Raw genomic sequence first — 72,089 nt, 5'->3', positions numbered from 1 at the left:
TTTGTGCCTTTTGCTTATGTTTGCATTTATATTAAAAATGAAGGCATGATTTTTCTCCCATCCCTGAGCCAAATGACAAAGATTTTTTTGTTATAACAAAGCTTCTGGATAGAGTTGAAAAAGAATAGCTGTGCACAACAGGAAGAGAAGATTATGATGTGCATGACATACAGCACATAAGCAGTGGTCTTGGGATACCCTTGTTGGTAAAAGAACATCGGGTAGGAATGAGCAAGACATCCCAGCTCCTACAGCTTTGCACTCTGGTCCTTTGAAGGGAGCATTTTGCACTGCTGGCTGTAAAACTAGTGGTGGGTGCCTTAGTGGAGGACTCTTGACTGGGGAGCTTCTCTCCAGAGACAGGGAAGAGGTGTTCGCCATCATTCCACAAAAACTGCCTGCTTCCCCTTGACCTGCATCATGACACTTGTGGAATTTTTCTTTGGTAGGTGTTGGTGTTGATGGTGTAGGGTACAGGAGTTCCTTGGTTTTTGTGGTTTTTCATCAAGACAATTTACTGTACTAGAAACCAGTGTGGAAACTAAGTAATTTTTTTGAATATTCCACTCCCTTCAAATAAAGCCCACATGCTGTGCTGTGGGAAGGCTGTCATGTCAGAGCTAGGTATATAAAATAAGAGGTACTTAGAGGTCCTAGAGGTGCTAAATACTCACAGCTCAGCACTTTTGAAATAGAGTGCAGTCTGGAACATGTGAACACTCCCTAGATGCTTTGCTCTGAACATGGAAACCCTGCTGAAATCACAGAGCACATCTATACATGGCTTAAAATTTAAGCTTTAGAAGGCTGTCAAGATATTTCTCTGCTTCTGTATTCCATGACTACTCTTATGTAAAAAAGTCTAAGATTTTTACATTAAAAAATGTTCTTTTTTTCTCCTCCTTCACATCAGGTGATATAGGCATGGCTTCAGCTCATCACATCTGACTGATGTAAACTAAATTTGGGTATTATGTGCAATCGATATACCACAGTGGGGCCTTTGAGTTGCAGGAAGAAACTGTTTTTTAAACGGTGGGGTTTATCATGTTTTTACATTTATTATATTGATGGAAAAAAGAGAGGAATTATTTTCATAACCTGCAGATCCTTTTAAAAAAATAAAAAAAAATTCTGGAGAAGGAATGGCATGCTTCTAGGAGCACTGAATGGGAAGGATGACCTACTTTAGTTTAAAACCACAGGCGAACTGAACCTACTTTTTCAAACTTCAGTCCAGTAAGCAATCCCATTAAAACGTGGTCTTGAAATCTTAATGTGTCTTTTATACAAAATTGCTGTGCTGGGAAGAGGTGAAGAAAGCTTTCATCTGACACTGGGCAAAGTCTCTCCATACAGGCAAGCAGCCCCTCTCTCTGGGCCCATTATTGAGGCGATGAGGAAAGGCAACGTTATTTTCCGTAGTGTAATGTCTTCAGCTTTCTCTTAATTTATTTTATTGTTTTTTCAGTTTCTGTTGAATCAGTTAAACTCTGGAGCAGGAAAATTTATTACCTTATCCTGCACCATTCTGAACCCTGTAGAGCTGGCAATAATACCTGTCCTGGGCAGCTTGACTTCTTCCATCTCTTCTCACCAGGGACTCCTCTGGAACTTGCCATAATGAAACAACCACCTACATCTCTGTCACAACTACCTACATGTCTGTATTTTCTTTTACTCAGTGCCTTGTTAGCAGATTTGAGCATTTTAGAAAATACCTGAAGTAATGTGATTGCAGCACTGTCTTCAGGGTACCTAAGAAGGTGTCAGTGTGATGTCTGGAAATTAAAACAGACTATGGTCCTGAGGTCACTGTTAGTGTGTGTGTTGGGGGATGGGATTCAGAGCTTTGCACAGCTAAGGGCATTTATAGTATTTCTTATTTGAAGGTGAATTGGATTTCTGCTGCTGGTGTAGGTACATGATGCTACTGAGGCAGATTTGCAGAAAAATAAGGTTGTTTGCAGTCATTCTGAAGTGAATCCATTCACATTACAAGGGGTGGTGGTGGGGGAGGGGGCGGGAGTGGGAAGTCTTACTGAAAAATTGCAAACAGCCGAAGTTTTTTGAACCATCTTGTCGCCCTTTCTAACGCTGTCACAGTTTTGTTCAGATATGAATCAGACCTACTCATTTTGGACCACATTGCTGAAGATACCACCTAGCATAGCTGGCTTGTGATCCAATGCAACATGCTGCATTAGTGCATTTACCTATAAATTGTTTGTTCTACCTCAGAGATGCTGTTTGCACCTACAAACTGGGTGCTGCAAGCACAAAATGGGAAGTGCTTGCTGAATGAGTCCTGAGAGCTGGAAGAAGTAACATTCACTTTGCCAATTTTTCATCTGAAACAGGCGAAGAAAACAAATGCAATTGATGTAAAAAGACCTGTCAGCATTATCTCCATGTGTGTTACAAAAAATATTGCCTTCATACTGCATTATATACTGTATTTTTTAAACATTTTAAACATAATAATATTGCATATCAAGCATGATGCTTAACCTTCTGAAGATCAGTCTAAATTATTGAAAATACTAACTGTATTTTCAGATTTGCAAGAAACTGAATTTGTGATGGAAATCAAGGTCTTACTGTTAGAAAGCACGCTATAGATGGAATAAGGAGTCTGCAGTGTATGTGCCTTCATGCTTGTCACTTTGCTGAAGTTCCTTCTGGCAGGGGCAGCTTGCAAACACTCCTTACAAAGCAGAAATGGCAGCCCCTCTGCTGAAGGATGATCTCCCTGAGCTATGGTTTATTTATGGTTTATGGTATTTTACAAGATTTGCTTCCAGCTAAGTGGAATAAGTGGCACACAAGTGATCAGAGGTTCTTTCTAAGTGACACACATAAATGTCTGCAGAGCTGTTTCAACATTGGATTCCCACCCTTCTCTGTGGTTTCCAAAGTTTTCCATTTCCATCAGCCTAGATAACAGCATAAATCAGACAAAGGTTGTGTCCTGAAAACAGTGGCACATGCAATGCATAATTCTGTTCCTGTGTTGGGGTCCCACTCTCCAAAAGCTTTTGGAAGCATTGCACTAGGCAAGCATACAAAGTCAATGTGAGCAACCTGACTGATACCTTTGTTCTTGTGTGTGGCTTGAAAATCTCTTCTGAAATTTGAATTTTTTGGTACATTTCACCTTTAATAATGGCAGTGACTTAATGTTCTACTAAAAGGCAGTTATTGAGGTGGAGTGTCCATGTAACCAGAAGAACACTCTGAGTCTTTGCTATTGAGCAATACTATTATTTTTAGGTAAGAAAAGTCGCCTTTAGCAGCTTCCCAGTCTGGTGTTTCTTGTTGGAGATGCTAATTTCCTAGAGAGAGAGCTCCAGGAACACAGCCTTTAAATATTGATGAAAATCAGGAGCTGTACCATCTCTGAAAAGAGACAGGCAAAGATGAAATGGCAACATAAAAATACACTTAGCATCTTAGAACTCCAGGCTGCTCTGGGTCTGTGCGGGGTCAGGCCAGCTCGCTGCCCATGTTCAGCTGTAAATATTGAGCACGCCAGCACGTCGGAGCCGTGCAAGGGCTGCAGGTGGGCTAACACAGGTGGCCCTCCAGCTCCTCACGCCTTCACCCCCACCGCCAGGATGTTGTGATAGGCGGGGAGAAGCTGCTCTGGCTCCCAGGGCAAGGGGTGAAGAGTCCCTGAACCCTCAGACACTAAAGACCAGAACCTTCCCCCTAGGCAGCCACACAGCCCGATGGGCTGGGAGCGGCATCGCTCCTGGCACGGCTGTCGGAGGAGCGGGCTCTCACACGTGCCTGCCCAGCCCGGCCCGGCCCGGCCCGATCCCGGCCCTGGCCCGGCCGCCGGGTCCGCCCCGCCGCACTGGGAGCACCCGGGGGCGGGGGAGCCGCTCCCCTGCGTGCCCGCCCCCGCTGCCGCCGCCGCCCGGGGCTGGACGCCGAGGAGCGAAGAGGAGGCTCCTCGGCAGGCGGGCTGAGGCTGAGGCTGGGGCGGGCTCGGGCCCTGTGCGGCTGCGGACCGGCCGCCCCATGCGGGCTCCGTCCCCCGCGGCCGCTCGCCGCCGCTGCCGCCCGCGCCGGGATGGAGGAGCAGGGCAGCCGCCGGCGGCCGCTCCCCGTCCTGCTGCTCTGGGGTAAGTGGTCGGCGGGGCTGGCCGGGACCGCCCCGGGACTGCTGCACCGGGACGGGCTGAGCATCCTCGCGAGTACGCGGTCCCCGAGGGCAGTGCTTTCTGCCGGGGCGTGGGGCCGAAGTTCGGGGAAGGTGGGAGCGCCCCCACTTCGGCTAGAGCATCCCTTTGGGAGGGGGTCTCGGGCGTCCCTTGCCGGCGGGTCGGGAGGCAGCGGGGATCGCTTTCCCTCCGGGGTTCTCCATCCCGAGCAGAGCGGCGGCTTCGCAGCCGCGGGAGCGCTCCGGCCGTGCCGGGCGGGCAGCGGGGCCGCCGGTCCCCTTCAGCATCGCCGAGGAGAGTCCCCGAACAGGGCACCGGGGCCCCAGGGAAAACCATCTCAAACTTCCAGCGTTAGTCAGACTGTCCGTCTTGGATCCCGCATGGATTCTGGGGAGGTGTGTTTGGCTGTTGGGGAATGTTTTTTTTCTGCATAGTGAAGGGCTGATTACTATTAGAGCAGCTGTTTCAAGCACAGGTATCCTTCAGATCTTTCACTTAGATTGCCTCGGCTGCTAGCAAAAACTATTTTATTGTTCCTTGTCAGGAAGATTGTTTTAGGGTTCTCAGATTTAATGTGTTGCAGTCATCTAAAGTTGCCAGAAGTCGGCTCTGACCGTCTTCACTCAACAGTAAACGAGAAGATGTAATTGATTCCCTGTGAGTCACACTTTAAGGGACAAAAATTCAGGCCTGGTCCCTTTAGAAGATGTATCTGAGGACTTCTGAACTTTGTTTGCTATTTTAGACACCTTCCAAAGTAGAAGGCTGGTAAACACTGCACGTATTTCTATGAAAAGACACACAAATGGACAGTTGTGTCAACAATGTTCAGTAGCATCGTCCTTAGCTGGTCTGTCAAAATAATGACATGTCACATGCACAAGTTTCTGATTCTCTGTGTCTTGAGGACTTCTAAAATTTTATCTTAGTTGCTCAGATTTCTGTTATTCCTCAGCTGAAAGGGAATAAAAAGATGGCCAACACTTGTCTTGACACATGAAAGATTTATGCAGTTTTGAACTTCGGGAACTAGGCAATAACCCTTTTGTGTGGGGGGATGTTTTGATGTAATTGTGATTTTTGAAAAGCAAAATTGCCCGCCAGAGATTTATTTTCAGGGATTTACTAGAGTGAAGGGACAGTGTCCCTGTGGCTCAGGAAGCTAAAGAAGGACATTTTTCACCAGAGAGGCACAGATAAGTCAACTGTGCTAGACATTTTTAAATGTGCTAGTTCCATTCCTGATAGAAAAACACACACACACACACACAAAAGATTTCAAGAATATCTGTTAACTGATAATGCATTACTTTTGCTTGGAATTGGAAAGGATTGATATAGTCAAGAACCAATGAAACAAGACTGATTTCCTGGTAGAAAAACCGTAGAGTTCAAGGATGTGAAATCAGATTTTTTAATAGAAAAAGCCTAAAGCAGTACAAAATGAAATTTCTGCTTTGGGAATGCAAACACGGTTTTAAAGCCAGTTATTTTGGAAGAATTTTTTCTTTGATGGGATGGTCATTCCTAATGGCTGCTTTTGATTAAGCAGAGAGCTGTGCCCTCTGCCATTAAGGTGAAAACACCATTCCTCAGTGTTAAGCTTATTGAGGGCAATGGGAAGCCCACCTGGGTGGGGTGTGGGACTGTGCTTCTGTAACCTCAGCACTACTTTCTGTATCTTTCAGCCTTGGACTCTTGACGCATTATCTCTGTGCATAACTACCTGTTGTGTCATCCGTCCTTAGCGAGGATGGCAAGAAAAGGCGATGCTCACTCAGTGATTGTAGGAGAAGTTGGATTTGCTGGGTGTGGAGGGGAGAGAATGCATCAGCTGAGGTACTTGGTACACAAGCATGCAGTTCTGTGAAGTGACTGGTGACATCCAGGTGACATCTGCAAATACCAGCTGTCAGGTGAAATCCCCTGGTTTGCTTCCCAGAGCTGTAGATATTTAGAAGACACCTACTAGCTGTGGAATCTAAGCACCTAAGAAATATCCTAAGAAATAGTGTTGTATTTACCATAATTGCAGATCCTCTTACTCTGCTTCTACATATGGAAACTGAGGTAAGAAGAAACGTAAGAGCTTGAACAAAACTTTTAACAGACATTAAGTGGGTTTTTTACACAGGTCATTGTTTAGGAATTCCTGCCCAAACACTTCTCCTTCATTCTTTGTCTGTCACCTGCATTTCAGTGGTACTATTTGTATTTGAGTTAAATTATGTTACTGGAGTAAAGCTGGGTATTTCTTAAATTCTAGAGGAATCTTTCTCAATATATTTGTATAAACCCATATCTAGAGAGATGGTGTCATCCTTATCTGGAGTAGTTCTTGTATGTAGATTTCAAAGATAGTTGGTAAGTTTTTGCATTTCATAATCCTGTTTTCACAGGAGTTAGCCAAGCTCAGTGCTCTGTTTACAGGTGACCAGCTGGACAGTTGGAAACAGCCTGGTCCCAATTACATTTTTAATTTCTGTTTTAAAGACTGTATCTCATCTGCAAACAATAATGAAAAAGCTGTGTATATAGAAGTCCAAATTCTGTAAGGTCCTGAGCTCCCCTTGTGTGAAACATGGCATATGAAAGTCCTGGAGAGTTTGGATTCCAGTGATTGAAAAAAAAATTACCCTACAGGAAACAATTTTAGTGGGTTAAAATTTGAAAACCAAATCAAGATTTTTTTTTCTCCCCCCCCATTATTTTCTTATGAATATCATGCTGTTTTGCAGCTGCAAAGGGTGGAACAAAGAAAGGGAATACTGTTGTAGGAGTTCTGAATTTAATAGACCCAGGCAAGTGTGTGTGTATGTTTAAAACAAATAAACCTTTGGAAAACAGGACATCTTATTCTGAGACAGACCACAGAGTTCTAACAAGTACACTTCTTGACCAAAATGATGCTTCATTTTCTAAAGACATGATTTTCCACATTAGGCAAGAAGGAAGACAGGCAGCAGACCCCACCAACAAAGCAAAGATCTGCTAAAGATGCAGCCTGTGTTCCAATTTGCTGTTGGATCCAGGGATTCTTCCTAGCACTCTTTGCCCTGTTTGTGTCTCCTGATTCTTTTATTCGGGAAGGTGTTAAGCTTCTTCTCCAAGATCTACACATGCAACAGGGGACAGGTTCATAGCAGTTCCCTTGAGAGGGTGAGTGGCAGGACTGTCCCTGTGGTGGCAAGTGGACTGCAGGTGGTAGCACAGAGCATGGAATGCCATCTCCAGCTGGCTTGGTCCCAGCCCTCAGGAGGAACGGTGCTCCATTTTTGAAGGCAGCCCCAGGCTGAAAGTACGGAGGACAAATTGGGCTTTTAAACCCTGGTTTGCAGCAATAAGATCTAATGCTGGTCTTGTTCCTAAGTTAGTAAGATCTCGCTGTCTGCATCCTCATTAAGGTTTTAAATACCTTTGGTGTCTCAGGGCTTTGCCTGTAGGTTTGTTTTGCCTATGAGGCAAGTCACAAGAGACTATGAAGTGGAGATTGAATTCTACATTCTGTGAGGTAGACAGGTGCTGCTATAGGTGGAGATACACACAAACTGCATGATTTGAAGGGAAGGGTCTTGAGCTGAGCTCAAAGGGAGCTACAGGAGGTTTTGTCAGTTGAGTTGTGTTTAAGAATTGCACCACCAGTAGTTTTTGTACTGTTTGTGTTTCAGTTTCTCCCACCTATCTGCTGGTATAACTGAGATGATTCATGGCTTGAACTGCAGACAAATGAATCAATTTCCAGTTTACTGTACTGAGGAAAAAAAATGCAATGAGCGGTCCCTTACAAAACACCATTTGCTACCATCTGTGTCTTGGTTATTGAAATTAGTACTTGAGAGACACATGAAGAAAGCAAACTGTGCTTTCATTTGGGGCTCAGAGAGTTTAATTTTCACAAGCATAATGAAACCTGTTTTAATTCACACCCTTTAGTTTAGTGAAAGCTGTCACATGAACCATTTTATTTCAGAACAGAATTTTAGAAGTGTATTATTTTGTGTTTTATAGAAACAGCCTGTCTTTTCTAAAATAAGAGTCTCTTCACAGGCAGGCATGCATTGAGATAAACTGGAAAATACAAATGGAAAAAATTGACATTATTTTAATATGAATATATATGAAGAGCAACCTGAAAGCGGCTTGAAGGACTCTTAGATCTTCTGTGGAAATGTGCAAGTCTGAGGAAAGAAAGGAGTAGCAAAGTGGTATAGGAGAAAGGTGATCTTTAAGAAGTTTTTAGGCTTAATCTCCCTTCATATGTTGGCTTCTTTGAAACCTGTCTGAAAAGAGGAGACAGCTCTTTTCCTTGCTAAAAACCTCAAAAGAAAATGCAATGTCACTGTTAGAAATGGCCCAAGGGGTAGAGAGGATGATCCCTTCTCGTCTTCAGAGCAGCTTAACATATTGCCTTGGACTAGGGGCATGCCTACATAACAGCCCTGGGCCTCAGTTTATCACCAGGAATACAGAATTTTGCCTGTATGGAGACAGATTGACGGCCTTCTGCAGATGAGGTGTCACTTGCTCCCCCATGCTCTGAGCCCGGGGAGCTCTCACCTGCAGAGGAAGATGTGGTAGGTGCTGCTGAGACCCTAGCAGAACAGCAGACTCATGAAAGCACGTCTTGTTTGCATCTAACCAGATTAAGCTGGGTGAGCAAAGGACTGCAGAAGCACTGGGCCCTACAATAAAGCATCTGTCTTAAGATTTTCACACTCTAATAAATGTGTCTATTTTGCCTTTATTTTGCAGAGCATTATTTATGGGCAGTGTCAGAATAAGTAGTGTGATTGACATTGGACTGTAGTGACTGTCACTTATTATGTGAAATCAAATGTCACAAGTGACAGATTCCTTTTGCATCCTTTTATGTCCAGAGACATTCATGTTAGAGACTCTAATTGTTGTAAAATATTATTGAGTTCTTCTTGTTGTTGTCTCAAAAGACATAGTTTGGGATTTGACAGGGTGTGCAGCCTTTTTTCTGAGTGGCCCTCCTGACTCTGGCAGAAAGGGGAAGAGATTTCACAGCTATGAAATGTTGTGAAGAGATGGGGAGATACTGGAATAGGAAATGGAACCTTATAGAAGTCATTCAGGTGGTCATCAATAGGACACAAAGCTCAGGTTTCTTCTGAGACTTCAGCACTTGGACTTAAGCTTTGGTCTGTGCTCCTCTCTCTTGCTAACACTGTGACTGAAGAGTGTTGTCAGAGCTATTCCTCTGATGTGGCAGTGTGAAGACCACATGGGTGCTTGCAGTTGGAATTGTCTGTGGAGCTGTAGCTGTCCCTGGGATACCCAGACAAGTGTTCTGTAGCTTTGGAGTGGAGGTGGCCCTTTGCTTGAAGGGGAAATCAGTCTCCATGTCAGGGTTTTGCTGTCTGGCAGCCACATGGGGCTGTGGAAGAGATTTTCCTTCATGCTTGTTTTTGACAAGTGGCTGCAAGTGTAATGCTGTCTTTCCACATCTCTTGAGTTCATGAGCTGTTTCAGCTTTACTCCTCAAGGATCTCCATGTACCAAGAACATAACTTGTGCAATTTATTATTAGAAGAGGTTTCTTTAAATGTATTTAGCAATGTGTATTGTAAACTTAGTGATAAAGCATTAAGCTTATGTTTTCAAGAGAAATAGGAAAAATAAATTTGTTTTGGCTTTCAGTGAAGAGATGCTCAAAGCCTTTATTTCCACGGAGTCATCAATTGTCATTCAGTATGTGTGAAATCCCCTCTGTACCTGTTTTATTTTTAGAAAGCAGATCAATATTTAGTTTTATTATAAGCTATGTCTGCATTTCAAGCTGGCACAAAGAACTGATTGTATCATGTTAAAAAATAGTGTAAATCTTATTTTTGACTACTGGACCTAGATTAATTTGCATTTGGGAATGGTAGCCTTTGCTATTAGTAAATGTGTCTGCTAAGCATACTTGCAGGGCTATGTTTGGGGTGGGAATTTTTTACCATGAGACACTTAGTGATGCACAATGAAATAGAGATAATATTGCTGGAGTAGCCACTGGTCCTGTTTCTATTCAACTGGATCCAGTGTAAACCAGAAACAGCAAAAAAGTCGGAGCATTGTGAAGTAAAAGTTGAAAGAAAATTAAGCTCCTCAAAATACTTGTTTTTATTCTGTATTTTAAAATTTTTAGAAAGGAGTGTTAGTGCTCTTTTCTTGGATTTAAATATTTTTGAAAATGGGGAGTCTCTCTGTGTGAAGTAATGTGATATTTTAGACTTCCTATTTCCAGTGAATTTAAAGTAGGTTCTAACTCCTCTTTGTCTTACCTTTCTGATGCAGCAGTACAGAACAGGTGAAACGTGCACTGCAGCACCATAAGGATGCTTGATGCTATACAGCTCGTGCTGTTCCATGCCAAATATGCCTGTGCAATATTTAGGTTTTCTTTTCCTCCCAGCTACTTCATACTTTATCATGCAGTGGTTAAGAAAACAAAAACTTGTCAAATAAATAAAAAGTGCTGGTAGGAACAATGTAAAATAAACACCTCTTGTAGGAAATGGGGGATTCTTGCAGTCTTAAAATGTACACTGGAACTCTTTATGAACAATATCTGTCTTTGAGCAGATGTTCTACGCTTGGTCCAGAAATTATTGTAAGACCTTCTTTACCTTGTTCTACAAAAGATCTGGAAGATGTTAGGGATTCCTTCTGGTGTCAGAGTGCACCACTTCACAGCTGTATAAATAAATTAAGCTTTTTATGTCTTCATGAGTAAAACTATTGTTGACACATTTACAAAACTAGAGGGAAGGGAGTACTCATTCTTATCTACTGTCCTTTCTACTTCTTGCATGACTCCAAAATCCTTAGGAGGATTTCACTCAGGCTTTATGTGAAAAATTTTGCCTGCCATATGGGAGCAAAGCCACAGAAAATACCAGCCTTAGAACATCTCTGAAACTGAAAGCAGGCAGATTTGGGTAAACTGTTTTTCAGGCCCACTGATACTGTTGGAGCTAAACAAGCCCTGACCTATAGATGAATGGAGAATAACCAATATTGTTCAGTTGAATCCGCTGTTGGCCAAGGCCGTTGGTGCCCATCAGTGGCAATGGGAACACTTCTGGGTTTACATGGTTATGATGGGGAAAAAAAACCTGTTGCAGAACAGCAGCTGCAAGTGTGGAGTGAGAACATAGAGAGAAGCAACTCTGGTGAGTGCAAAAGGAGGAGGAGGAGGTGCTGCAGGAGCCAGAGCTGAAATTCCCTTGCAGCATGTGCTGAACACCAGGGTGAGGCAGCTGTGCCTCTGCAGCCCATGGAGGACCATGCAGTAGCAGAGATCTCCCTGCAGCCCCTGGATGGCCCCATTCCCAAACATGTGGATACCCAAAGGAGGCTGTGGCCTTGTGGGAAGTTGGCAGGCTCCTGGCAGGACCTGAGACCCGGTGGAAGGATCTGCGCTGGAGCAGTTCATGAGGAACTGCAGCCTGCAGGGATGACTCATGCTGGAGAAGTTTGTGGAGGGCTGTCTCCTGTGGAACGCGTACAGCTCTGGAGTAGGAGCGGTCCTTCTGCGGAGGGAGGAGTGTCAGAGACAATGCATGATGAACTGACTGCAGCCCCCATTCCCCATCCCCCTGCACTGCTCCAGGAGGAGGAAATAGAGAAATTAGAAGTGAAAGTAAGCTTGAGAAGAAGAGAAGTGTAGGGGGAAAGTATTTTAGGAATTGGTTTTACTTATTACCCTACTCTGATTTTAATTGGCAATAAATTAAATTACTTTTATCATGTTGAGTCTCTTGACCATGATGATAGCTATTAAGTGGTTTTTCCCTGTCCTTGACCCATGAACTTTTCATTATATTTTCTCTCATTCTGTCCAGCTGAGTAGGGCTGTAATAGAGTAGCTTGATAGACACCTGACTCCAGTAGATTTGCCCAAGTAATTTCCTATCCCAGAATTTGTTGCTTTGAAGTTTCCTATATATGAATATGCACCTAGGAAAAATTATGATGTGCAGGGATCATCTGCCATGCAAGGACTTGTTTTCAGTGTTTATTCCTTGGAGCGAGGGTGTTGTTGGGAAAAGCTACTCACACCCACTATGAGCAGGTACATATACAGCAGTATAAGCAGACATGTGAAGCTCTGATATTTAGTTAGTGTTTCATTGCTCTTGTGAATTCTTCATGGCAGCATGTAATTTAAAATATTCTGTGATCATGTAAGTGTGTATCCTGGGCTCTGGAGCCCTGGTAGTCAAGCTGGGCTGCCGAAGAGAAATAGCCCACATATGGATGGTCAGGCCAACTTGGTGTTTCATAGTAGGCATAGAATTGAAAGAAAGCATGACTTCACTGGAATCATGTTGATATAATGCCTCAGCATGGTATGTAACAGCAAATCTCCAAGAGGATTACATGCAACATGAAGAGAAGGTGGATGTGCCGGGTGGGAAATTTTGTCATCTGCTCAGAAAAGGACAGAATTTTCCCAGGACTTCTATGATGGTAGTATCTTGATTTAAATGTTCTGCCTGTCAAGGGAAGAAGGAACTTTAAATATCTTGAAGTATCCCATGTTTTTAAACATTTCCTGAGGAGGGAGTGTGCAGTGACCCTTGTCTGTGAAATCTTCACAGGTCATTTCCCCTTCTCAAAGTTATTAAAAAAAAAAAAAGATGGCTTGACTTCTCTTTCAGGCTACCTCACAGGAGCAAAATGGAGCCTCTGTTGGCCTTGAGGGACCAGTTTTTCACACTCTTTCACAGGTGGTTAGGTGTGGAATAAAGTCAGTATTGTGCTGACTTTTTTCCTTATTATGAGGAAACCTCACATCACATCACATTTTCTTTTGTGTTTTCCTGCCTTTTTGACTAATGACAGGCATCTGGGTTGTAATAATGAGCAGCCATTAGATCAAATATGTGCTTCCAGGTGATCAGGTGATACAGTGTCAAGCTGATGTCCTGGATGCAGATAGCCAGCTTCAGTGGCTGTCACAGTTCTCATGTGGTCTGGGGTGTGTGTGACTGTCAATAGTAGTGTGTGTTTGTGACTCTCAACAGCTACCTCACTGTCGAGGGTAGTGAATCAGAATTATGTTGTCTCATAAGCTGACATACCTTTCCCACAAATTGCACAGCTGACATATTTCATAATTATCTTTTAGGCAGAGAGATCATATTCTTCAGTTGCTTTGGTAACGTTTTCTGAGAGGAGATAATTGTGAAATAGATGCTGGCACCAGACTGCTGCTGGCTCACACTGTTGTTAAGACTGATGCTGGTTTCTGCTTGTGACCTTAGACAGACTTCTTACTAGTTCTGTCATTATTTCCATAGTTCATCTAAAATGGAGACCTCAAGTAGCAGTACCTCACAAGCCTGCAGTGAACCTGAACTAGAGATGTTTAGGGGGTGAAAAAAAGATTTTTCTCTTCCATTTGCTAGAAGTGTATATATCTGTAGTCATAAATCATGAGGAGCTGTGGTCTGGTTGTTCTAGATGTTACACACTTGAGGCAACTACTGTATGCAGAGACTCAGAAGACCCAGGTCTTTCTTAGATGAAAACAAGGAGCACAAAGCCTTTGGCAGGCCCATAGATGCATGGTGAATAACAGTGTTTGCTCACATCCTAGGTAACGCACAAAGAAGTTAATTCAGTGAATTTGGGTTTGTTAGGAATGTTGTGCTTGTCTCTGCTGACTGTAGGCACCTCCTGATGTGTGTAATCATCTCTTCCTTCTACCTTATATCATAGATTAATAGACTAAATCTGAGTTGGAAGGGATCCACAAGCGTCACTGAAGTTCAGCTCCTGGCCTTGCACAGGACAGCCCCATGAATCACACCATGTGCCTGAGGGTATTGTCCAAATGCTTCTTGAACTCTTTCATGCTTGGTGCTGTGACCACTTCCTGGGGGAGCCTGTTTCAGTGGCCAGCCATCCTCTAGGTAAAGAACCTTATCCTAATAACCAACTCAAACCTTTCCTAACACTGCTTCAGGCCGTTCCCTCAGGTCCTGTCAGTGGGCACCTCAGAGAAGAGACCAGTGCCAGGCCTTCTGCTTCCACACATGAGGAAGTTGTAGAGCACAACGTGGTCTCTCCTCAGTCTCCTCCAGGCTGAACAAGCCAAGCTGTGGCACTAATCAGCTTCTTGTATAGTGTCCCCCTTCACCTTCTGGACTTCAGAAGGGCCTTTGGCACAGAGTCCTGTAGCATGCTCCTGGAGAAGCTGGCAGCCCAAACCTTGGACAGGTGTGCACTCTGCTGAATTAAGAACTGGCTGGACGTCTGGGACAAGAGAATGGTGGTGAATGGTGTTGCAGCCAGTTTGTGTCTGGTTCTAGTGGGATTCCCCAGGGATCAGTGTTGGGGCAGTTTAACATCTTTATTGATGATTTGGATGAAGGGATCATGTCTACGTTAGTGAATTTGTGGATGACACCAAGTTGGATGCAAATGATGGTCTGCTGGAGGATGGAAAGGCTCGCAGAGGGATCTGGACAGGCTGGATTGATAGGTCTGAAGTTCAACAAGGCCAAGTGCCAAGTTCTACACTTTGGCCACAACAATCTCATGCAGCACGGCAGGGTGGGGGCAGAGTAGTTGGAAAACTGCCTGGCAGAAAAGGACCTGGGGGTGCTGGTCAGCGGCTGAACATGAGCCAGGATGGCCGAGAAGGCCAATGGCGTTCTGGACTGTGTCAGGAACAGTGTGTCCAGCAGGAGCAGGGAAGTGATTCTCCCGCTGTACTCAGTGCTGTTGAGGCCACACCTTGAGCGCTGTGTGCGGTTTTGGGTCTCTCACTTCCAGAAGGACATTGAAGTGCTAGAATGAGTCCAGAGAAGGGCAGTGGAGCTGATGAAGGGTCTAGAGGGCAAGTCCTGTGAGGAGTGGCTGAAGGAGCTGGGGTGTTTAGTCTGGAGACAAGGAGGCTCTGGGGGAACCTCATCACTCTGTAGCTGCCTGCAAGGAGGGGATAGCCAGGTGGGGTCGGTCTCTTCTCCCAGGTGAGCAGCGATGGGATGAGAGGACACAGTCTTCAGCTGTGCCGGGGAGGTTTAGGTTTGATGTTAGGAAGAATTTCTTCACAGAAAGAGTGGTTTGATATTGGATGGGCTGCTCAGGGAGATGGAGTCACTGTTTCTGGAAGAGTTTAGGGAAATACTGGATGTGGCACTTAGTGCTCTGGTCTAGTTGACGAGGTCGTAGGTTGGACTCGATAATCTCAGAGGTCTTTTCCAATCCAACTGATTCTGTGGTCTCCTCAGCCCTCCTTTCGATGCTTTCTAATAGCTTAATGTATTTTATATGTTGAGGTGCCCGAAGCTGAACACAGGACTTGTGGTGGGGCCACAGCACCACAGAGTAGAGTGGAACAAGTACCCCCCTGGACCAGCTGGTGATGATGTTCGTGTTGATAAATGTCATCTTTAAACTGTTTCTAAAGCCACAGATTTCTTTCTAGTCTATAAACAAATGTACTCCTCTTACCCTTCCTTAGTTTTACTTTCTGGAAGGATGGATCTCTCGTCAAGGATCGCATTTGTGTATGCCACTTCTATAAAAGTGTGAAAAACGTTTACTTCAAGCAGTTGATTCTGTTTTTGGTATATTTAGTTTATTCACTGTCTAAAAGTCAGTGGTTATATATAAAAAAAAAAGTATTTTACATTTCAGTTACATACTGCTTCATCAGAAATACAATGGGACAGAAAAGACTTGAAGAAAACATTGTTAAATTTTTGACTGAGCCATGCAACTTCCAGCACACTACAGATCTTAGTGTACAGCTAAGAAATACCTTTACAGGTTAGTTGCTGAACTATGTTTGACTTAATTATTTATTTGATAAATGATTAATTATTAATAGAGAAAGAAATATTTTATTAAAAATACTGGTTATATATTTATTTAAATAGAGCATACCAGTTTCAAAGTAGTAGAAAACCCATCCAACACTTCTGGAAGTAGACAGACTGTTCAGAAATTGTGGCTTATTATTAATATGCTGCCAGCAGTGACTTAAGAACTTGAAAAAATCAATGTAAAGGACCATAATTTGTATTGCTACTCTGAAAGAGTCTCAGTTGAAGCATGAGTTCAGAATAATGGTCACATTTCCTTGCAGTCACTGGAAAGCTGGGGAGGTCTGTACCAACACGGGCTGGAACAGCTGATGCCCTCAGACACATTCCCTGTTGATTTCTACTGATGAAGCAAAAAGGCTTAATTTACTTCCTTTCATGCTTTTCATGCTCTGCAGGAAGAAGGCCCTTATGTCTAAAATAGTTAACAGTCTGAAATTACCTTTACAATTAAAAAACAATAATGTAGTGCCTCAAACTGTGATAAAGTAAGGATTGAGCTGCCCTTTTAGTTTTGAATATTATATTTCTATGGCTATATATGCATCTTTCATGCCATTGACACAAGGGGATTAAAAAGAGCATTAAAAAGGATTCAGCATCAAAGCAGGAGACAATGCAAAGTTGAGTTCCATGTTATGCTAGCTCTCTAGAAAACTTCTTGAACCCAGAGACAGGTCAGTGCACCCTGCCAACAGGTTTGCCTTGCTCCTGCCATGCCATAGGCTGAGACACATTCTTTTCTGGGCCAATTTTGAATGCAAGTGTAACACTTCTTTCAAGTACTATATTTATTACAAGCTTCTGTTTATTCCTGGCATCCTTCCTTTGTGTTGAGTTCCTGTCATTGCCTGACTCTGTGAACTTCAGTTGCCTCATTTCCTTGGTTGCTTTCATACCATGTCATGTTGTTCTTATGTCCTGTCCCCGTCCCCCTCTCCCCATCCCGCTCCTCTTAAGAAGAAGTGTCAAAAGGACAGTTGGTAGTTGAGAACAAAAGATGACCTTCTGAGCCATGTATATTGTGCAGAGAGTTATTTAAAGAGTGACAGGTGGTTTAGTTTTTGTACCAGTAGCATTATTTTTCCTTTCCTTCCACTTTTATAGTGGCCTCTGGGCTTTCCCATCAAGTTGTAGGGTTTCTTAGCCTTTTCAGAGTGTGTCGTGTTTTGTACATTTGACTTGACCCATATGGAGGAGTTTTAGAATAGGTTTTGGAAGGTAACCATGTGATTCTTGTGTTAGCTCATCTTGTCCTTCTGTATTCAGACAGACCCTAGTAAAATGAATCTTAAAATTATGAATGCCCAGGAAAGAGATAATAAAATTGTAACCAGTGTTCTTTTGATGTAGTAGGATGCCTCTTAACATTGTGTGAGAGCATAGGATAAGTAATTTCCACAGGGAATTTATTTTGCATTAGATACCTTGAAGTGTTTGTGCATTCCTGCTAGAGCACCTGTAATGGCATGACTTGGGGTTTGCATAAAGATTGTTGAATTTTTAACATGATCTTCAGCAGTACCTGTGCAACAGGTAGCTTTATTCAGCATTTTAATACCTGGAGAAATACTAAACTGCTGTAAGATTGGCTTATTCAGTATTTAAAATCAGGTTTATTAGAAAATGTGGGTATTGACATTTGATCAGTATAACAAAATTATATGTGTATATATATAGATTATATTAATAATAGATTATTATGAATAACCTCTCACCTATGTTTCCAGCAAACCATATGTGCAGCATTGTAGAGCAGCAGTTCCCGTTTCAAACTTTGGTTTTACTTGCTTTCTTAAGCTGTATGTCAGGACAGTTCTTGCACAGTTATGTGCTGCTGTCAGTGAAACTTCAAGTTGTGCAGAGAGGCAGCTGTTTGGTTAGTACATAACTTCCAGTGGAGATCTATCCCGATGCAGAAAAAGATTAGATGATGGTAATTGGGAGGATTGCCTTTAAAAAGAGATACAGAGGTAGGCTCTTGACGTGAGGTTTAACTCGAGGTCCTTATGTTCTTTTTGCTTATGAAAATTATGATTGGTAAACATGAGGTTTTGAATAAACATCACAAATTTTGAAGAATATGCACAGTGTTACACTGATGTAATTGCTGGCTAAAAGCTGCATACATCAGTTTTATCTGGTAAAATAAGAATAATTCTGAGAAAGAATGGGAGCCACTCAGGATATCTTACAATACCATCAGAGATAGCATCTTGAAGAAACATTCAGGCAAGAGAAAATTGTAACATTTCACTCATATGTTTACACAAGATTTTCAGAATTGTTCTTAAAACTTGTTTGGAGAAAGGTGGAGTAGGGAGAGGAGAGCACATAGCAATTAATATGCTGCTTCAGATTTATTGAAGTAGTTTCACGGCAGACATTCAGTGCTTCTTTCAGGCCTCTGGGAATAATATCAGTGAATAATAACAGTGTAGAAGAAAAATAAACATTGAGAAATATTTTTCCATTTCACAGAAAAATATTGTATACTTGACAAAATTACAGGACAGTTACCCTGTCATATATCCCAGTTGTGAATTTACATATGGCTGTGAATCTCATTTTCAACTCACTTTTCAATGTCAGAATGATGTCTTTTTGTAAAGGGAGGGTACAGAATAGATAATACCAGGTTCTAGTGAAGGTCTAGGATGGGATTTTTCATATACAAGATCTTGAAGAAGGTTGTGAATAAAAAATTTTGTTTTTTTCCTCAGTTTTCTTACTTTCCATGACTCTTTCCTACTTTCTCTTCTTTTTTTTTTTTTTTTCTTCTTTTCCTAAAATAGGTCCTTCAAACCTATTTTTCCTCATCCTTCATTTGGTGATATGTTGCTTCACCTCTTGCTCTGGGTCTAACTTGGTTGTTCCCTTCCCATCTGACTCAGCTGATGCTAGGGGTGATCACACATGCTGCTTCCGTGTATAGAGAAAAAAAAAAGTGAGCAGCTAGTACAGTTAAAGTGAACCTCCTTTTCTCTCCCTAAATGTCAGTTTAGGTGGGAGTATATGCCAACTGTTTTATTTTGGGATCTTGGTAACTCCTTTCAACACTGACCTGTTTTGCTTCTTCCATGAATCTTCTAATGAGAGATGTCATGGCATCAGCCTTTCAAGAAAAAAGCTGAGCTTGCCCCATCTTAAAGGAGCTACTGGAAGGTTTTTGTGTAAACTGTCATGTCCAGCATGCTGTAGTATCCTGATGAAATCTTTATTATGAGTTGAGTATCTCGGAGCAAAGAAAATAGAGAGGTGGTGCATGGTAATCTGAATGGCTGTTTTGTCCTTCTCTGAAGGTATCCAGACCCTTTTGGTTGACAATAGGTGAAAAATATCCTGTGTTACTTTGTTATGAGCTGATCAAAAAATGCAAAAAGTACATTTTCTTGTGGGCAGGAGGACTTGTGAGCACTAACCTATAAGCCTTTATTCAGTATTTGGTTTTTCACAGCTTTCCTCACTGACACTTGGGGCAGGCTGGTTCTTTCTAGTTGTAAACCCTCTTAAACCCTCTCTTTATTTGCATTGCTGTGGTCTGGTGAGGATTACTGCAGCCATAACTATGAAAGATAGAGAGCACAGTGATAGGACTTGATAGAATAAGAATTGGAGGTGCAGTCTGTGACCTTCCAGGGGAATACCCAGGGTATCTGTGTGGACCCTACACTGTTTACCCAGAATGGGTGGGTTTGGGTTCATTGTAAAGCATGTGCTTTTAATGTGATCTTCGGTCTTCTGCAGTCAATTAGGCACATTTTCAAATGAGGATACAGGAAAAACCTATCCAGGGAATCAAGTATATTTATTAGTCTGTCTGCTAATAGCCTGGAAAGAAAAGTGCTCTATTTGTGAAAGAGATACAGTCATCAGAGTATATTATGGAGTCTCATCTCTATGTGTTTGGGTGCATGACAATTTTCCAATGTGTGGATTCCTGCTCTTCACAGTACATTCTGGCTTGTTTGTAACTAAGACAGAGATTAATGCCTCTCTGGAAGAAAAATATATTCCTTAGAAGGATCTAAATTCTTCTAGCATGTATGTACACAGTAATTTTTGGTTGACTTGGCTGACAGCTTGGCACATCCCAGTGACCATGGTCTAGGCTAATGTTGGTACTGATACTCTGCTACGTATATCTTGGTTCGTTTTACTGGAGTGTCATGTATTGTACAAACAGGGAGGCACCCATCTGTGTGAAATCATTTAATTTCTGATGTGAGGTTAATGCTATAAAGATTTGTCAGCAATTTTTATTCTTCAGTGAGACATCAAAAATAATTGAAGCCATGTCCCTCTTAGCTGTTACAATATCCTGGGTGTGGCTGGAGCTGTGCAAACACAGTGGGCTTCTGTTAATTTAATCCATCTGGATATACAGCAAATCACTAATCAGAAGGATTCTTCTGTTGGTAAAGTTTCTTTCCATTTGGATGCTTTTCTGACATACCTGTGTTAGCATAACTTCTGCATAAGAAGCTTATAGGTTTTGATTGTAATGTTTTTCAAAATCTGTGACTTCACTGTGCAAAAGCTGGAGACTTAAACACATTAAAAGCAATATGCTTTTAATGAAGATAGTACACACTTAACTTATGGTTGTGTTTGCTTGACAATGAAAGAATTTTTTTCTCTACGTGTTAGAATGTGCAGTGCACCTATGTTTTGAGTGTATGTGCTATCTTCTTTAACTTTTTCTTCCTTTAGATATTTGAAGTAAAAATTGCCCTGTCCCTAATCCTTAATATTAGAAACTAGAGGAAGGAGTGGTGTATACAGACCCATAAGAAGTCTGACTCGGCTATTTAAAGGATAGATAAAAAGAAATTTAAGAACATAATGTTCTCTAAATGCTCATTATTTCATTCAGACACTCTCTTTAAGAAAAATGAAACTAATATTTGAATAAGCATTTTGAATATCGTGTTGAAACACAGTTATCCTCTACTTGGCTTGTAATTGCACTAATCCTTTTATATAAGAGTGTGTAAGTATCTAACTCATCTTTTTCTTTCCCCCTTCCTAGTTAACGGTCTAATGACACTTGGATTAGCAGGTAAGTCTTACTTCAAAATTTCAAGCTTCTGTTTCTGTTTTGCTAATAGTTGACTTTTGAGAAACCCTTCCATCCTATCTCATCTCAGTTAGTCAATTGTCATGCATTTTTTTACAACTGGTCTTGTCCATTTGTTGTATGCAAAGAGAGGGTTGTAGTGTTTTGTGAAGGTTGCTTTCAGTAGTAGGGGTGAAACTGCAGAATTATCCACTATTTTGATCTCTTTTGGTCAGGTATTCAGACAGAAACTTGTGTCATCAGATTGTGCTCAAATGACTCTGATAGAGGGGTTTTTTTTTTTCTGTGACCCTGCACAATATTGAAGTTTTAAATACAGACAACCAAAAATACCAAGGGCATGGAAAATCCATTCAAACACCCTGCTGGGAAAGGGCTGGAATAAATTGTCAGCACACGTGATGTAGTAGAAGAAAAACTTGTACTCTGTTGGATTTGCTTATAAATCAAATGATAGCTGGCAGTCTAGAATACCCTGCCAGAAAAAGCAGCTTTGTGTAACTTTTGTAGCATCAGTGCAGGATTTAAGTTGCGAGCTATGCAATTTTCATATGTGGTTTTGAATTCTGCAGGTTTTAGCATTCATCTGTGGGTCTAGCTGAGGAAAGTAATTGGTAACTGCTGCAGCTGCCAGATGAATTGACAGGAACACTTAAGTAGGCAGGGTCCGTGTTATCATGCTAACTTCTCATGGATAAAATTGTGCTGCCCTGTGTGGTAATTTTTCCCATTTCTGTCACTGATGATGAATTGTAGTTCTGATTTTTGCTGATATGGGTGAAGACTTCAGGAGCACTGACAGTCAGACACAAGGAAGGAGCAAGGATTAGGTCCCAGTGAGTGACCTGTGCACCTGGAGATACCTGTGGTCTGTAGGAAGCTGTAGACCTATTTCAGGTGCAGCATAGGCTGTCCCATTATGGGCCTGCTGCTCTTGGCAAATATGTGAAAGCCAAGTGTTTTTTTGGCCAGATGAGATGGTTGTAATTTGTCATACAGATCATGGAGAGAGTGACCACCAGCTGAGGAGTCAGCTGTGATAGCTGGAGTTAAATTGCAAGGTGCTCTTGCCTGGGGTTCCAAAGGAGCCAGCTTCTTCCTGGGTGAAATGATGTTCATTCAAGCCTGTTTTACAATCACATGCCTCATTTCAAATGGAGGTACTCAAGCTTCTGAGTGATGGATGGATTATGATGTGAAGCCTGAGACCAGTCATTTTGCCTTAGAGTTTGGGGTTTTCTTTTCTAGATAGTAAGGAATGGGGGGCCATGAGGACTTCTCTTTTTACCAAGCAAAGTCCTGTGTGATTTTGACCTCAGCTGGCCTCAGGCAATGTGTTTGACTGTTATCACACAAAATTAGAACCATCAGCTCTTTTCAGCAGTGATAGGATCCTGCTTTCAAAGTAACTAATAGAAGCAAAAGAAATACCTCCTCTCCCTGGTGTAAATATGTTCTCAGCAAAAAACAAAACAAAAAAAAACCAAAAAAACCCACAAAAAAAACCCAAAAAACCCCCAAAACATTAGGAGTAAATGGTCTGTTCTCCTTGGCTTTATTCTTAAAAAGCAACTGTTCCTCCAGAGTTCTCACGGGCATTCCATGATATACCAGTTTTTTTAGGGTTGCAGTTTTGTTCTGTTAAATCCTTGGATATGAGCTGCTGTGAAGGGAAAAAATTACATGGTTTTTTTCTGACTAATTTAATTTAAGCATTTGTATTAAAGACGTTTATATACATATATTTACAGGTAATTTTCAATGTTAATGCATTTTTTATACATTAGAATGGTCAAAATAGTGGCATCTATTGAAGTAAAGCAAGACATTTAATGGCTTGATTAAAAAAAAAGATGTTTCAGGCTTATTAAAATCAAACACATTACTCTGAAGAGAATTTTTTTCAGAATTTCAATTTTATAAGAAATGTCAAAATATTGTCTTTGTACTCCAATTCAGGCATGTGCTGGATAAGAAGAACATTTGACTGACTATACTGGAGTTGCCATTATAGGTTGAAAAAGAAACAGGCTTGCTCAAGTCAAGGTTAACTCTTTCTTTGCTAGTAGCTATATGCTGTAATTTCAATTTCACTTGATAATTGTAGATAATTCATAGAATTATAGAATTTTTTCTATTGGAAAAGACCTCTGTGATCATGAGTCCAACTGTTACGCCAACACTGCCAAGTCCACCACTAAAATTTATTCCTAAGTTCAACATCTACACACCTTTTAAATACTTCCACAGGAGGTGGCTCAACCACCTCCCTGGGTAGCCTGTTCCACCCCTTTTGGTGAAGTAATTTTTTATAATATCCAGTCTAAACCTCCACTGGCACATCTTTGAGGTGTCCTGTCGCTTGTTACTTGGGAGAAGAGACCAACCCCTCCTGGTTTCACTCCCCTTTCCCAAAGTTGTAGGGGGTGATGAGGTCTCCCCTGAGCCTCTTTTTCTCCACCCTAAACAACCCCAGCACCCTCAGTCCCCCCTCATTGGACTTGTTCTCTAGACAATTCCTTTATTAGCTATACTAAAGGAAAAGCTGTGACTGTGGAAATTCACACCCTTTAGCTGGTAAGACATACAGATATTTCCAATGTTAAAGTAATTTCACAGTAATATAGTTAGTTGAATGCGATGCATCTTTGTAAGCTTAAAAAGTGCTTTCTACACTGGAATTGGGGATTGGGAGATCCAGTTAGCTTTTAACTAAAAATGCAAATGGTAATGAATTAGTATGAGTAGTAGCTAAGTGAGATGAGAAAAGTGATTAGATAGGTTCCTCTGTGCTAGGTTTAAAAGACAGTACTATATATGGTAACCTTTAGCTTTTTATACCAAGTTATGTTTTTAGCATATTTATGTAAATACTTTGTCTATTTTCTAAAATTGCATAGAAAATTAAATGCTAATCTTATGAGAATGTAAGCGGCAAGTTGGACTGTGTGACAAATTTGAGTGATGTGTTTATGCTTCTATTTCAGTGTTTGTGATTAAAGTGCTTCTGATGTTTCCTAGGTGCACGTCAACAGACTGAGCTCTGCAATGAATCTCTCATGTTAGAAAAGTTGCCTGCCTGTGGGAAATTCTTTGAAGAGATGATGAAGAAAGTGGACTCAAAAAAGTGGTGCAACCTGACAGAATTTATCATGTAAGAGTTAGTTTTGGTATTAATAGTTCTCCCATAATGCATGCAAAATATTTATGTTCCAGAATATAGAAAACATTCTGTGTTTTGTTGCCCCTTGCAGAGGGCTAAGATGTAGCCCTTAAAGCCCTTCAGTAAGGCCATAGGCACACAGACACACCCAGCTCTTAACTCAAACATTTTGCAAAATAATCCACTTTAATGAGAACTAGGCAATGGGCTATTTAATACTAACTGCTGTTGTGTTACCTCACACAGTTGTGTTTAAATTTAATCTATATTTCTGTGCCTTTTAAGCAAACATTCCCTGAGTAATTTCTTTTCTGTGAAATTATTAAAGCAATAATGCTTTTAGAATCATGCTACTCTGACAGCAATGCAGTTCCCTCCTCTCATTTCCCTTTTATCAGTAAGATGACACTGTTTCAGAAATTCACCTCATGTGAAATTGCCCTGTCCAAATTTAAAATGATTTGTCCTATTGAACCTGCTGTCATGATTTTTTGCCTGCCAGCTAGCATGGAGAGAGTGAGCACTACCCATTCTGTTTGGATGTCTAAAATACTGCAAGACTGACAGTAGTGAGGGTAGCATTATTATTCTCTAATCTCTTTTCCTGTTCTGTAGTTACTGGAGATATTTAAACATCTCTCTATAGAGCTGCATACTTCAAATTCTGATCTGGAGAAAACTCACAGGGTTTGTGAAATTGGTGGCATTTTTTGCTTTGTGGAGTATCTGCTTCTTAAGACCATGTCTGCTCATGCGTAATGCCTGGTTTTCAGAAGCTCTGAGTACCCTCTACACCCGCTGAAATCAGAGGAAACTGCAGGTGTTCAGCACTTCAGAAAGCAAGACTCAAGTGAACTGGAGCTGGTATGGTACGAGCCATCCTGAAGCAGAACAGCTTCCTGCATTTGGAACTGTGCTGGTGCTGTTTCTGGAGGCTGCTGTGGAGGCAGAGCAGCCCCAAGAACGTTGTCACCTCATCTCTTACAGTGTCACTGAGCCCTAAATATGTTCTTGTTGGGTCGTTGGTCTTGTGTCCTGTTTAGTGTTACGTTGTGTGATGCAAGGCTTTTAAGTAGCTGATCACCAGCAGACTCAACAGATAATGAACTGTTGGACTGCAGTGCTGTGTTGCAGCAGTTCGCCATGACTCCCTTAGCACCAGCTCCTGTGTTGAAATGCCCTACCTTTTGATAATGTTTCATAATCTGACAGCATATTATCAATTTTGATGCTTTTCCTTCCTAGCACATTCATTCGCACACCTTGATGACTTTAAAAACCTTGCAGTCTGTTAAAAGGTAGATTCTTAAATCCTATGGCACTGGAGTGAAAGATGCACTCATGCAGCTCTCTCCAGCTGTGGGGAAGAGCAAGAGAGGGTTAGCTCTTCCACACCAGCATGAAGAAATTGCAGTCAAATCTGACAGAGAAGTGTGTGCATACAAAGAAAAAGAAAATCCTTGTAGTGCTGGCACTGCTAAATTTATTTAATAAATATCTGTATGTTATGGAACAACAAATTTAATTTTATAACTCATCTAGGTACAATATGTTTTATTTATTATGAAGGAAACACTGCAGTTTTGCTGCATTTTATCTTCATTGCAATTGCTTTATAATCACAAGAGTTGTTTGCTGATACATTGTTTGAATTGATCAGTGACCTCAACTCATGGGATTACTTGCAGCAGTGAAAAGTAGGAGTCTAAATATTAGACTATTCCTTTATTAATGCAGGTGAAAAAGCAGGCAACTTTTTGCAAGATTTCTGCTAAAATTTCTTCAATAATTTGCATGTTCTGGTGCAAGAATTTTTCAAGGTTTGGAGATGGCTGAAGTGTCTGAGTTTTCCTGACTTTTAATTAGGGTTACGAATCCACCTTGATTTTATCTTTTCCAGTTGTGCTGACTGTTTGGTGTTGTTTTCATTCCCATTACAAGAAGATTTTTCTGAAGAAGTTGGTCAGTCTGAGGCTTTGCTCAGTTTTCCTCAAAAGCAGTACCAGAAGTATTTAAGACTTTTCCAGAAGAAAAAAATCTTTTATATTTTTACATAATACACATTTTCTAATAAAACGTTTGGGTTTTTTTTATGTTTCAAGTTCTACTTTAGGAGAGAGTAGCAGGAGGAATTTGTTTTGAAATTTATCTTCTGAATCGAGGATTAATCAAGCATTAGAAGTCTGATCATAAATTTACTGTAGGAATTCATTACACTGAAGAAACAGCAAATGTGCATCTGCCTTTAAGATTTTTACAATTTGAGAATGCACATTGTTATTTGATGTCATTCATTCTATAAGAAACATGCAGAATCACAGAATGGCCTGATTTGGAAGTGACTGTAAAGATCCTTGAGTTCCAACCCCCCTGCCTTGGGCAGGGACACATAGAGGCTAATTTATTCCAGCTCAATGGAGGAGCCCTGAGATACAGGACAGAAACATTTCTTACTTCTTACTTTGGAGTAATCTGAAAAATTAATGAAAAACTGGTGTATCTAGTCATGGGCACTTAAAATGCAGATGATTAAACATGGTAGTATTAGTTTGTGCTGATTTTATATCTAGCCTCCAGCAGTAACAGATAATCAGCCTGGATCAGATATTAGGTTAAAACTGTGGGTTTTGTATAAAAGAAACTGTTTCTTCATGCACTAATTTCTGCATGGTGGTTTTTCTATGTTTTTAGAAAGAAATCTGTGTAACTTACATTGAAATGTAGCAGTTAATGGAAATCTCCAAATTTTCTAAATTCCTTGTTTCGTGGAGGAGTTTTAGCTCTTCAGTATAAATGGCTGTCCTTTGGCTATGGGATTGTAAATAGGAATTTTCTGTAGTGCTTCAGCGGTTGGCCAAACATTTGTGAGGGAATTTGCGGTGAGTCCAGTTTGCTGTAACTTAATTAAGCTATGAGGTTTTTTTTTGACATCTCTGACATTCTTAACAAACTTGAATTCTTTAAAAAGCAGCCTTTTTACTGATTTTGAGCAGATGAGGCTTCTGTGTGTGGCAGGTGGTACTGCAAACCAGTATGAGAGTTTTAGCCTCCACAGCTGATAATGATCTTGCTGGAAGTGTAAAATGATCACATATAAACAGTAAATTCTCAGGTAAAGCTTTACAGGAGCGCCATTAGAAGGAAGTTTCCCTTTTAATTTTTGCGTATTTCTGTGAGGATTTTCAGTTAGTTAGGATACAAATACTCTGGGTCAAATTGTCCAAAGGTATTTGAAAGCTTAAATACGATGAGGGGTCAAAGTGGGATTTTAAAATATTTTAAGTAATTTGGATGTGGTGGGTTTCAGTGGTTCTAGCTTGGACATGAGAATATGAAGGCCAACCAGAAACAGCTTACAGGAAAGGTAAAACCTTCAATACACAGCCCGAGGTGCTCATTGACAGAAGAGAAGGAGTTTGCCTAGTCGCAGTTTTGCTGAGGCCTTTAGATTATTAAGAGAGAGCTCTGAAGATGAAAACACAGTGAGGTTGTTTAAAAGACTCAAAGTTGTGGTACACGGCAAGTGAATAAGCAGAGACTAAAGTGTGGGTGAAAGCTATATGGGGAGTTAACAAAAGCAAATACACTTTTCATTTGCGAGAAGACTGGAAATTGCAGAAAGGTTTTTGTTTTTCATGTATAATATTTCTGTTATGTCTGCTTACAGTAACATGTATGTTAATAGTAGTGCATTACATATCATAACTATGTGTTATATTTCTGTATTATCTTCTTAATATTTAGCAACTACAGATGGATATGTAAAATCAAATACTGTCCACAAGTCAAAATTCATTATTAATAGTCAGACTTTTTTAGTGTGCTGTGATAAATCCTGGTGTGGGACTGCAGTTGAGAGGCCAGGTATGACTAATTCCTGAAGCAAGTGGCCAGATGAAGATGAGAGTGCCCAGAGCTGTCTTACATGAACCTGAAAAAATGTTCCTCATTTTAATTGCTTAGATTACTTTCTATTCTTAGCTCATGAAACAGTTTTTCAAATATTTCTAACTGGATCCTGGAAACAATTTAGTTAGAACAAACAGTCTCTTAAACAAATTTTTGTGTGTCTCCTAGGCCTAACCCCTACGGAAATGTGGGACTAAAACATACTAAAGATGATTTTCAGTGGCTTGTTAAGGTTTTGGCCTGCTCCCAAGCACCAGTCTTCTCTCCTCTGCATCACCATTTTCCACGTATTTCTGAGTGCAGTTACCAGCATTTCAGTAATTATGATGCCAGAGAGATGGCTGTGGCCATGTCTGCACTATTGCAGACCACACAATGTGCCCAGTAGTCACTATTCTAAACCCTGTAAAAGTGTGTGAGTGTACTGTGAAAAGGCATCAGCTCTTCGTTTGAAAGATTAGTATTGATCCATTACATCTATAAACAGATAGTGTCATCTGTTACAGGTGGGGAATTATCTCATTTCAAGCCAATATTGCTGTTGCAGCTCTCATCTCACAAGAGTCTAGGGTTGCATACCTGCTACTTTGGGAGCTCCCAGTCAGTCATTCTGTGTTTACCAGCCAAGGAATAGCCGTGGATTTAGAGTCCAAGGGTGAAATAGCAATTTCTGTTTTGGAGGAGAGTTCTAGCAAAGTAGTGCATGTAAAACATGTCAGATCTGGACTTTCTATTTGAGAAAAAGAACTGATCGTAACAAACTTCTTCCTCCAATCCCTGCATTTCTTTTTACCTGTTTTCACAGCTCTAGGAGTCCCTAATTTGCAGTGAGGCAGTGGCTGTGTGAGATTGTTTTACAGTACCCAGAAGATGTTAAAAGTCTGATTTTTCTCATACTTTAAATTTTAGTTCGTAGCAGAATATGAGAGGGCTAATTTTTTCTTCAACCATACATCTGAAGCAGATTCATTGCAGGTATATGTGTGTACCTGATGAAATTTCCTGCTTTGCTGTGTGCATGGTCCATGGTCTATGCCCACTGTAAATAATGATTCTTTCTTCTGTACAGCCTTAGTGTAATTTTCCCATAACACTTTACATGGGCTGTTAATTCTATAAACAGTTTTTGTCCCATTGAAGATGATGAGGGAGTCCACCCATGTTCTGTACAGATGCTGACGATTTGAAAAAAGAATTAAGGATAAAAAATTGTATGACTAAATTTGATGTAATCTGGAAAAATAATCCTGTTGCTCAGTTTCAAAGTCAGTGGGAGTTTTGCTTGTTAGAGTTTGGCCCAACTAAGCTAATTGTAAAAGTGCCTAGTTTTAAAAGAAACTTAGCAAAATATTACATAAAAGAAAGCCAGATCACATTAACATCAGTGGGAAGGCAAACTCTGGAAGAATCATGTGCAGCCCAAAATGAAATTACATGCCCACATTTCTGAAGCTTAGAGCTAAGAACCTCTGATGGCTGAGTGTGCATGTAAGAGCCCTCCAAACTAAGTAATTTTCTTGGCTGGTTATCTGAGTTTTTTCATCTTCCCCACTGACTACTGCAGGAAGCCTGATCTGGACACCAATCAGTGATTGCATCCAGCTGCTGATGACAAAACTTCTACAGAAGAGGAATGTTCTGTGAAAACCATAGAATCACTGAGTGGTTTGGGTTGGAAGGGACCTTAAAGTTCACCTGGTTCCAAGCTGTGGGCAGGGACATCCTCTGGTAGACCAGGTTGCTCAAAGCCTCATCAGTCTGTCCTTGAACTCTTCCAGAGATGGAGCTTCCACAGCTTTTCTGGGCAACCTGTTCTAGACAGTAAAGAATATCTTTCTAATAACTAATCCAAACCCACTTTCTTTCATTTTAAAGCAATTCCCCATTGTCACTACTGTCCCTCTCAGCTATCTTTAGTCCCCTTTAGGTATTGGAAAGTGCTATAAAGTCTTCACAAAGCCTCTTTGGCTTAACAACCCTAAATATCTCAGCCTATCTTCAGAGGAGAGATGCTCCTTTTAATTTGCCTTTTTAAAAATGGGGGTTCTTTCCTCTTTTCCAACAGCAATGTCACTAAACTGGTGTGACCTCTCAAATGTGAGGGTAGTGACTTAGCCACTTCCTCTGCCAGTTCTTTCAGGACCTGCAAATGCCTCTCATCAGGTCCTGTGGACCTTCAGGTTCCTTACATGTTTTGGAACCTGATCTTCTCCTACCGTGGGTAGTTCTTAATTCTCCAAATTCCTGCTTTGCCTTCTGCAAGTTAGGGGGTCTGACTGGAGCATTTGCCATTGAAGACCAAGGCAAAAAAAGTCATTAGAGTATCTCAGCCTTCTCATTTCCTGGGTAAACATCTCTTCTGGATAGCGTCAGCATATTCCCTAGTATCAAATCTCATTAGAAATCCCTATTGAAAATCTCAGACAAACCACTGGGTTTGTTTTGCAGCTGAGGTGAGCCACTGATTCATGTGAGCTAATATGTTCCCATGGTAATGGTCTCACAATTAGAAAACTAACACCTTTCTTTTAAATATTTTCAGAAAAGTCTTGCTTCTGGATTTTTGCATGTGATTTTTTTCACGTGAAAGGCAACCTGGGGCTGCTGGAGACTAGTTGTTTGGGTGACCAGCACATACAATTTTAGATCCAGAACAGTGCTGATTAAAAGGACTCCCACCCTTCCTCATTTGTGTCATGTTAGGAGGGGGCTGTCTGTATTTGTGTTGTGATTCATATTCCTGTAGACAGACAACTACATCAGTTATGGTTTACCTTAGGCAAAGTCATGATAAAAATGCTGCAAATCACAAATGTGCTTGCACAGCAAAAGGCCATCTTACTGCCTGGTCTCTGGGTAATTTTCTGCAATATTGTTGCCTAAAGTTCTCTGTGTCTGAAGAGTAGTATCTTCTTTTCTCCTGAAGATCTAAGTGGGAAGGGGGACCAAAATCCCTTATTTAGCCAGCTGTAAGTTCTCCCAGTTTTGTTAGTCCAGATTTTATAGACGAAAATATTCTTTGTCAGCTCAGTGTTTCTGTGAAGGAAGGCTGAGTAAACCTGCACTCTGTGTGGCCTCGTGTCAGTGTAGCTGATTTACCATTTAGTGCTCAGTGGGTATAGGAAAAGGATTGGTGTGGTAGATGCCAGCATTTGGTCATCTTTGGTAGGACTGGCTTCCTTCGAGCTTCTCATACAGATACAGTTGCTGCTTTTTTTGAGCTCTCAGCGAAATGAGGATGATGCTGATATTTAATCTTTTTTACCTGTGCATTTCTTTCACCTCTTTAGATATCAAAACTTAACAGTAGTTTTGTATTAAAAAAGCCATCTAAAAACTCCTAGAGGCCATGTCAGCAGTGGCAAAACCAAGCTGGTAATTGTTACCCCAAGAACATACTGTTTTCCTTCTGTGACTCATGCCTTTCTTTTCAAAAGCAAGGCACCTAATAAATCAATTAGGTGTGAGGAAGTAAAACAATGGAAAAGAACCTTTAAGCACTTGTGTTGCCATCATGCTGGTAGCTGACAATAGCAGTTTTTCATGGCAGAAATAATACTGCTTGCTGTCTATTATTTAAACATTGGGAATGAAATAAACCTAAAGTTTATAAAATCTCACAGAGTAGTCAGCTACAGGACTGTGCTGGGAATGTGTCCAATCATGCGCAGTTTTGAAATCAGCCATCCTTGTTGCTATGAAGTTAATGCAAAAGCACAGTGGGTCCCTTAATGGGGCTATAGTAGAATATCTTCCATAGGATCTGTATTTCAGATCATACATTCGTATGAAATGTATTGGCTTTATTTTATATTGAGTAGATAATACGACCTGATGAAAATAAAGCAAGTGGTTAGTTTGAATTCAGAAATGAGGGTTCAACATGAGGCAGGAATACTTCATTCCCTTATAACTGCTTTCTTTCTGATGGATACAGAGGCTGAAATATGGTTCTTTAGTGCAGTTATAAATATCACCTTTACTATGAGTGAGAGGCACAGACATTTTATATGAATACATGGCTATGAAAAGAAAGTCTATATTTGATAATTCCAGGTGAGGTATTGGATATGCTTTGGATACTCATTTCTAATACTTCTTCTCTCTTTAGTGCAGAATTACAGCAGTGCATTTCTAAAACTGTGTTTGCAGTGGCTATCTTATATTGATGCAGAAGGGTTGTGAAAAACATTCACATTTGTGAATGCACATTCATGAATGTTGAATTTTTAGTGAATTACTCTCACTTCTGAACTGTAATGCTATATTAAGAACACTGGCATTTCTAAGTTCTGTGCTGACCTGCAGACCGCTTTGCTTATAAATGCAAAGCCATCAGTTTGTTCTGCAGCATCTTACAGGCATAGCTGTGCTACAAACTACCAAAGCCTTGTCAGTTTTTCTTCTGATGAGATTTCTTGGGTTTTCATTTTAGACACTGAAAAAATCTTGCTTTTTGCAAACAAAACCTTGCTTTGAAGAGCTCACTTGAAACTGGTAAATGGGTTTATTGTAGAGGATTAGGAGAAATCAGCCAATATTTTGGGAGGCTGCTGAATTATATACATTAAGTACGAAGAGCTCAGATTTGGTGAACTAAAACTATGTTTTTGTTGTTTATATCACAATATATGTTGTAATCACAGTCTACAAAAGCCACCATTTGGGGATACCAGTGCTGTGGAATAGGGAGAAAGCGACTGGAATTTGTCATTCATCACTGATAACTTTCTTACTTTGTTAAACCACAGGAGACATTGGGTCTGTGTTTTAAAACATCATGACCATATCATGCGAGAACAATGTGTTTTTCCAGCCTATTATCCATCTTTTCAAGGTTTTTAAGAGCTCAAATCTTTCTGTTCTTCAATTTATCAATAAAATTTTGCAAATCTTTGTGAAAGTTCTGTTAGTATGAAAAAAGAGAAGGATCTTCTGAGCCTGCAGCTAAATAAGAAGAGAATTACCTTTTCATTATCAAGACCTGAAAACTTCAGTTTTTAATTTCAGATTTCAGTTTAAGTGCTTTCTCAGCAAGTTTTAACATCTGTTACATTTATTTATCCTGAGCATTTTTTTTTTTCAAAAAGGGAGTTAAATCTGGCATTTGCCAAGAGGTTACTAATATAAATATCAATATTTTCTTAAAGTTTTGGAAGAGTTTTCAACACTGGTGAAGCTGATGTCACCTGAAGACCCCAGCAGGAATATTTTAGCAAGGGTGCTGTGAGACAAATTGATATGTACATCAGTAGATGCCTTGGACTAAGGGTGATAGCTTACACTTGCATGGTGGCATTGGTATGTCAGTGCTCATATTTCCAAGTCAACTAACAAATAGGTAAAGATACAAGAAAATAACAAATCTAAGTCACTTGGGAAAAATAATGTAAGGAATTTAGGAGTGATGTCAGAAAGCAGTCTGCTATTAAATCTCAGGACTGTCAGCTAATATGCCTTTCAACACCTTTCATGACCTTTTTGAATTTTATTGTGTTAAGATCAATAACTGAAAACAGTCTTCATGGAGCTTATTATTAAAGGCTGTATTTAAAAAAAATGCATTAGATTTCTGTGTAAAGTTGCTTGGTGGTAAAATAATATGGTATAACTTGATAGACTGGTATGAATTATGCAATGCATATATAATGGACAGTATATTTTAAGAGGCAGTGAAAATGAAAATATAAATGTATTATGAAAAGGAAAAGTTAATGCAACTTTTATGGTACTTCTGGTTTGCAAAACAGTTTCTACATTCTTGTTTTCTAAATGGATCAACCACGAACATACAATAATGGAGATTAACTCAGCAGAGACGGAAAAAATAGATTTTCTTGCTCCAGGCTACATGTGGTATTATTCATGTGGTTAACTGTTGAAAACACAATAGGTATGAATTAATACTAATATGTTTTTCAGGGTCTTGTTTTAATTACGGAAGTTTATTATGTAATAATACCTTTTTAAAAAAAAAGTATTTTATATGGTTAATTGCCAAGGCTCTGGGATTTTATTTATTTTTACAGAATAGTGTATAATTCACTGTTGGAAAGTAGTTCCAAGACAAGAAATGCAGTCTTCTGCACTCTTAAGCAGATAAGTCACCTTCTTCAGCCTGTTGTGTAATCTGCAAAAGGCAACACATTGCTGGCTGCATTGACATACTTCAAGGCAATGCATGAGATGTCTGTAGTGCTTATAAAAAGTAATAGAGATATGGCAGATTTGTAAAATTAAAAATTTTCTCTAAGATAAGTGCTGAGTATAAAAGGAGTGGAAATCAAAGGTTGTTAAGGCATAGTGCATTGATGAACAATTATCAGCACAATTCTTTGCAGCATTCAAGAAATTGATGTTTTGCCTTTCTCTCAGATATATGAATACCTTTCATACATTTCACTGACTGCTAAAATGTACCATTTCATATTAAGGTAACATTATAAAATGAACCTAGAAATGTTAAAATGAGCATTCTGGTATCTAGAATTGTGTTTATGTCTGGCTGTGGGACTGGGAGTTACCAGTGAGGTGCTGAGTCCAATTTTTATATTCAGGAAGGCAGGTTAAGAAGCACAGTGATCTTAAGATGGTTCTGTATTAACATAATCATGTACTTGAATAGTAGATAAGCAGGATTTTATATGATAGGGTTCTTTCCTAATGGCCTTTATGCTTCATTTTAAATCAATTTCTTATGTTGTTGCTGTTCCCTTGATTTTATGGTTAATTTTTCATCAGTTTTGGTCTCATTTGTGGACTGTCTGTGCCTAGATTGCAATTTCACATAATTATTTATTATGCAAGACTGCAGAAAGGATTTATTCTTTAACTAGTCCAGTAGCTGACATAATCTGGAGCTTAAGATCTGTTGTTACTTGACTGATTTTTGACTCCCATTATTTGTGCTCTGCTTGCAGCCACTCCTCCCAAAGCAAGTGGCTTTTTACAGGAATTTTTAAAAGTTTATATAAAACCCATTTTCCATAAATAATCAGAAAAAGTGTACATTCTTTACATGCTCATAAAAATTATGTGTGGAGGGTTATGAAAATGATGATGAAAAGTTCAACTTAGAAGCAGATAAATTGTTAGGTTTGGGTTTTCTAAATTTTTCAATCTGTGGAGATGCTGTAGTGGCTGTTTCTCAAAGCCTGATTAACTGATGATTTCTGTTTCACAGCTGCATATCACCAGATATTCCTCTCCTCTCTTTTCACTTGAAGAAATAGTGCTGTGGTATTATAAAAGGTTTGTGTTACTTTGGACTAAGTGGAATCTAATAACAGCTTCCACTCAGCAGGTGACACTTTAATACTCTCTAATATCCTCATAAAAATGGAATATGAAGCAGTTGTTTGTAGATGCAGACTGAAGAAGAAGGGCCCTTCTGCTATTTCTTTCCCCAGGAGTTTTTGTCTGCTGGTCAGAGAAATGGTTGTCTTCATGGTTTCTTGTTTTGAGTGGCTGCCTGGAGGTCCAGCTGTGGAGCACCAGTCTGAACTCCAGCCACATTTTCTCTGTTCACCTGTCAGGTTGGTGTTCATCTAGATGGAAAGAAAAGCCTTGAGCTCCTGAAATGTGGCATGAGCTCAGAGCAGTTCTGGGCTAGCAACTTCCCTCCTGACACTGGCTCCTCCCCAGGTGCTGGATGACTGGACTGAAACTGGCTGAGCTTTTAATTTTGGAAGCAGTGGTGGAATGATGGTTTTATCATGGAGTTGGAACATTCTGAGAAGAGTAGAGACACATAAGCTGCTGTTTGTAGCAAACTGTGAAAGGTGAATGAACAAAGTGACTCAAGTATTTGGGAGAAAGCAGAGCCTCCTCAACAGGTGACTGTGTCAGTAGCTGACCCAAATGCCTGCATGCTCCAAGAGCACTTGGCACTCTTGCGGACTGCAGTGAGGAATGTGCATATCCGTGGTGACTCAGGTGGAAATGCTTTTGGGGAAGGAGTTGAGCTGAGATAGATACAAAGATAGTGTTCTGCTTGCATATGTCTCCATCACTACAGTGGGAGATTTGAGTGCAATGCTCTACTACCTTCTTCTTTTTTTTTTTTTTTTTTTTTTTTTTTTTGCTAGTCTGTACAAGTTGTCCTGGACTCCTTTCCTTGGCAGGGGAATCTTAAAGGAAGCTGTCTTGTGCATCATGCCCTACAATTATCCCAGTGTTTCCACGGACAGTTTCTAAGCATGCAGAACTTTGATTTAAAATGGAACGTGACCATAAATAGTAGGAATGTGCTTTCAAATTATGTTATTGGCTTTTCAGGGCTCTCATCTCTGTCATGCTTGGCCTTTGAAGGAGGATATGCACCAGAAAATGCTAATAGTTTTCTTAATGACACTGAGGGGAGATTGCACAGCTGATGGGAAAGAAAAACATCCAGATCTTAGTCAGGTATTGCCTTTGCCCTGTCACTGTGAAGTAATCTGAACTGCATAGAGAAATAATTGACTATAATAGGGAAAAAGCAGGTGAGGTTGCAGACACTGTGCATCTGCCATTTTCAGCACTGAGAAGAGTTTACTGGAGATCAAAAGATGGTCTTATAATTCTGATCTGAATGCTTCCTGCTTTGGAATGCTTCCTGCTTCCCTTCACATGTTATAGTGCAAGGTTTAAAATTTTGGTTGTAAAATTTCAAATATTGATGTGCACAAAAGCATGTAATGTGTTTCAACATTTGTCCCTAGAAACATTCTGTCTCCTTGGGAGAACCCTAAGGAAATGAAGGGCTTTCACTAGTTAACCAACTTGACAAAAACTTCAAAACTTGATCCATAAGAAAAGGTTTTAAAATTGATTTAAAATTTAAAATTATGTGTTTGACTGTAAGGGGTAGGTATATAATGATTCTATTCCTGCTGTTAAGGACATCTTCCACACATCATCAGTGATGGCTGCTTATGAGATACTGTGCTTATAAGAAGTTGGATATGTAAGTGTTAAGTGGGATTAGTATTTGCCTTAATTTACTCTTTTGATTTTTGTTTAATTCAAGGGAATTATGGGATTGGCTTCTGAAGACATTATGCAGCGATGGCTTCATAGGCTACTTTCCCCTCTTTCTGGGTGTCCAAAAATGGGCTGAGTGTACAATTTAGCAATCATTAAAATCTAGGTCAGGAGTGGTGGAAGGTAAAGCTTGCTTGCCAGTAGAAGTTTCTGGCTTGGTAAAAATCTGATGCTACCAAATATTTGATTTTAGTGACATGGTACCTGATGTCAGGCTGTGTGTTGTACATTTGTGTAATATAGTGGTTTCTGCTGCTCATTAGAGATGACTATTAGGTGTATAAAGTAACTGATTGTATCTACAGTTGCTCATTATATTTATATTTCTGGCTGTATCTTTAGGGAATTAACAACAATGTAGTAATAGTTGTGCATTTTTGAGTTTACAGTTAAGTTTATTCAACCATTTTGCATTTTCCAGACAGCTGTTGATGTGAAATTAAGGGTGAAGATCTGTAATTACTTCAGAGGATACCAGAATCTGTTTATTATTTTTGACCCAAGTGAGCAAGTCTGTCAAAATGTTCATTATTTAGTGACATGAGAGTAAACCATGCTTTGTAATTTTGTCATTAAACCAGTTTTCCCCCTCCCCCATTCATTTCCTTCCTTATGATTTTGTAGCACATTATTTTCTTGTGGTTGAATTCTGTATTTGGAGCTGCACAACAGTAGGTCGGATCTGATTAAGGAGGTAAAAATGTGACTGTGAGAATACTCATCTTGGTAGAAAATATGTGATTAAAGGAATCGTGAGACACAGACACAAATCTGTTTGGAGAGATGTTGAGTGAGAAAATACCAGAAATATTCCACCATGTTTATAGGCTCCTAACTCACAATAAAATTAAAGCTGTCCATTTAATGTGGTAGTGAAACCTCAGGAAATTATCATCTTAAGGTTTGGATCCTTACTTGAAGTTCATTCAGGCTGTTACACCCTGAAGTTCTATACAGTCTGGCTGCATCTCTTATAAGAACAGTCTTTTTATTTTTGTGAGGTTTTTTGCTACTTCCTGCCCCCACTTCATCTGGAAATGTTGTAAGAAAAGCCTTTCTCATCATATGATATTTCTTGTTAATATTTTTACGTTTCAGCATTTTGTATTCCAGTCTGGGAGGAGGTTACAAGGATGATAATTCAGCTTAGTATATGACTATGTATAAAGACATTTTTGATTGAATAATCTGGGGGAAAGCAAATAGTTTTAAAGCATCTTTATTAAAATACACCACATGATTTGTAGTGTCTTGGAACTCCAGATTGCTGTCTGGGATTGTAGAGTATCAGGAGTGAGTGTCCCTAGTGTGTCTATTACCTAGTTTGCTTCAAGACTCAGTTATGCTAGAGAGGTTTTTCATTGTATTCTGAGTACTTATTAGACTCAAAATAACAAAAACTACTCACAGTGTATTATATCTATTTTGTATAGTGTTTTGTACTACCCTTCTATAATTATATCACTAATCATGAAACTGGTTTATTTAAAATGAGGTAGAGAAAGTGTGGTGTTTCGGTTTTCAATTTGTGGTCATCCTCATTAAGCAGCTGCAAAACATTCCTGATTGCTTATGTGCTGAGTGTCTCTGTGGTGGTCTGTCCATGAGTGCTGGAGAGCTGGAAAGATTCTCCTATTGGATCTGACAGTGGGTCTAATGGCTGCAGCCAGGAAATGCCCTCAAATGTTTAAGTAGCATATATATGATATTCAGTTTTTTAAGAATTGTTTGGAATTCTTCCAGATAACAACTTTACATTGGAAAATGCTTATTTGTTAAAACTCTTTATTAAACCATCTATTTGTTTTCTTTGTCTCATGAAAATGTGGAAGAGGGGGTTGTGGGTTTTGTGTTTTTGTGAACATCTCTGCAGTTTTCCTGTGCAGGGATATTGGGGAAGAAAGAGAAAGAATTTACCACATTCCTCCCTGGTGATATGGGAAACTATGGATGATATTCAAGCCCCACTTAGACTGGGAAGTGCCCTGAGAGAGAGAGAACTGTGTACCCTGAGATAGATGAGATGTAATAAATCCTGCTGTCTATTTAAATAGTATTTATGTTTTAAATAGACATGAAATGCTGTCCCATTAAGGCAAATGTGTCCACTACCATTCCTCATAATAACTGCCTGCTGTCCAGGTTCTTGGTTATAGGTAATACATAAAAATATGTTTCTCATGGGTAAAATACTCAAAAAATAAAATCTTCCACAGTTTCAACAACCAAAAAAAACCCCAAAAAACACAAAACAAAACAAAAAAACAAATAAAAAAAAACCCAACCCAAAACCAGTGGCAGAATTGTTATTACCTGGTTTAGTGGAAAGCAAAAGTACAGGAGAAAAAGTGTGTGTGCTCTGAAAATGAAGTACTGTTCTGGAGTATTTAAAATTGTCTTTCACACACAAAAAGAAAGTGTTATAGCTCAGAGATTGCTCTGAGAGGAATTATTTTTTGTATTCTCTGAAAGTATTTTCAATAATGTGCAGTATGACCAAAGAGTTGGTTCCTCAATAGAAACTACAGGGTAAAGCACATCTTTATATTAATCTTGCTGCTCAGACTGTGCTTACATTTTTTTTCCTATTGGACTACTTAGCTGAGTTGAAAATAATTTTTTTTTTGGCCTATTTATTACAAAGCTTGTGACCTGGCTCCCAGTGAATATCCCTTTCCTGAGTACTACTGAGGTATCTTGTAGCTAGCCTGAAAGAGATGTGTCTCAGCACAAAGAATAAGAATGTTCCCACACCTTCTTATAAACTGAGAGGTGAATGAGCTTGAGCTCCAGTGTGCGCTCCAGTTATTCATTCTGGGAATAAGTAAAAACTACCATTTCTTGTTTTTTCATTTCACAAGTTGAGTAACTTTAATGCACTCCTCTTGAAGTATCTCCAGTCAGAGGCCAGGATATCTTTGTCATATCATAGCCATTTCATTACACAGAGTGAAAAGGTTTCCTATTCCAGCCTTTACCATCTGAATAAAGAGAATTACATAAGGCATAAAAAAGCATAGGAGAATGAACTGGAATTAAATATCTATTAACCCCCATCTCCCCATCTCTTTTCTTAAAAAAGCCCAACAAGTTCCAAACCAATTGGTCAGCTACAAAAGCCATCTGTGCTGTAGTAATGAGGATGCATTTGCTCCCTTCTGAGGCAGCTAATCCATAGTTCCATGCAGAGGATCCCTTTTTTTTTTTTAATATGAATTTTCTGTTGTAGTGCATAAACTCTAAATTACTAAACTACATAAATATTCAAGTGAATTTGGCTTTACTGGCAATTCTCCAGCAGCTGAGTGTATGTACCTTATCATAGTTGTGTGAACTGAGAGCTATAGTGCTGGTAGCTTTTTTTCCTTTATTTTTCATGAGAGAAGGTTTTAAGGAAAAATTTTAAGAAATTCCAACTTTTACAATAACGTTTTTATTCTACTTTGGCTCTTAGGGATTCAGCATTTCAAATACAGTGTATGTCACAGGTTATTTTTGTCTGGTCTTTTGGCAACACTTAACCAGGTTTTCTAGTTATGTTGTATTTGCAATCAAATATCAGTGGGAAGTATTTTTCTAACGTTTAAGAAAAAAATCCTACAGAATTCTTGGTATAACACTAAATTTTCTATGGGATTTTAAACACCAAGGAAAAAGAAAATTGCATCATCAAATCTTTGAGCTTAGGGTGCCTCTGTGCATAATTCCCCTATTGTGGTTTTCTTGTTGAGGTGGCTGTAACAGCAGCCTTTGATGGCACAAGGGTGCCCATGAGAGCATGGTCCAGAACAGGCTGCAGCAGAGTCCAGCATTCTGGAGTCCTGCCTGGTGCCTGTGCCAGATGGAGCACTGACCTGTCTGGGCAGCTGGATGCTCTTCCATCTACATTGTAGCCTGCTGAACCCTGTAGCCTTGCCTTCAGACCTGTTGCTCTTCAGGTCCCTTGGGGCTGTATCTCCCCCATTCAACTAGGCATCTCCAGCTTCTGTTTTAGTCCAAGGACATAAAGAATGTATGCCATCAGGTTGCACAGAAGAATGAAACTATTAAAATAGCAAACAGCTGATATTTGTATTTTATTTTTAGCTTATTTCCTGCTGTTTTCCTGTGGTTGCTGATGTCACAAAAGCTTCCTCTCTAATCGCTTTGCTTAAAATATACATACATTGTGTGTATATGCATATTCATGCTGGAGTTTGGTGTTCGATTGTCCAGTGTGTTTGCTTATGAATGAGGCAGTATTGGCTCAAACTCCTTGAGAATGAGAACTGGAAGGAGTTTGCAGAGGCCCCTTCTGTGAGGCTTTTTCTTCTGTGAACACAGCCCTCAGAATTTAGAAGCTCAGCAGGCTGTGGTTCCAACCTGTGTGCTTGTAGCATGGGCAGGCAGACATTTCTCCTGATAGACACACAGTAGACTTCAGTCTTGGCCCAAACACTGAATGTCTCTTCTTTACTTTACAGAAAAGCATTGAGTCAACATGAGTCCCCTGTAGGACTTAATGCCAGACTGACTCAATCATCAGGAGTTACCATATTTCTGTTGAATGTATAGGGAGAGTAGGGTGTTCAGGTGCTATAATAGGATGCTGTCCCTAGAGGTGTCATGTGGATTTTTGCTCTCTCCTGCCTATTTTTAATTCCCCTTTGAAGTGAGTTTGTTGAGTCATGCAGGACTAAAATAAATGCGGCAGACAATAATTCAGCTTCCTTATTTCTTGCCCTATTCATGCACTGACCAGACACTCTTCGTCTTCCTAATTTCCGATCTCCTCTCCCATATCCATTCACTTCCTGATTTTTTTTTGGCTTATAATAACACCACAAAGCCCGTATGATTACTCATTTAGGCTTATTGTTTCCTTTTTTTTCCTGAGGGGTAGCCAAATCTCATAAATATGTTATTCCTGAACAGGTAAATTTTAGCACATGCAGCATTCAAATTACATGTCAGGTATTACAAAGAATTCCCAGCCTTTCATAAGCAAACATGTAATTAGAAATTGTTAGTTTATTTATTCCCCGCTGGACATCTGATGGAGTTGGAAAGAAGAGGAATTTTGTCAAAAGCTAACTTTCTGTGTGTTTATTTTCCCATTATTTTCTTACTGCACGAGAGTGCAACAGTACCAAAATTTTTTGCACAGTACTGCATGTTGTGGTTCAGTCCTAGTGCCACATGATAGTTTTCACCACAACATTGTGTCCAGTGGCAACTGAGGCGTGATATATCCGTACTTTGTTCAAAATGTCCTGTTCTTGGCACATTTGTGTGCGTGTTTTTTAATGAATCTGTAGATGTCTCTAGTGAAGGAATTGTGTTTGTACTGAAGTGGCATTAGGAGGTCCTGGCTGCTGTTGGGGTTTGACTATTGTCCATCTGGGATTTCAGAACTTCACATGTGAGTCAGTTCTCCTTCTGTGTAGTGAGAAGCCACAGCTTTCATTAGAGGTCCCTCAGCAGAGTATCTACATGATAGACATACTCTTAGAGATTTTGTATGGTGCCCTCCATAGTTTTCTCTAAGTGTAATGTGCATATACATTCTATTTCAACTTCTCTCAATTTTCTTCTTCTCCCAGGTATTACGACAACTTTACCCAGTGCACAGAACGTGAAGCCAACAATGCAAGTTGCTTTTGGCCAAACCCCCTTGCAGAAGGCTTTATCACAGGAATTCATAAACAATTCTTTTCAAACTGTACTTCAGAAAAGGTTCATTGGGAAGATCCACCAGATGAAATTCTCATAACACTGATCTTGATCCCAGTCATGTTGACATGTGCCATGATAACACTGGTAGTATGGTGCAGCAAGAGAAGTGATATCCTGGTGTAGATTCTTCCTCTGGGCTTTCTTTTTCTTCATTTCTTTATTCCCTAAACACTAAGAGAGGAGGATGAAGAGAGGAACTTGGCGTAGAGATTTCATATGTGCTGAAATGGAACCAGTGAGATACTGAGGTGCTCCTGTGAAAGAAGAGCTGCCTGCTGCTGCTGCAAGTCACTGCTTCTGTCTTGACCATGAGTGCTGCTGGTGGAAAACTTTACTTCTGTCAAGCCTCATCAGCACGGAATTCAGAGGCAGCTCCCTGGAACAGGAGAGTTCCCAGGCGAATGGACCCCTTCTCTGCAAAAGGGATAAAGTTACTTTTCTGTGGATAAAGCTGGCTGGTAAAGCTTTGCAAAGCTGTATGTGTGTAATACTGACTGTGGGGGAAGTTACATCTCCTGAGGTTTTGTGCAGGACACTCGAGGTTTTCATCTGTGACTTGGCAAGATCACTGGCAAAGGAACTGATTAACTGATTAACCTGGATGTAACCAGATGGCAGCTTTTCCCAGAAGCTAGTCAAAATCATAATTATCAAAACTGGGAAGTATTGTTCTGGCAGAGAAATGATTTATGTGTCCAGTGATTATCTGCACAGGGAAATTATCATGCCACATTATAAAATAGTTTATAAAATTACTTTAAGCATGGCTGCTTGGAATTGTATGTCTTACTAACAGACTCTGGGAGGATGTACAGTTCTTACTTTACAGAGCTGGAAAATGTGAGAGGAAATTGGCTGATTATAAATATACTAAGGAGTAATGAAGAAACTTTCATATGCCAGACTCTTTATTTTTCCTCTTTTATAATTATTATTCTTGATGACTTGTGTTCACTGTATACTCCCCATGCTCACTTCAATTTGTGCAAGTGATATCCTACAAATAAATATAAAGGTGTCATGTTGATTGAGGCGCCTTTCAGAGTATTGTACATAAATAAATCTTTGTCCTGTGAAGAGTGTGGGAACTAAAGTATGAACATCAAAACTTGGAATACAGATAGGAGGAAAGAGAAAAATTCAACTCAGAAGCCTTATTCTATCAAGTTATGTAATAGCTGAAATAAAAATCATAAACTCAAAACAACTTTGTGTTGCAAACCTTCCTTTCACAACGCGCCTTTCAGTCCAATGCTCTTCTATGACAAGTGTGCAATGTCTGTTAGAAGTGACTTCATTTTTCCATTTATGCACACAAAATACAGTTGAATGGCCAAGCAATTGTGTTTTATATATTTTATTGTTAGATTTTCTCCTTTAAAATTCAGACTCCGTGTTTAATCTGTGAGTATGAAAAGCATTTCCATGCTTGAATTGAATTAGAAGTGCTCAATTTACTAGATTATTTATACACTATATATAGATAAATAAATAACCTCTGTAAGCTGTACTGGTTTGTTTTCTTGTCCTTTCACAGGGGTTGAAGGCAACTTGTTTTTTCATTACGTTAATGTTGGAATAATTTAATTTCACAAGTGTTTCCTGTGTGGTTTTCCAAAGATTCTTCCTCATTCTCTAGATTCTAACAGAAATTGCTCTTTGTAAAAAAGAAGAGTGATATAATGTACTCAGGATTTCGGTTAAATTTTATATTTGTTTGTTATTTTCTGTATTAAAATGCTTTGGACCACCAAAGCTAGTGGTCACTTAAAAAGCCCAACCCATTCATTTTATCCAAAATATTGTTTGGTTAAACATTTTGTGTGGCCAAAATCAAACAGTCTTATATTCTGCAGGGGGTTTTGTTTTAATCGTCATTTTACTTAACTTCAGCAAACTTCAAGGCAAGTTTCAAAACTTTGGTTTGAAAACAACATAGAAAAAACTTTTACTTTTAAAAAGCCACATTCATTTCAGCCTAATTGCTGTGTTTGGGGCAAATTCTGGACCATTTTTGACTCATTTTAACTTGTGTTTATCTGATGAACAGGTTGCCTGAGAGATATCAGTCAGCTTAATTCATAATCTTAGTTTATAATACAGATTGACCTGAGTACTAAGTGAAGAAGAAAGCTTGATGAATTGATACCACCAGATGTGTACTGTGGTCTTTGAAAGAATGCCATGTTTAAAATCTCTAGTTCAAAGAGTCTTTAAAAATGTAAGATCAAAAGAAATATAAATAGTAGATTTTATTTCATGTGCCATGGAGTAGGAGTAGAGGATTCTGACACTAGTCTGTGTTTTGGAGGTGAAAATTTAATCATTGTTATGTGTCCTCTTCATCCAAGTGTGATCTTCCATTGCTTTCTATATAGCTGAACAAGGGCAGAGAAATTGAAACAGTTCATGGGAAACAACACTGATTATTTAATGTAGTCTCAGTGGATTAAATATGAGAAATATTTATAGTGTTTTTAGGAAAAAAACCAGCTGCAGTAGTTAATTCTTAACAGTTGTGTACATTAATAAGGACCCAGAATGATAATTGTTGGATCTTTTGACATAGGTTGTACTATGTATTAATGAGAGTTTGTAATTATTTTCTGCTGCCTGGACCTTGCTACCTCTCTCCCAAAGCCTGTTTCCATTGGCAAGAAAATCACATCTGGTACTAAGAATCTGGCTCATTTATTAATTGCAAATTAATTTGATGTCACAACAGAGTATCAGGAATATTCAAAGAAAAAGAAAACAAATTGTTCAAAATCCTTCCTAGAACTGGAACAGTGGTTGATCCCCAGCAATATTTCAGCCAAAAGAGAAGTGACAGCTAGTTGAGATTGCTAATTGCTGTGAGTTGTGGGGTATTTTGCATTCAGTAACAACTGGGGAAGTGTGTATTTCCATGGGGTATGAGAGCTTCAGCAAAAAAGGTAACAGAAATAGTACTAAGAAAAAGGCAGAGGACTGTTACCTCTTTCAAGAAAAATAGTAGGAGGCCAGAGGAGGAACAGAGCTCCTTCAGGGCAAGGACGAAGATGGTTAAAGACACAAATAATTTGGTACTTTCTCCTAATAGTATAACCTCACCTTAAGCAGTTTTGTAACAAATGTCCTTTGGGGCATTGGTAAGGAATGGTGAGGAAATCCTGCATGCTGCCTGCTTTTGTCCAATGTTCATGCAGAGGGAATCAAGTGCCTCTTTCATTTCTGGCATCCCCACAATTAAATTAATGTATATGGTGTAAATGCCCTTCTACATGGACTGGGCATCCAGATGAATTTACAGGAACTCTCAACAGGTGGGCCCCTTCTTTGATTGGTGTAGCTGATGTCTCTTCCTGTCTAAATGTCATGTGTGGATCCTGGCAGCAGGTGTCCACCTGCTCCAATACATTGGCTCTTGTGAAAACTGAAGAAAAGTATGAATTGCAAAGTATGCTTGCGAGGCAGCAAGATGTAATGCTGCAGTGCTGGACATTATTTTGCTTAAGCCTTGATTGTCAAAAGCATGAGGATATTTCAGAAAATAAAAGGTCCTGAGCTGTATTTGAAAAGTCTGGTTTCCATAGGAGGAAAAGAAAATGCATGTTTTTAGCTCGTGGGTGGTTTGGAAGGATAAGGACAATTAGTGACTGTCTTTGCTTCTGAATACAAGAACAATGGAGCTCTCTGTGTGCTTTGACAGAAATACCTACGAACATGCAGTGATGTCTTAATACTCAGAAGTGCACATTGAAAAAACAATTGACTTTTAGTTAAAGAGTCTGTGTTTCAGCTGCTCTAACAGAATTTTGAAATAAGAATCTGAGACTCTCAGATAACTGGATTTGATAAGAAAAGCACATTTTCTGTACAGTAAGAAATCTGAGGAGCATTGAGGCTACTGCCTTATCTTTGGCTGAACTCTCAGCAGAACATTTTGAAAGCACACAAGGAGTAATGATGCATAATAGGCATAATCTGTCAGCACCAGCTGTGCCACAGCACTCAGGGGGTGGAGGCAGACCCGGGTGGTCCCAGGCAATATAAAGGTACCACCCTGCAGCTGCTATGAGAGCTAACTTTGCTTGGAAGTGTCCGGAGACACATCAACGGTGCCTTCCTCAGCTTTGAGGGATGTGCCTTTTTTGCCTTAACACAGAAACCATCACTAATGTGATGGCCTGACTGCTGGAATTTGAGATTCCTTCAAATGAGTTTGTAGAAAATGTGCCTTTCTAGAGTTTCCTGGGAGTGTGTGTATACAGACAAGACTACCAGGCTATTGTTTTGGGTTGTTTTTTTTTTGTTGTTTTTTTTTTTTTTTTTTTGTTCCTTTGGAACTTGCAGGGATGGCAGCAGCATAGCTGGAATTACTCCTTAAGATTTGACATTCAGATAGAACTGAGTTCTGTCTAAATTCTTTAAGGTGGGATATTTTTTTCTTTCAAAGTTTTTTATATCTAGGGAGTAGAGATCTGCATGAAAATAGGGTCTCCTACTACTGGGTTTTCATCACATTATTATAAGGGAGACTCTTGGTTTTGATGAGATTAGTGGTCAGAAATGCTCTCAAAGAACCATCAAATGGATCCTAATGACAGTTTCACTGTAGGCTCAGCTACAATGTAGAGATCTAAATCATAGAGGATGTTAATCATGCTTCAGGTACCTTAGACCTCTGTTCTTCAGTGCCCTATCTGAGTAGGGAATACTCTTGGAAGGATGCTATGAGCATAAGAAAGTGAATGATCACAGGTTACTTAAAGAATATTGAGTTGTAGAACATAAAACAATCTAATGATTCAAAATGACAGCAATTAGAAAACCAGTGGGAAATATAGGGAGAATTTTCCTGATTCAGCCTATTTGGCTAATTGTTTTTCTTGGTTGTTACTTGTTTTATTTGCAGCTATTATTTTTATAAAATTAAAGGGCTAGAAGGGGGGAAATAAGAAGCCTGTGCCTGTTAAAGCAAAGCCCTAAGGTTCTGAAAAATGCCATTATATTTCTCATCTATGATTAACATGAGTCTTTTGTCATCTTTGTTCTGCTGCTCAGAATTGCAGAAGAATGAAATTTTTGCCTGACAGTTTCAAAACTATTAAAGATTCAGATTGACAACAGTGGAAGCTTTTTAGCACATAGCTGCTTAAAAGTGAAATATGTTGAGTGACTTGGAAACTAACTGAACTATTCTTGGAGAGTGCACTAGGGAACTGCATAGGTGTAGAGGCAGTGAATGGGAACACAGATAATTATGCTGACACAAATCACTTTAAATCCTAAGAAATTAGGATACTTTTAATTGATCACCTCATAAAAACAAACTTATCTTGTAATTCCAAAACAACTGAAGAAAACCTACTTATATATGTAAATACGAGCCTTATTTCTCCCTACTCTTCAACAGGACTGTAACAACTGCAAGGAGCTTGTGCTACTATTTTCCTGCTAATAGTTGTTGTATACATTATGGAGACTCCATGACTGAGTGTGAGTGGTGTATCTGCTCAACATTTGGTGCATAAAGAAATTCTATATTAACCAGAAAATGTTATGTGGGTGCCTGTCACTGCAAAGAGGAAATCCCACTGGTTTATATAATGTGTGAAAAGCCATTGGAGGCACATATGAGCACAGAGCCAAGCTTCCTTAGAACCAAGACACTTGGGCAGACCAACTGGTATCAGTCTTGGAGTGTACCTGTGTCTGATCAGACTCCTGTACCACCAAAATATTCAGATTTTGATAGATAATATCGGTCAATTGTTGTAAAAGCAAAGAGACATATTTTATGAGTATTGAACAAAGAGGTTATTTTGTTAGGAACTTGGACAGAAACTGAATTTGAAAACAGTTGCACATTCAGTCATTCTCATTTCAAATTACTGAACTGAGGCTTGGATTTGAGAGACCTGTAGAAATCTAATTAAATGAAATACTCGCTTCTAGACAAAATAATGCATGCAAAGTTGCACTTTGATTTTTAAGTTGGTCTCTGCCCTTTGCATGAATTTTGACCCCAATGAAGAGAGAAGAATAAGGAAAACAAAAGCCAATTTTTTTTATGAAGTATCAAGAATTTAGCTAATTTATTTAAATAATTGTTTATTTTTTATTGCTGTGGTTTATTTTGCAATTTTGACTCTGTATTAAAGTACATTAAGGTCAGCATAGATATTTTTTCAAAGACATGGAGGTATTAACACAGACAACTGCTGCCTTGCTTTCTGTTTTATTTTTTATGAAAATACTGGACACAGTTGTGTCAGAGTCACAGTCTGAGCCAGCAGACCTGAAGGAATAGCCAAGTCAGATTATAAAAGAAACCTTAGTTCTAGTGGGGCACTGCAGTAGAGTGCTGCTTGGAGCTATCCGGAGTCACTCTGCAGATGGAAAAGCCTCACTTGGAAAAACTTGAGTTTGCTGTGTTTTGATAAAGGGAGTAATTTTTAAGGACAACTATTAGTAATTGTGGTTAGAGTTTGTAGCAGCATTGTAGTATCAGCATCATAGAGACCTGTGCACTGGGATCCCCATGCTTGGATTTTGAATGAGTGCACTCCCTCGAGTTTGAGTTTCTAAGGAGAGATATTTGCTTGGAGTATAACATTTATGAGATGGTTAGAATGAATTTTTCTGTCAGCGGGGAGTGAATCCCATTTCTCTTAGAGTGCCTAATTTGTCCCAGTTTATTTTAAAGTGAAGAGCTCTTCCAGTAATTTTTACCCTTTTTAGGAATTAATCTGGGCATCAAAGCTACTTTTTAAAACATTTGGAGAAACACCAGAATTTGACAGTCATATTGGCATAATATCTGCAGACTACCTGTTTTTTTTTCTATCTTTCAACAATTTGGTTTTGCTAGCAAAATCAACATGTTTTTAGGAGTACTTTCTTGAGTGGAGTAGCAGAATTAGCAGTCCTTTCTAATAACTAAAGCCTTAATAGCACAAAATGCTCTCATAAATCTACTACATACACTTTGAATTTCTTATGGTCTTTTCAGGAAAAGAAAGCAATAAGCATAATTTGAATACTTCAGATGTGGTGATTGATCACTGGATCCTCTCCATCTGCATGCTGTATATAATATGAAATAATTATGAACTTATTTGTGTTTAGCTGCAAAAAGTGAAGGAAAATACTTCTGACTCTGGCTGCATACTTTGCTAGATTATAAGACTGAAAGATACAGTGTTTTGTGTAATATGCAGTACTGTCAGTATATACTCTAGGATAACAGTTTAGAGATACAAATCAAGACCAGCAAGAGGTCACAAATATTTCTAATACTGCAAAAGTGTACTAATGAAAAAGGAGGATTGCTGAGGAAAAATCAACATCATAGTATTTGCTTACATAAAGGATACAAAATTATAGTTTATGATGCCAGTTGAGGTTTTCGTTGAAAAATGAAACCCAAACCCTGGTAACGAGCAGGAATACAGTTAGATGAATGCTTGGAAAAGCAAAGACCTGGAACTGTCTTGGCTGTTGGAGTTTCCCAAATGTACACAGTGTTTGGTTTGAGTCTGTCAAATGTTTTTGCCTTGCTGTGGACGGCTAGGATTAATTGTCCTGGGTTCCAGAAGTTTTAAGAACATTAAATTCAAGAGATGAAGCACAGATAATCAAGTAAAATTTATAAAACAGTGCAGCTTAAGTAATGTGTATTCCAGAGACCATAATGCAGTCAATTCTGCATTGAAAACCCAAATTTCTCATCAACTTTTTTTATCACTTCATGCTGGCAAATGTGAAAGTTTTGGTTTCACTTGCTTAAAGGTGGGTTAATTGTGTAAGTCCAAACTGTTTTACATTCTCTAGTTGTATGGTATTTATAGAGTGTTATTACGAACATGCTAATTTTCTGCCAATGTACTGTTGCTAAGAAATCAGAATTGGAATCCCTTGTTCTCAGGGGAGTAACAAAAAGGGTCAGCTCTCTGTTTGGAGACACAAGCTGTCCTTTTTTGTGCAATTAATATCACTCCAATTGCCATGATCTAAAAGGGTCAGCTCTCTGAAGACACAAGCTGTCCTTTTTTGTGCAATTAATATCACTCCAATTGCCATGATGAGAAGTTTCACGGAGAAGTGTGGTAAGAAGTAGAGCAGTGCATCCTTTCTGTTGGACTCAAATTCCTTTGAGCCCAATGGAGTCTGGAGGATTCAAAAAACAATAACTTTCCTTTTGAATCACAGCATGTGCCTGTCTTAACAGTCTCCTTTAACCAGGTTAACCTTCATTTTAGCTCAATGGCTTTAAACAAATGTCAGTCAAACATTACCTCCACCACTGCATTTCTTAATTCTCTTTAATTCTTAGTGCAGTCTACAGAGTCTTAAAAATTTTTGCCCTTCAGAAATACACCAAGTAACATTTAAGGCTCCTTTAAAATGTTGCTGGTATTTATAAATGTTAGCAAATGGAAAATATTACCTATTCCCCTTTATCTTGACTTCTGGATAGGTTAGAAAGATGCATATAAGGAGAAGTAAAAAGTAACAGATGTATTGTCTTGAGAAAAAAATTACAAAGTTTCCAGATGAAGTAAAACTTGAAAGACATTTTACAGTATCTGAAACAAGTGTGGTGTCAAAAATCATGCAATCAATGTAAGTATTCATTTGCATTTTTATTTGTAAAATCAGTTTATGCAGAAGTTACAGATGGATGCCTTCCCTTGGTTTCTAAATTTGCCCAGTATATTAAAGTACACTGTATATAGGGGTTTTGTACACTGTACAGCGGTTTTGTAACACAAGTCAGGACATGTAGGATGAATTTGTCATACTCATATTCTGTTGTGCCCAAAGCTATTATTAAAATCAAAGTGTTCAGAGAAGAAAGTCCAATTCAGCAACCGATTGGACCACCCCGCTCATAGACAAAAAGAGAGCATAATTATCTTTTTTGAATATATGCTATTCTTGCTCGTGGAGATAAATAGTTGGAGGGAAAAATGTGCCTGTTGTTTTTCCAAATGTTTGTTATAGATGGAATGCACCATTTACCCTTCTGTAAAGTACTATCCAAAGTAAAAGACTTGGAATAATAATAAAAAAATACAGTTCATGGTGTCTCATTGGAAGCATTATTTCAGTTCAAAGATATAGGCAAGGGAATTGATGCCTAACTGTCTGGTGGAATTTGAAAATGGCCAGACAATACAGCGTGATGAGCAACCAACAGAAGTTGGCACTGTTTTGCACTTGTCCTATGCACTTTATTTATGGAGAATGAATCTGTTTCTTAGAGTGGATGGTTATCACTTTTAATTCATGCACTAGGTTTTCCAAGTAATGTTTTAAAGTATGACCTCAGGGAAGTATCACCTTTCACTGATAGCCACGCTAGAGAGTACACATCCTTGATGAAAACTAAGTATGGCATTAAGAGTGAGGTTTTCTGTAAAAGGTCTTTCCTGCCACCATAGCTTGCCATCCAGGTCACACCCCAGGCATCCCTGCAGCCTGGTGGGTCCCTGACACCACACCACAGCCACATGGATGAGGGTGCACTGCCTTGCCCTTGCTCCCTGACACCTGAACACCAGGGAAGCACGGATTAACTTATTATACAAGCTTTCATGTCTCAAAAGGACACGATGTTGTTCTCACAAGCCTGTGATTACTGACAGCAGTGACTCGCTTCTGTCCCATTTCGTTCCAAGAAATAAACCCCTACAAATCTGAGTGAAAGAATGCATTAGCGGTATGTAACATAAGAGCAGTCTCCAGGGCAAATGTCACTTAATGTCTATAAGTTAATGGTAATAAGAGCAGTAGAGCTAAATTGCCTGGTTAGCCTGGGAGTGTTTTAATTAAATGGATGCCAGAAAGCAAACCTGCATTAAAGTGTGATCTATTACAATGCAATCCACCAGTCAGTTCTCCAGTCAATCCTTGATCTGGAAAGTTTATTTTTGCTCAAACTTTTAGTGTCTTTGTTAGATTCAATTGCTTGTAATCTTGTACGTTTCCATGGTTCTTTCCTGACTTGTTCTTAAATGATTTCAGAATCTACTTATGTACCAGTCAAGTCAGTTGAGTTGATCTGCTGACCTGCTTTTGGCTGGATCATGCCAAACTATGACATGTATAGAGAGAAATTCGGATCCAGCTCTGAAACTGATGGAAGAGAAAGAGCAATGCCAAAATAAGGTTTGACTTTGACTGGTGTTGAATTTTTGATTCAGCATTAGTAACCCCAACTTGGTCTTTTGAGTGCCATCACAAATTCAGCCCCAAATATGGTGGAGCTGAAAGGCAAGGGAATATTTCCAGCTGCAGAAGAACTTTCAATTAGACATCTTCTTGCATTAGTCATCAGTCCCTGTGGAAATTATTAAACTCTGTGCTGGGAGTCATTATGTAGACACTAGTCTATTAAAGAGTTTTGTTTTCGAAAGAAAAAATACATGAGATTTAAAAGTAATAGGAAAAAAGGGCTGAAAAAATTAGCTTAAATTGTATTGTCCCTTACAATATCTTGTCTTACAGCTTTACAGATAGTAACAGAAAATACACCCGAAGTCACAGAAATCTGTGTCGAACATTTCTTCTTTTTTTGAAAGCTGAGTACAAGTTCTTGTTAAATTCTCCCATTAAACATGATGTATCTGAGGCAGCCACGGGCCTTCCAAAATGGAAGATTGCTTGTAGTGGTAAACCATGTATAAGACCAGCAGCAGTAAATATGAGGCATGCTGCAAGCCACAGACTTCCTGGGACCAATGATCAAGGCCAAAAGTTAATTACTGCTGCTAATGTCACCAATGCACACTGCTCCTTAGGATCCTACCAAAGACTGTTCCTATCAGAGCAATGATTTCAGTTCTCCCGGGGTCATATGATCAGCTTCCTCAGTTTTATTTCCGCTCTCTGGGGTGAAAAAAGTGCCTGAGAAAAAAAGAAAATAGAAATATTTATAGCTTTGTGTTTTGTGTTTCTCTCTTAAGAAACTGCAGGGTTCCTGGCTGCTGCAGTGGATCAGAAGTGTGCAGTAACTGCTCTCTGTAGTCGTCCTTTGAGACTAGACTTTGGGATTAGATTGACAAGAAGTCGAGCATTTGACAAGGACAATGCAGTTCATAAGAAACCTACTGATGGCACAAGGTCACTTTTACTGCAGCTGGCTTATAATGTAATTCAGAAGAAAGTTAGGTAATTTTTATTTCAGTTGGCTTGTATTTTGAGAGAGAGGTTCCAAAGAAGAGGAAAAAGGATACCAGGCAAGTTCACTCTGATTATATAATGCACAAGAGACTCCAGTAATACTTACTGTGAATGTCCTTCCTTGGTGTGGATTCTCTGCGCTGATGCTTGGGTGCAAACCATGCACTCCCCAGGTTTCCCACACAGCAGTTTGTCCATGTGGACCAGGATATGTTTGACCTTTTATTCACTCTGTTGCCTGAAAACTACTCTGCTTTGAGGTGTATAATACAGCTATTGAGCTTGGGGGAGTGATTTGATCCTTTCTCAATAAGGTACCATGTTTTGGATCTCTGCCAATACAGTCAGTATCAAGGACATGAGGAGTGGCACCTGGGTTATGAACCCACAGCAAATGGTTAGAATAGAGGAGCCTACCACTTTCCATTGACTTTATAGGTCTGGGAGTGGGAGTCCTGCATTTGTACATACGTTATTACAGCCACACAAATTCTCTTGGATGGTCTGTACAGATAACTGGTTATATCCCTGGTTAAATACTCTTCCAAAATTATTTCTTGCATAAGGGAAAAGTTGCCACACAACACTGATCATGTTTGCCTGCTTTCACATCATGCATGTAAACTGGTACAGCTACTGCAAAGCATGAATTACTATTATTTAGCTGAAAACCATGGCCAAAATGTAGAGTAGTAGAGTCCTGGTGTGCTATATGTGTGTGCAACAATCTCACAATTATGAATCCTGGAGAATTTTGAGATGAACCAAGATATTCCATTAATGAAACTCTAAGGGGATGGAAATTTGTACCAAAAACCCCTAAAAAATTAAGTATTTGCATGCCTTTGATAATTATTTTAAAATGAAAGTCTGCAGAAGTAATTTGCCACTTAACAAATACATAAGCAATAGTACCAGAGTGGCACAGTACAATGACACTGAAAAAATTTTTGTTTTTCTGGGGAATGTTTATTGTTGATGAAAAGATGAGAACTACATAGTCATAGTCTTTGGTAATTAGTCTTTATGAATTATGAGGATGTCATATATAGTAAGCTTAGCTGAATGGAAACAAAAGTGCACAGTAGATTTGGCAGTAATTAGTCATAATTTGCTTGATTTTGTTCGAAATAAAGTTTTTTTCAGTTAGAAGGAAGTATATTCATGTTCTTGGTAGAAAAAAAATCTCCATTTATTTTTCTGCCCAAATGTTTTTAAACCTCTAATGACAGAGTGGTGCCAAAGAATACATCATAGATTTTGTATGAAATGCAATACATGCTGTGAAGAGTCTTTGGTTTCCCAATTATATTTTTATTAACCACATTTTCCCTGGTCTATAACATAGGCTCTGGAAATTTAGTAGATTTAATAGCTGCAAAATTCTAATCTGGTGGGTTTCTTTACGCAAATAAGGATTAAACTGTGGAACTTATTGGCCCAGGAATTTGTTGAGATAGGTAGCCGCAGCAAAAACCAAACTTACTGTACGGAAATCAAGAATATTAATGTTACCAAAGCATACAGGAGTCATTGGTAATTTTGGAGTCCATGTAGGTTTCTGCCTCGAAATCTAAATAAAAAAATGTAATGCAGATGGTGGCTTTGAAGTCGAAGCAAATAATTGTGTGAATGCTTCTTGTAATTAATGTATAACTTTCAACCTTCATTTGGTCTCTGTAAAATACCATATATTTGGATTTTTTTCCCTAGTCAAATAAATATATTGACTGCTGGAGATTGATAAGGCATTTAAGAAGAAGTACTAGCTTTCCTGAGTATTACCTTGGAGAGGAAAATAAGAAACCGTCATTTATTCTAGAGAGAATTGTACATGAAACTGAAGTGAAATTTTCCCTAAAGGAGCTTTTTTAGCTCATTGGCCATAGCAGATTTCTGTGAGTGTGAAAGGAAGGCTTAGAGAAGGGGAAAAGAGTTCTTAACGAACACATCCTCAAACCTTCCCCTGCTTTTCCAAAAGAAAAGCTACTGACAGTTAAAAAAAAAGAACAAAACAAACAAAACATCCAAGCCCGGTCTGATTGTGAAACAGCTGGCTGAGATGTTTTAATGTAAGCCTGCTCTGCCAGACATTTAATGCTTATTCTTACAGAACAAGCAGGTTACAAGCAAGCTAATTTCAAGAAATATTTTACATGTTTGCAGTGTATGTGAAGTATCCCTAGAATGGAGATGGGATGGCTCTGGGGGTCAGTAGCTACTGCTCACTTGGATCTGTAAATATGAAGTACTTTCTGCATTAAGCATTATGCTTTGTTCTCTGTAAACAAAATATGTTTCGGTCTTAGGACTTGAAATGATGCATAAAGCGAGTGGATTTATGTTGGATATAAGGAAGAGATTTTTTGTGTTGAGTGTGGTGGGACCCTGGAACAGGTTGCCCAGAGAAATTGTACATGCCCCATCACTGTAAGGTTTCCATGCCTAGTTGGATGGAGCTTTGAGCAACTGGGTCCAGTATGAGGTACCCCTTCACCTGGCAGGAGAATGGGACTAGATGACCTTTGATGGTCCCTTCCAACCCAAACCATCCTGTGATTTTGTTTCCATGTCTCTTCTGGCTTAATTTTTTTTCTTTTTTTTTTTTTTTCCTTTTGTGAATCAAGTAGTTTAATGATTTTGCATTTATGCACCTGGACTGCCTTGGTTTAAAGAGACTCCCAAACTTCCCAAGATATTTATGCTGATAATCTGTTATGTGAAACAATGTCTACAAAAGTAATGTACATTCAATTTTGGAAGAATGCAAACCCTGTAACTGTGGATCAGGTATTGACTTTTCTTTTAAGCTTTTTATTTACTATTTTCAAAACTTCTCAGTAAGGCAACTGATTTTATTTTGGTCATGAATTCTGAGGATTGTTTCTTTGTTGCCTGGTCACAGGCTTGCTTACATAACCTAATCTACATGATCCTCATTTCCCATTAGATTAATACCTGCCTAAATTTCCTTGTGAATTTTTCTTCTAAATCATGCTGCAAATTATAGGGAAACCAAAGTCAATATTTGATTGCTACAGTGATTTTGTAAGCAGTTGCCATTACACTGGCCACTAATAACCTGAAATTATCAGACTAATAAGAGTTTGATTCATCATCACAATATGCCAATTTTATTCTGCAGTAAATCCACTGATTTGACCAAGCAACTCTGAATTAAAGATCACTGGCGATGAATTACATTTTTTTTTAAATTTTCTGACTATAAAAGTTATATAGTAAATAAAGTTTGCTCTTCACAGAGTAGCTATGTGTGGAAACAAGCTGTGAATCTAGAAGCTGCAAACCTGGCAGCAGTTAAAAGAAAAGCATTAGAGTGTAGAGGGTTGGATTGGATAGCTCAGTGAATTTTTTGCTTTGCAGTGTTGCTGTTGACGTTCTTCCCTCTTCAGGATCCCTTTGGACATAAATTAATATGTCTTTTGGGAAAGAGGTACATGGCACAGAGCTTGGGAAGGGATTATACTTTATTAAATTCAGAACTGTATCTTGGGTATCCTTTGTTCCCATAAGCAAAGAGGGAACTTCCAGAACCAACTGATGTGGTCTGTGATTTTCTATTAGTTATTTCCTATTACCTTAAATTGGCCAACTTCTCAGAGTCCAGACACTCAGTACTTCCTAAAATCAGTGTCCTTTAAGGCTAATAGTAGAATCAAGGCCTCTGAACTCAGGTCTAGTGCCCTCTCCCCAGGATCATCTTCCCTTAGCTGTTCATTTTGTATTCCAATTAATTTTTAACTCTGCAGATTTTTACTGTGTTGTACTACTTCCAATGCTTTCATTTCCTCTTGGATACACACATGTTCTTTACGTTCTATTCATCTTCCTCTCGTGAATTAGTTTTCAATTGGAAAACTAATTTTATTTTGCAAATGAATTTAAGACAATTGACTCTTGTTGACTGTGTGTTTCTAATAACTGAAATACTCATTTGGCTTCTGTCTTGTCTACCCAAAGAGCACACTTTAATTTTGTAGGCCTATCTACTGAGGTGGTTCCCCAAATGAGGTCAGCTGTATTTTAATAATTGGCTGTATGGATTCAGTTATGTCAAAACATAAAAATTCTCTTGGACTGTTTACAAATGGTGCTACATTTTTAAAGGAAAAAAAGTAAAATTTAAATAGTTTTAACAAAGCATTTTCATTTAACAAACCATCTTCTTTGCCATAGCCATATATGAGGAGGAACCCTGTGGTATGTCTTGCCAATGTAATCTTCTGGGAATCAGTAAAGGTATGACAACTTAAGTTAATAGTGCCAGATAATTAATGAAAAGTGTTGTGTATGGATGACAACAGTTGTAATGAGTTGGATGAAAAATTCAGTGGATATTTTCCATTGCAATACACAGAACTGCTAACATCCACATTTATCCTGTTTTTGTATTAATCTTTAGGCTACAATATGCCCCCTTCTCTTGCATGCTGAAGACTTTTATGGGTTTGTGCATATTACAGTTCTTTACAGCATTTTAGTTACCTGTTCAGAAATCCATCCTTTGGCATTTTATATTTGTGTGTGGTGTAGAATCCTGATATTCACAGTTTTCAGTCTGTGTCAGAACTGAATTTTGTCTTCCCTGGGAGGCAGAGTTTTGGGTTGCAGACCTTTTCCTGTCAAGGACACAGACGTTGTCAGCTTCTACATCTTGAAAGACACATAATCTAAAATTTATTTGGACTTTGGAAAAATGTATTTGGCTTGATGCATACAGATATCTTCTTGCATCGGATAACCTTGGGTATGGGGCTGAGAATGTAGTATGCTGAGTACCAAGGGGTTACTCCATGTTACAGTCTTCCATGTGCTCACTTCCTCCTGCATCAAGGAAAAGCAATAGACTTTCTGTAAAAAGGACATGTTTGGTTTAACAGTTTCTGAGATGAATTTTTTATCTGCACCCGTCTGATCTATTTTTTTTCCCTTGGAAAGCTCATGAATGCACCTTTGCTACATACCTAGGATGATGCTTGAATTATAAACATTAGTAGTTGCATGGAAAAACATGTACTTGCTCTAAGCCCCCTTAGTAAATAAACCAATAACTCTCTGCATTGTTAGTCTGCAAGAAACTGCTGCAATAATCAAGAGAAGCTAAGTGATGAACAAAGACAGGGCAGTGATATATACATTTGTTGAAATGTTGATTTAGTGGAGAAGAGATCTTGGCTGGAAACTTTCGAGATATAGTACAACAATTGCTTATTGAAGATGAGCTTATGGTTTGAAAAATTATAAAGCTGAAAAGAATAGTGAAGGAAAGTAAAACTGTTGTGGCCACTCAGCTCTGGTGGTACCAAACTGAAGTAAGTTTGGGTATTCATGAGAAAAAGCAGTTAAAGGACTTTGAATAAAGCAGATCTTTGCAGGGACCTGAGGTGTTCCACTTACAGTAATCCTGATGCATTTTTGATGCAAGTGCTCGACAGCTTGATTGGGATTCTAGCACATGACTTGGTTGACTACTATGTCTAGTGTGTGCAATGACTTCAACAACAAAAGATGATTTCTCTGCATCTGTGAAGACAGAAGTACAGCAAACTTTGAAGAAGATTAATTCCACATCTAGATTTTGGTTCATTATATGAAACATTATTTGATATGTTGTAAGGATATTACGTTAATAAAAAAAAATACTGCATTTCTTTTGTAAATTAGTAATTAAAACATCCCTGGAAAGTAATGGTTGCTCTATGAATTAGAGTAAGACTGTGAATGAGTGTGAGAGAGAAATAGGAACGAATAGAAAATCAATAATATCTTTGTTATTCTTTTTATTTGCTTTTTTTTCATAAAAAAACTCTGGACCACTTAGATCACATCTCATTTAGACATTTAGTTTCCATCTGCAAACTATAATTTCCTATGGGATTTGTAATGGAAAAACTGGATCAAATTGTAATTTGACTATATTTCACTGTTCTCAGGGAGTTTATAGTATCTTTGCTTTGGAACCCATTCTCTTTCAGAAAATGCTACAGAACAGCTGTTTTATTTTTTCAGTTCATAGCTGGGCAGAAGTAGCTGTAAAATAAGCTTTAAATCCTGTACTCAGACTGATGTATAGATCAACTTTAATTTTGTCAGAGTCTGCAAGGAACAACACTACATTCTGGAAAGGTTTTCAGTGCCTTGCTGAGTATATGGATCCAAGCATGATGTTTGGGTTTGGGTTCTGTTCATTTTATGTGAAACTGAAGACCCCAAGTATAGTTCCTACCTATCACACGGGGAGTGGAAATGTTGCACTTTTGTTTATGAATCACATCCTGATTTTCCAGAAACAGGAAAATATTTCACTTTTAAAAATTCACAGTCAAAGGCTGAATGCAGGAATCATAAGTTTAGGGTAAGATCTGTCTTAAAGGTCAGTTCTGTGAACTAGTGAGTTATCTCAATTTAATCTGACTTTAGAAAAACATTCTACTACCTGGTATCTACTAAAACACAACATTTTACAGGGTAAAGTTACAGGGGAAAAAGATGTAAACCATTAGTAACTTCAAGCAACTGAATTAAAATGTATCTGACTGTATCAGTGAATAAAAATCACTGAGTTCTTTGGGTTGAGTGATACTTAGGTGTTCTAGAATAATGTCTTATTGCTTTCTTACTGTATTACTACACCACTATATAATCCTTAGGCAGGCCAGTCTTCCAAATTGATTACCTCTGTGGTTCCCTGAGGGGTAGATATTAAGTCAGAACAGATGAGGAGGCCACAGACATATGTACCCTGAGACAAATTCCTGTCTCTCTGCTTTAGAATAAAATTTTTGGATCAAAATCAAATGAGTCAGCAACATAAAAGGAATGGGGAATGTTTGGTTGCATTACAAATGTACAAATATAAGCGATGATAACATCACAGTTAATACACATACAAAGAATTCTGCCATATTAGAAGAGCAGTGGAAACAGCCCAAGTTAAAAACAGCTACAGGAATCAAAATCAAACCCATTGGATTATAGAGGAAATAAAGAACACAGTACATGCCATCACATTATGGAGAATAAGACCATATGGCAACAAAGTAAAAGCAGTGGAAAAATATAGCAAAGAAGATAGGGGAAGTATTGCAATTTATAGAAGCTTACAATGTCAATGAAATTAGAATTGGCTCAGTAGGTTGCAGGATGATTATGCAAAAGTCTCACAATGAATGTACAATCTTGAATAGGACAGTTTCTTCTTTAGATTTCCCTTTTCTAAGGGACAAAGGTATTTTTAAATAACTGAAGAACTTGATTGCAGGAAAATATTTTATGTTTACTGCATGAAAAAGATGTTCTGGTTATGTAGATACAAAGTGGTGATCTCTGATCCCTCTGAACTTGAATCTACTTGAGTTGTTTAGTTTTGTTCCCAAAAAGGAGACATGCTCATACATTCATCCATTGTCAACCTTCCAAACTTTCTGAATGCACTTAACTCCAGCACACGAACAGACAGTATCCCATAGTTATTTAGCCACTTTAAGGACTGCGAGGGTGGAACAACAAATGTTTCTAACTGACCTATTAATCCCAGAGGTTCAGAACAATAGCACAGGAATATTCTGATATGTAACGGTACAACATCGTTGCCACAATAACATTTCCAATGGGTTTTGTTAAAATGGAAAGGACAGCTTTGTGTTTGTAAGGAAACTTGTCAGAAAGAGAAGAAAATAAATACTTCTCAGGAGAGTAACAAATTTAGGTGTTTTCTTTTAGCACAAAGTTAGAAATTATGTCCCTATCTCAGCATGAAAACTAATTCCAAAGGGATTAAACCTTCAGCAAAATTGAATCATTTTAGTATCTTTAGTTCTACACATAAGGATAGCAACATCCTGTTTAATTAAATCCCTGTTTGAAATACTCAGTTCTTCTGTATGTCTGATAACATGGTGTCTTCAAAAAGCCAGACTTGCTGTTGTCACTGGAGACTATGCTGGTTTACTACTAGGGAAGGTTTACATTCTAATTGAGCTATCAGGGAAGTAAGGAAACAAAAGAACCATGATGTCAATATATTATCTCCTTCATCAGACTCAAACAACTACTTTCTTTTTTAGTGCTCCCTGCAGTATAACCAAGTTAGATAGATAGTGCATTATCTCCAAGACCAATATTCCCTTGAACAAATGTTGCAAAGATAAGCAATGTTGTTGTTCTGTTCAAACAAACATACAAACAAGAACAAATTCTTCTGAACTCAATCAATGTTTGAATCATGGACTGAGTAAAATCATTCTTTATCAGACATCACTGGGTATGGAATAATGAAATGATGTAATGACAACACTCCTGTTGTAATGTGTAATAGATAATTATAGTTACTGTTTTTACTGCTGGAAGCAAAGCAATGCCAGACACATATGTATTCTATGTCTCTCTTTTTCTTTAGATACACAATAAATCTTTTTGCATAACAGGAAGTGAAATATGAATAGGAGAACTAGTGAAAGAAAATACTAATTGTATGCAAGAGGATGTTTCCTTTCTACTGAGTTTATTTATAGGAGGTGATCAGCAGAGAAGAGTATGCAAAAGACAGAATTGCATTTTGATAATTTGGCCCAGACCCTCAGAACAAGCTGACTTATTCTGAGTTAGGTGAAAAGCAGGCTGTATAAGAACATTCGATTCACTTTCTTACAGTGCAAACCCCTACACTTCCAGCTACATCTCTAGAGGTTTCCATCTCCTAAATAGCATGATTTCATATAGCTGCACTTGCAGTCCTTTTTACTTTTTTCCTTTTTCCAGTAGAACTGTGACAGCATAAAATTATTCTGCTGTAGGTGAAAAAAGATTTTACAGTAAATGTGGATGTTCCAGGATATCATTAGAGTCTGTAGTGGCTCCAACCTGATATAGCTTTTTATAGTGCTGTGGTAGAAATCAGATTAGCCTTCTTTTAGCAGTATATGAAGTCAGCTCCCTGTATCAAAACATATAACACATTCAAAACAAGGCTATTTTGAGGCATTACTATTTAGAATCTACATATATTATTCACTGAAGAGAAGGAAAGATTTTCTGTATATCCTCATCTTAGATGGCTGTTATTACTTAAGATTAGTACAGAAATTAAATTGGAATAGGATGACTCCTCTTTTCCTGAGTAGCAACTGATCCAAGTGTATGTTCTGTCTAAATTACATAGCTTCTCCTAATCAAGGAGTTGGCCAGATTTGTTGCATTTATTGTTTGTAGCTCCAAATTTCCAGTCTTTAAAATTAGAAACAGTCTTCCTGCTCCTCCATGGCTGTATTGAACAGCTGCTCAGTAAGTAATGGTTGCTCATTAGATGGTAGAGCATGGAGAGTGCTCACAGGCTGCAGCTCTGTGCACAAGTACAGCACTCCTGCTATTGCCATAGCCTGGGTATACATGCTACAAAATACAACAGTCTCTGGGCTTTGACACAGAAAATGTGTATAAATGTGATCCAATCAGAGAGCAATATCTTCTGGATTTATAGATTGATTCGGCCTATGGATTCTGTTACTTTGATTGCCAGCAAATATATGGGTGTGAGTATAATAACCTGGCTACGAAAATTAATACAGATTCTCTCCTGTTTGCAGCTTGAAGCTTGCCTTGTGTTTGGTAAAACAAAATCATGGCCACATTAAAACCTGCTTTTAATATGGAAATCCAATTTTAAAATGCAAGGAATCTTGACTATTTACTTTGTGCTTTCCAGTTAGTATTTCTTGAACATTCATGTATTCTGTCTAAGAACTGTGGTGAATATTAAAAGAAAAAGAAATTCCTATTTTCAGCACTCATGTTTTAAATTCAGGATTTCACTTTTTAGAAAACTGAGCTTTTTAGCTGTAAGTTCTGTTGTTAACCAAGACTTTCAAGTAACTACAACTCAACAGCTATCAAACAATATGATTATGTACTCAGTAACCTGGTGATCAAGTTTTGAATTAGAAGTTTGGTCCAGAGAGTATCCAGAGGTACCTTCCAACCACGGTGATGCACTGATTCTTTGATTCTACTCCTCATTGCAACCATATGCTTACACTTAAATTCAGATATGTGGAAATGGTATAGCTACCCCCTAATTAGATTTTTTTGAGGAAAAAATCTCGAATGAAATTAATTGGTTAATTTTATTTACCTTTTTCAGGCTTTGTTTATGGAGCTATAAAAATGAGAAATCATCAACAATGTAGGAAGGAAGGGTTATTTAGAAAAAGAAAACTTAAAATTCTTAAATATTGTTGAAGAAATTTCTGCTGGTTTACAATATCTATGAAACTATTTCACATGTAGTGTGGTCACATTATACCTTTACCTCTAAAATAGGTATGTTGTACATCTGACAATTTTTTTAGTTGCTTGACTCCTTTGTTACTTTCTAGAAATTACCTCCTTTCCTCTAGTAAGAGACTTTTCATTTACAGCTTCCTCCTGGGTCATATCTGTGTATGTTATTCAAGGAACAATTTAATAAAGGTCAGAATTTCTATAATTTCCTATTATCTAGGAAGGGTTAGAATTGAGTGAAATATGCCCTGAAATTGCACACAAATCCAGAATCTGTCTTGTTAGAACAATGCGGTAAAATCATTAACATAATTGCAAAGTCTGTCTGAGAATTAGAACACCATTTGCATCTGTACTGCATATTTCATATTTCAAGTTCAGCTTTAACTCCCTCTTTATGGGCTTGGTCCAGTAAAATGTTTTCTTTCAGAAAATCCAAATCCAAAGGTAATGTGGTTATTTCCCTTTGAGAGTATTTAACATCTGGCTTGGTTCAAATACTTAAACTGCCAAAAGCTAAAACTTCAAAACATAAAAGGGAAACATTGTTTCAATTGTAATGCTCTCAGGAGATATTCACAGTTAGAGTCCTCATAAAATCATGTTCACCCGTGGACAACAAGTCCTCCTCCAGGATGGGGAGACCTGTCAGTCCCTGCAGACTCGTGCCACTGTTAAGTCATTGCACCTCTGGGTGTTGAGAAATGACAGCAAATGTGGAAGAAAACTAAGGAGCTGAAAGGCTGGCAAAAATGTGTCTGCAGTGCTAACAAAGGCAAACATTTTAGAGTGAAGACTGATGGACTGCTATGACACTGGGGTGTGATTGCCCTTGTTACAGGTAAGGGAGAGGCCGGAGCTGAAATGGGAACCTGTCCAAATGTCCTGAAGAGCTGAATGCAGCGTTCTCACTACTGTGGGGAGAAAAATTTGGTGTGGAGAACTAACCATTGCTCTTGGAGTATCAAGCATCAAAACTCAAAGTACCTGCTCTGTTAAATATGCGCATTCTTTTGGAGCTTTTAAATGGCAAATTGAGCAGAAGAGCCACACTGTGGTCTTTTCCACCATATATAGAAGCTACCTGTCTGTCTAGCTATACTTAAGAGCAATTTACATGAATATGAACCCTAAGAAAAATGCAAGTTATACTCATCAGGTAAAATGCGGACTTTACAATTACAGATAAATGCAAATTATTTTGTTTTTGTTTCCGTGATAGAGACCAGCAAGTATTTTACATTAGTTGAAAAATAATCCTTGCATCTATTTTAAACAGAAACTGCTTGGAGAATTAGTGTTGACATTATAGAATATTTGTAACCTTGGAGATTCTAGGTAGCTGGTAGGACCACAGAGTGTTGAGGAATGAAGCTGAAGAGTGTTAAGTACTGGTCTTGAAGATGTTGCAATCTGAAACAGGCAAAAACAGTGAGAGGCAAAGACAGTTAAAGGACACAAATAGTCACAGAAGGAAAGTAAATGAAAATTCATAGTAGTGACGAAAACAGAAATAGCTTTCATTTTTTTTGCAAAGTATTGCTGTTTTATCACCTCAAATTGCCCTACAGCCATTAAGCAACTTAAGATGAAGAGGATCTTTTTTCAGAAAGTGTGATTTATTTCTAAATCTACAACTATGTCCAAATGAAACTTTCAACATGCAGATTCTCAGTTTTCTGCCCACAGATTGGGTATCTGTCATTCCTAGTAGTCCTGAGCATTGGAATTGTGCCTGACAAATGAGAAAGTATGTTTTACATGAACACATCCTGAGTTTTATTTCTGGATGGAGACCAGTGGAAGCCACTGATATCAGAATCTGATAATGTGAAGAACAAGTACTTTGCTGATCATAATTTTGCTTTGCTGCTTAGAGTTTGTGCTTTGCTTCATAACCCAGAGACAGAGGGAAAGGTTTTAAACATGAACTGAACAATGTTTCCAATGCAGGTCTTAGCTGATGTAAATTATTTCCAAGGATTTTTACAGCTTTTTACTTTTCCCAAATCATTATGCTCAGTTTTGAACATCTCTTGGCTAGTACTTTGCCTGAGTGTGCTGAGCTGTCTACAGTAGAATTTAGTGGCTTTTTCACCTAGTGCTTGATAGATGAAAAGCTAAAAAATATTCTTATGAAATTTTTGTCAATAAGGTGTATAAGAGATTGCAGTCTTAACAAGAGAGTCCATATTGGAGAACATTTTCGTAATCTTCAGGTTATACTGGAATTGTGTTTTTACATATTGGGTTTTATGTAATTTGAAACACTTGCAATCCATGCTTCCTTCCAAGCAATTCACAGACAATAATAAAAAAGAAAGCTCAAAAATATGAAGCCTAGCAAATCCCAAAGCAAAGCACAATCTTTTACCTCATATCTACTGCACCTTATAGAGATGTTTCTTTCAGAACTGTTTTGGAGTGCACTGAGGAGAAAACATTATATATCTGTTAGTTAAGATGTAAGACTTTCCTTTGGCAATGTCAGACTTCCTTTCCAAAGAAGTTTTCAATGTTCATTATTCTCATTATAAAATGAATAGAAGTTTAATATGAGACCTTATATACTTATGAAGTGAATAATGGATGTAAAAAAAATACATGAAGGAAATAGCATCACATTGCAGTATCAGTGCTGAACTGATCAACAAATTAATGACCTGGTGTTTTTGAGCTGTCTGTTGGTTGCATATATGGGAGCTCTTCTTTTCTGTCTGTAATGTAACCTCAATAAGGTTTCTTTCCTCTCAGTAATGTAAAGAGGCAATGTTCATAAGGAGTAATTTGCTAATGGTTAGGGATTGAGGGTGTCAGTGGGCCTCAAGTGTCTTGGACCATTCTGATATTACACCTTTCCTGTTTCATCTGTTTCCGTTTTGTTGCCTGCTTGGGATATGAAGATTCTCTTTGTTCACCTGACTGTATTTGCATCATATTGACTCAAAGTTATGCATATAATAAACTGACTTTGAAAAAGCGAAAGAGGAAAACTATCTCTCTTTCTGCCTCTTTTTCACTGAACAGAATTTGAAAATTTAGATCCTATGGTCTAAATTTGAAAATCTAGATCCTGTGATCCAGAATTGCAAGGTGATGAGACTTTCCATATCCGATAAAATCAAGTTCTCAGAGGCTGACAGAAAGGAATGAGTTCCACAGCTGGTGACTTAGCCAGTGTATTTGCACGTGCCTCTTCATTGCTTATGCAAAGTTCATCAGTTCATCCCTTAACCAAGAGTTATAATTTCTCATTGTTTTTTTTCTTCTAGTCTGCAGTAGGTAATATTTTAGTCACTGATGCAAATATATGGAGACCAAATATATCCTTTGCAAATCTTTATGTAACTCTTCAGAACAGTTTGTACTCTGTGCTGTTCTCTGATTCACTGAGCTACCAGGTCACCCCTGACATTTTGTACTAATAGAAAAGAAAGGACAGAAGTGATAAAAAAAATCTGTGGGCTTCCAGTACCTAAAGGGAGCCAACAAGAAAGATGGAGAAAGACTACAAGAGTATGTAGTGACAGGACAAGAAACTATGGCTTGAAGCTGAAAGGGAAAAGGTTTAGGTTAGATATCAGGGAAAAAAAATAATTGGGAAGAAGGTGAAGCGCAGGTTGTCTAGAGAAGTTGCGGGTGACCCATCCCTGGAAGTGTTCAAGGTCAGGCTGGATGGGACTCTGAACAACCTGGTCTAGAGCATGGTGTCCCTGCCCACGGCAGGGAGGTTGGAACAGGATGATCTTTAAGGTTCCTTCCAACCCAAATCATTCTGTGATTCTATGGTTCCTCTACACAGGCTTCAGATTTTTCTAGGACAAAATCTGTATGCCATCTTCTCTGTGGAAGAATGTTCTTTGCTCCACATTTTTGAAATTACTTTAATGTGACACTCATATAAGTGGTCCTTTAAAATGTGCAAAACTCCTATAAGCAAAATATGTTGAGGCTGTTGCAGTTGTTGTAACAATTTTCTTGAAGCATAATCTTCTACCCCCGTGGGCATTTCTTTTTTGTTTCATTTTCATCAAGCCTGTACAGCAGCTGGCAAGAACAGCATATGTACCTTGTACCCTTTCTTACCATTACTAATTTCTCATCTATTTACATGCACAACCATTTATTGGTGATACACTGGTCTGGACAATCTGTGTTTCAGAACTTCAATATATGATTCAATTCTTCTGCTTCTTTGACTCTTTATAACCTTCATGTATGTAGCTTTTCTAATATTTGTGTTATGTTTTTAGTGGATGAGGAGGGTTGGCATTTGGCATGAACAAGTTATTAATACACTTACATTTGCATTTAATTTATGTTTATTTTTTTATTTATGTAAATAGGTAAAGATTTCTGCAATTTAGGCTTGCTGATAACCATGGTTATTATTTGCTAGTGTAAATTCAGTGCGGGATTAGCTTATTTTTAAATTCAGTAGTATAAAAATCTGATGACTACTTTTTATTTTAAGTACTTGCAGTAAAAAAATTATTACAGGGTTAATGACTAAATTAAGACATTATAAATCCTGAAAAATCGTAGCTATGCCACCTACATGAGTAGCAGATGATTACAAAAGAGTTTGTGTGTGATTTCTTGCAGGGAAGAGTACAACCTCACTGATTATGTATTCCTCAATGCCAAGAGATGATAAATCTTTTTGGTATAGTTGAGTAGTTTTATATCAGTTATTCTGCTCTACAACTTCACTTTTATAAAAAAGTCTGTTATTTCTGATGCTATAGTTCATTGTTCACTGTTGCATATAGGCAAAACCTTACAAAAGGAAGGCCTTGTAAAACCATGGCTCAGGCCTGTTACTTTGGCTAAGTAGCAAAGGACTGTGGAAAAGAGGCTCAGCTGAATTAGGGGTAGAAAAACAAGTTATGTAACCAGTGCGTGGTGGCATCGTGCTGTATGGTGGTTGGCTGGATTATGGTTGATATGATTTAAAACTATGTAACAGATAAAGGCATAACTGCTTAAAAAGTCCTGGTTCTTGCAATAAAGGGGCTCTCCTTTGCACTTGCCTGGGGATTCTGTGTCACTACAGACCTTCACCCACAGTTCACTAATCTCCCACTTACCTACTACACTAGCGGGTTCTGTGTAGCCCTTCATACGAATTTCAGCAAGAACATTATAGATGTTACTTGTTTTCCTCCACCTTTTTCTTCTGCATGTCTTTTAAAATCATAAGGATTACAGTGGAATCATCAACAGTTGAACGTGGAACCAATGTTGTCTTAGTGTGACAGTCCCAGTTTGTGGCATAAGGGAAACTTCAAACATAACTTCGTCAGGTACATTCATTGTGATGTTTTCCCTAATTTGGATGTCAGATACTTAGTTTACTGAATTACTTGCTCTCAAATGACAAATTCTGGCTTATAATTTCTGAACTTTTGTTTTTTATTCCATATTCTCAACTGAAAATAATTTAATGATAACCACAGTTTGTAATAATATTGATGTTCCATGCACAGACCTTGCATGGATTTGAAGCGTGAATGTTGAAAATTATCCTCCATCCCCCAACAAATAGACATGTGGCATTCAAAAATAGGACTCTGTCATCATGAAAAAAGCATATTCAAAGCTGACATTGGAACAAACTGAAATCACCACATCAACAGTGCAGCAATTAACACCTATGATTTTCAAAAATAGGTAGCATCACTGAGTATTGCATTTGTTCAGTGGATCCTGCGTAAGAACTTTTAAAAATATTTCATCTTCTGTGGCTCAGTGCCAGGCAAATTAAAAGAAACTTGCACTTGAAAATCCAGCCTCACAAGTTGCCGAAGTGGCACGACTAATTGTATCATTTGCTGCCCACAATGCTTTTATTCTTTTGTGTCTATGTTCATTATATGTATTCCATTTATATGTCTCAGATTGATAGAAAGAAAAATGTCTGCCAAATTTCCTTTTGCTTTTCTAGTAAAACGCTGGTCAAAACTAAATGAAATATGAGGAAAAGGAGGCTAAAAATAATTGCCAGTTTCTGGCATGAAGATTCAGACAATGTAAAATCCATCACTTCTCCTGGATGAAAGCAGATTATGGATGCAAGGTATGACACATCCTGTATGAGGAAGTTTTTAAATATCAAAGGCTAGTAATTAATTGCTTTGGGAAGCTTTGAACAAGTTGTGCTGAAACGAGGCAGAAACCTGTTTTCCACTGTTTGAAACTACTTATATACAAGACAGCTGGAAGAAAACAAGGCTTCTCTTCATGATTGAGCAAAGGCAGACAATTAGAACTAGGAAACAAATCTAAATTTGATGCCTGGTAAGTTTTGGGTATCAACAATTCCATTTAGTTAGAACTTAGTGTATCTCTCTGAATAACCACAGAAAACCATATGAAACTGGGCTGTAAAACAAGGCTTCCTAAATGTCACTAAGGTTTGTGATTTTACAGTCAATTAGAGAATTTTACTTGAAAATGTACTGGGATGTATTGAAAATGGATTGAGTGGGACAATAATTGATTGCACCTTCAAATAAATATTTTTTTAAAAATAGTTTGACCAGTTTGAATTCTGGGAATGTGGAAGTGATTTCCTGTGTATGGAGATCAGAAGTAAATTCTGTTAACACATAACATTAGCTGGAGGGAAGTATGCAGTGTTAGGGAATAACTAGCACAGGGGAAGTTATCTTGATTTCTGACTTTGAAAATAAAGGCTTGTTGTCTTTTTAATAAATCTAAATACAAATGCTGACATAATTTACTTAAATAAGACTTACCTGAATGTTCATTTCTTTTTTTAAGCTTTCCCAAAATGTATATACGGTGATATCTTGTGGCAATAAATTTCACATAATAAACATGTAGAGTGCAGTGCCTTCTCCCTACATGTTGGCTTTTACTAAATGTGCCTTGGCTCTAAACTGCATAAGGAGTGTCTCTCAGTGAATGCTTTACCATCCCAATACCAGCTATTATATCTGCTCTGTCCTTAGAGCCTTTAGTCTCTCCTCATATGAAGTCATTCTAGCCCTCTAACAATTTTTCTTATACATATCTGACTTTACTCTTTCTACTGTAAAATATAAGAGTATAGTTGCAAAGCTGATCTAGCCAGATACCACCTTTTTGCTGAAGCTGGCACAGATAGGTTCTACCTAGCCTATTGCACTGCAGTCAGTAATGGTCCCTTTTACAGGTAGAAGGAAGCAGTTGTGTGACACTCCATCTGAGAGAGAGAAAGTAGTGTCAGGAAAATCACTTTTCATAAGGATGGTGGAGCTGGAGGTTTACATCTGAGCAGAAGATCTGCATGAAGTGTAGGTCCCCTCATGAGAGCCTTTCTGGGGAGAGAAGCATCCCATTGCTCTAGGTAAGTAAATTGTATGTGATTCCTAAAACCTCTTTGACTGATGCCCTGAGGGCAGGCAGCATATGGACAGATGTAAGTATCAATGAAGTTCCTCGTGAAGGACCTAAATTGTACCTTTTCCACAGAAGACTTGACATGGTGGGGAATTTTCAGAGAACTAGAATTAGTTTTATCTCAGCATCTACACAGAAATACACAGAAATTAAAGACAAGTAAAGCTTTTGTGGTTTCCAAATGAAGCAATGGAATGCCTCAAACAGGTTTTTATTAAAAGGACTTAGAAGATGACTGGTGTAGATAATTTTTTTTTTTTAACTTAACAAGACTAAGAGTTTGGCTAGATGTGTTAAAG

The 72,089-nt window shown here is 38.6% G+C and overlaps 1 protein-coding gene across 1 annotated transcript; it reads left to right on the top strand.

Annotated features, from left to right (window-relative positions):
• The first annotated feature begins 14,822 nt into the window (after positions 1 to 14,822).
• Positions 14,823 to 43,035, top strand: RAMP3 (receptor activity modifying protein 3). Its single transcript, XM_062507649.1, has 4 exons — positions 14,823 to 14,865; positions 21,054 to 21,083; positions 24,123 to 24,255; positions 42,780 to 43,035. Exons 1-4 carry the CDS (start codon positions 14,823 to 14,825, stop codon positions 43,033 to 43,035), a joined length of 462 nt encoding a protein of 153 aa, XP_062363633.1.
• The last annotated feature ends 29,054 nt before the right edge of the window (positions 43,036 to 72,089 follow it).

The sequence above is a fragment of the Cinclus cinclus genome, chromosome 1 (assembly GCF_963662255.1).
Source record: "Cinclus cinclus chromosome 1, bCinCin1.1, whole genome shotgun sequence".
Lineage (NCBI taxonomy): Eukaryota > Metazoa > Chordata > Aves > Passeriformes > Cinclidae > Cinclus > Cinclus cinclus.
This window is presented reverse-complemented; position numbering and strand designations above follow the sequence as displayed.

Bases quoted from the DNA above. Each gene is read 5' to 3' on its own strand.
- RAMP3 (XM_062507649.1), top strand. From the start codon at position 14,823: ATGGCCGAGAAGGCCAATGGCGTTCTGGACTGTGTCAGGAACA. The intron at 21,084-24,122 runs GTAAGTCTTACT...GATGTTTCCTAG, and splicing joins AATGACACTTGGATTAGCAG to GTGCACGTCAACAGACTGAG. The intron at 24,256-42,779 runs GTAAGAGTTAGT...TTCTTCTCCCAG, and splicing joins AACCTGACAGAATTTATCAT to GTATTACGACAACTTTACCC.